Source organism: Dermochelys coriacea, chromosome 1 (genome assembly GCF_009764565.3).
Source record: "Dermochelys coriacea isolate rDerCor1 chromosome 1, rDerCor1.pri.v4, whole genome shotgun sequence".
Lineage (NCBI taxonomy): Eukaryota > Metazoa > Chordata > Testudines > Dermochelyidae > Dermochelys > Dermochelys coriacea.
The window spans coordinates 186,691,545-186,760,928 of NC_050068.2; the positions used below are offsets into that span (position 1 = coordinate 186,691,545).

Here is a 69,384-nt window from a genome sequence, read left to right on the forward strand (position 1 = left end):
TATAACAAAATTCTGAAAGAGCTGTCATCTTTGTGGGAGAGCCCAGAGCCTCATTGTCTGAGTGCTCCCTAGGGTCAATTTGAATTCCACCTAGGGGGCTCACAGGGTCATGTGTCTCACTCCCACCATGACTATTTAATTATACACTGGGTACAGTGCAATCCCTATGTTCTTGCTTGTGTGAGAGAAAGAAAGAGCGTGGGGCAGAGAGAGTCAAACAGAAATTCCATATTTGGCTTTTAATGAGATTCTTTGAATATGCCTATATAAGCAATTAGTGTCCCCTTGCAGCCAACTGCAGGGGCACTGGAACAATTTTTTATAGTGGGGGTGCTGAGAGCCATTGAACCAAATTGTAACCCCCCCCCCGCACCCCTAGTTCCAGCACCTATGGCCAACTATAACTAATACACAGTATTTATATGTAAAAAGAAAAGGAGTACTTGTGGCACCTTAGAGACTAACAAATTTATTTGAGCATAAGCTTTCGTGAGCTACAGCCCCTGCTGCTGGTGATGGCTCATCTTAAGTGATCACTCTCCTTACAGTGTGTATGATAAAACCCATTGTTTCAAGTTCTCTGTGTGTGTATATAAATCTCCCCTCTGTATTTTCCACCAAATGCATCCGATGAAGTGAGCTGTAGCTCACAAAAGCTTATGCTCAAATAAATTTGTTAGTCTCTAAGGTGCCACAAGTCCTCCTGTTCTTTTTGTGGATACAGACTAACACAGCTGCTACCCTGAAACCTGTAGCAGAGCTGTTTCCAGTCCCAGCAGCCTAGAACCTCCTGTGTTCCCACTGATGTCCTGCCTCCTGTCAGTGTCAGTCAAATGAGCAGCGTTTAGTTAAACTAGCAGTAAGCTCAGGAGGCCTGTCAGGTTCTAATGCAGCAAGCAGTTGCCCTCATCCTCATAACTGAACTGAGGTCTCCAGGCCAACTAGGAAAGCGCTTGTGCTGGTACTCGGCCTAATGTCCTGTTGCCCCTTATAGGAGTTAACTCCCCACTGAGCAAATGGAGCTGTTGACTCCTCTCAGAGCTACCGCCTCCGCATCATGGACACCCCGCTCACAGCTGGCTCCCTTTGCAATGACAGGGGGTAAGAGGCGCAGGCTATTCATGGAGGGCAGCTCAAGCTCTAACACAAAAGACACACACACCTGCGTGGGTGTGGGTAGCCCGGTTCCCCTGGGCCAACTAAGCGCCTTATCCCTCCATGCTGCATGTCCCTGCGCGCCCGCCCCATGTTGCCCCCGCTGGGCACCAGCAGCCCCTGCTGGCACGTGCCCCCGCTGAGTGTGGGCGTGCCAACCGGAACTACTGCTCCCAGCATGCCCTGCGCCCATGGTTCAGAACCGCAAATCGAGACTACAAATCCCAGCGTGCCCCAGGGCGAGAAGGCGCGTCCCCTGCTGGTGCCGCACTCGACTCTCTCTTTCTCTCTCGGAAGCCCGCGGGGCGCGCACCCCTGGAGTCCTCTCTCACCGGCCAAGAGGAGAGAGGTGCACGTGCCGCCGCGTGGCTCCGTCGGATCCAGGCGCGCGCGGGCTGCTAAGCGATATGATTGGTTCTTTCTTGGCGGAGCGGGGGGCGGGGCTGAGAGGGAGACGATTCGGAGAGGCCGCCGGCGCGAAGGCTGTAAAGCAGCGGCGTCCGGCCCAGGCTCAGGGGCCTTGTTGGCGGGCTCGCCCCCCCCCCCCTTCTCCCAGCCATGCCGAACCGCAAGGGCGCGCGCAACGCCTATTACTTCTTCGTGCGCGAGAAGCTGCCCGAGCTACAGCGGCGCGGCCTGCCCGTGGCCCGCGTGCCCGACGCCATCCCGCTCTGCTCGCGGGACTGGGCGGTGAGCGGGGCCTGGGCAGAGCCGCGCGTGGGCTGCAACCCGCCTAACCCCGCGGGCCGGAGCGGCGGGGCCCCGCGCGAGGAGCGGCCAGGGCTGGACCCCCCCACATACTCTCATCTCGGGACGTGCCTCTCTTCCCCCACCAACCCCGGGCGTGCATCTCCCCCCATCGCCAACACCCACCGTCCAGCCCCAGGTGTGCACCCCCTCCACTCCCCCCCAACACACACCCTCCAATCCCGGGTGTGCATCTCTCCCCTGCCCTCCCCCCCAACACACACCCTCCAATCCCGGGTGTGCATCTCTCCCCTGCCCTCCCCCCCAACACACACCCTCCAATCCCGGGTGTGCATCTCTGTCCCTCTGCACCCCTCCCAACTCTGGGCGTGCATCCCCCCCAGCACCCTGCCCCAACCCCAAGCGTGCATCTCTTCTCTGCCCTCCAAGCACACACCCTCCAACCTCAGGCATGCAATCCCTATACCCCCCCAGTTCTGGGTATTCATCCCTTCATATGCCCCCCCTCCCCCAACTCTGGGCATACATTCCTCAACTCCAACCCCAGCTGTGCATCACCCCCATACACACACGTACCCTCAATTCTGGGCATACATCCCCTCTGCATGCCCTCCTCCAATCTTGGGCGTGCATCCCACCCATACCCACTCCAACCCTGGGTGTGCATCCTTCCATATACACACATACCCCAAACCATGAATGTGCATCACCCCCATACTCACACTCACAGACACCCAACCCTGGGCGTGCATCACCACCATACATGTGCTCCCCCCAACCCTGGGCATGTATTCCCCCCATACACACTCATCCAACTCTTGGCGTGCATCCCCCCCATACACAGACACCCAACCCTGGGCGTTCATTCTCCCCCAACACACGCATCCTCCAATCCTGGACATGCATCCTCCTCACCAACACACACACCCTGCCCCAGATGTGTATTCCCCCATTACCTTCTCCCAACACCTACCCCTGGGCATGCACCCCATCTCCAAGTCCTTCCTCTCTCCTCCCCCTCCCCACCCTGGGCACACACTCCTCTGTACCTCCACACAAACACTCCATCACTTTTCCATGCTGCACAGAGATTCTCTTTGGGATGAAATGTCTTCCTCTTTAGCTAGAGAAAGGCAGGAGGAAATGCTTTTTCTCTTTTCTATTTATGGTGTGTGTTATGTCTAATCCGAGTTGCATGTGTCCTGACTTAACTCAGTTTTAAAGGGACTCTCTTGCAGGAAGTGGGTAACTGGGTTTGAGCTGCCCAATGTGGATGTGACGCTATTAAGATGTAAATAGTAGACAGTTCTTTTATATGTTAAGTAGAAACATCTTTAACTATTAAAGGGATTTAAAATCCAATTTTCTTCACTATTTATACTGTTTGTTTTAATTTTTTCCATGTTATTGGTGAATCAATGAGGTTTGTCTCACTTCTAGGTTTTCAATATTGAAGTTTCTAAATTATAAATAGTACAGGATAATGAAAAATTATTTCACTTAGAATTTTTTTTAAAAGAATGCTTTAAACAAAAGTTTAAAAATGCTTATTACTAAATCTAAAATTTGGGACAAATATGCCATTCTTTAAAGGGGAACAAAAACAAGTCTGAATATAGAAATGTAATTTTGCATTTTTAAAAATAGATTAAAATCTCGATCCTTAATTTTAAGCATGTATGTCAGTGTTTGCTGGATTTGATCTATGGGAACAAAACATTTTGCCAATACCTAAAAATTAGTAAGTGAAACTGACCAGTCTGGTTTCATAGTCCAAGTGGAAGAAAAGGCAAAATGTTAACAAATGGCATTAGTAAAAGAGTGAATTAGATTGCTAAAATTCTTTTATTTATGCTCGGGCATAAATATTCAAACTTATTTATCGGGCCCCCCTTTTTTGTGTCTGTAGTTGTTTAGGCCTCTATTCCCATCCCACTGGTACATATACTGCTGCCCAGCTCTGAAGTCCGAGTGGATGCCACCCTTATTTCTCTAAAAGAAAAGGAGTACCGGTGGCACCTTAGAGACTAACATATCTCTAAGGTGCCACCGGTACTCCTTTTCTTTTTGCGAATACAGACTAACACGGCTGCTACTGGCAACTGATGGCCTGGTCCTTCCCCCCTGCAAGGTGAGAGCTAAAGGGTTGGAGAAGAAAGGAATCCGGTGACCTCCTGGCCCAGGAAAGGGACAAGGCCCAGAGGAGGGGGAGCTGGAGAGAGTTTCAGTTTGGGGCTGGCTGAGGGCATGGAGTGAAGTGCAGACGGGGTTGTCTGGCTCACTGCCCCCCAAAATGGACCCAGCTGAGGGGTTCTGTTCTCTGCACCAAAAGCTCTGTGTTAGACCATGTTCCTGTCATCTAATATGATGATGACAGAACGAGGAGTAATGGTCTCAAGTTACAATGGGGGAGGTTTAGATTGGATATTAGGAAAAACTTTTTCACTAAGAGGGTGGTGAAACACTGGAATGCGTTACCTAGGGAGGTGGTAGAATCTCCTTCCTTAGAGGTTTTTAAGGTCAGGCTTGACAAAGCCCTGGCTGGGATGATTTAACTGGGACTTGGTCCTGCTTTGAGCAGGGGGTTGGACTAGATGACCTTCTGGGGTCCCTTCCAACCCTGATATTCTATGATTCTATGATTCTCTGCTGCTGCTGGCGATGGTGCTGTCTTCAGAGCTGGGTGCCTGGCCTTTCCAGCTGCCCAATTCTGAAGGCAGAGGGGCTTCTCAACCCCCAACCTCGAATACATTCTGTTCCTCCTGCCCCCCCAGTTTGAGAACCTCTGTGCTAGGGTGTGGCTAGTAGCACAAGATCGGTGTGTTAAAATGTTCATTAACCTGATTTTGGCCCTTAGTCTTGCAGCTTTATTAATAGTGCATAATCTCTCCCCCAGTGCCCACTTTTAATATTAATAAAAACCCCAGCAATCTCTTTCTACTAAGAAATTCACTTGCCATCTGGCCCTAATGGTGTATCAGCCAATACTGGCTCAGTCCAGCTCCATAGCTGCTTTATCTCATCTACTCTAAGCCAAAGACTACTTATTCTCATGAGAACTTTCTGGATTCTGGAGCAAGTTTGTCTTCTTAGAAGGAAATGATCAGAAAATAACTTGTATAACAATTTTATTCCCAGTTGTTGACTCAGGATGAAAAGGAGAAATATGCAGATATGGCTCGTAAATGGAGAGCAGAGAACTCCACCCAGGCATCAGTGAAACAGGTAAATGGGAAGGTAGAAGAAGAAACCTGGAATTTGGAGTGGGCTGAATAAGAGGAGTAACACAGTTGCAGGGGTTGGTCAAAAATTGTGGCACACAGGGCCACCCTAAAAACTTACAAGAAGCCTACCTTCTGCCCCTTTTCCTTTGTTAGTGTAGAAATATGCATGGCTATAATATTAGTTTGTAATTGTATCTTCCTTGGTAGTCCAGAAATGTCTTGAATTTACCAAAAATGTAAACCTATAGTTTACCTTCACCCTACAACTGCTCTTAAATGGAGGAGAGAGCCTGCGGTTCAGTATTTTGCCACACTGTGGACTTTTCCTCCAGAGTCTGCCTTACTCTGGATTTGGGGTTGAAGCATAACTTTCAAAGCTCCGTTTCTGACAGCCGGCTGCTTATCTGTCCTGGGACAAAGCAAACCATTACTGTGGAATGCTGCTGCTGCAGAGTCAGGCATTTGTGAGTGTGTGTGTGAGAGAGAGGGGTGGGGGCTGATGTCGGAGTTTTCCCCTGCCGCTGTCTGAACTTACAAGACAGCACGCTGACGCGCACTCTGCCCCCCAAAACCCACTGTCTCTCCCCCTGCATACACACAACACAGTCCCTGTTACGCTCCACCCCTTTCTCCCCAATTTGAAAAGCACCCTGCAGCCACTTGCACACTGGGATAGCTGCCACAATGCACTGCTCTCTGTGGCATTGCAAGAGCTGCTAATGTGGCCATACCACTGCGCTTGCAGCTGTCGCACGGCAGTGCTTTCCTGCTGTTGTTTCTGAGGGCTGGTTTAACTCCCAGTGCTCTACATCTGCAAGCGTAGCCATAGCCTTACACTAGTGCAACTTCTGTATATAGTTTATTGACTATTGTCCATTTCAGGACATAATGATTTTCTTCTTAGTTCTGCCAAGTAGCATATTTTTATTGTGGTACTTTATATGTATGCAAGAAGACAAGATCCATACCTCAAAGAGCTTATCTGTTTCCAGTTTAAATTGGTAGCACAAAATTTCTCTTAAATGGGTCAGAACAAAACACAATCCAAGCAGAACTCTGTTTTATGTTCCATGCAGTTTCACTTTATGGACAATATCTTATTTACTGGTGTAACTCACAACTGGGTTCCAATTATGAGGTGGACTTGTTACCTGGGGTTCTTTCAACCCAAAGCTCTTGGTAATTTTTATTCTGTGCAAGGTGGTGTCAGGAAATAAATCGGGGAGACACGGCCGTCCAGCCGATAGATGGCTGGCACAAACAGGACAACACGAGAGTGCTTTCACTTAAAGCTAAACTTTACTTGGTCTCAAGCACTTATACACATGTCTGCAACAGGTTAGTAAAACACCCCCAACCCTTGATAATTACCAAAGCTGAGTGTGACTCTCGAGTGGCACAGCAACAGCCCATCTGCTAGTGGGGAACACAAGATGCATCCAGAGGGAGAGTCCAGTTCTGAAGAGTCCCCCTACCTCAAACTTTTCCCCCTTATTTATACATTAGTATTAGAATGACATGTCCCTTAAAGCAAACTTGTTAAGTAAGCAGGTTCAGTGCTCAAGTGAGAGGTTCCTTCTGATTATCGATTAACCAGGTGTGGGTTTTTCCAGCATTTGCAGCCTTGAGGCCCCAATAGACATCCCGGGGCACATCCTGCTCTTCTAAGATGCATGTATCTGCAACTTCAACACAATTCTTATCAGGAAGGATGCAGTGTCAAGCTGTAGCTCACGAAAGCTTATGCTCTAATAAATTTGTTAGTCTCTAAGGTGCCACAAGTACTCCTTTTCTTTTTGCAAATACAGACTAACATGGCTGCTACTCTGAAAAGTGTCAAGCTGCCCTCTCTGTGGCACCCAAAAAGCCCCTTCCCCTCCTGCCTTGGTTAAGCTAAGCCTGCTGACTTGGCTAATTTACAGCCTGCTGACTTGGCTGCTTTTAGCAATAAGCCATAGTGGTTTCAGGCACTTTACTGGTTTGCCAAAGTCTCCCTGTACAGATTGTACCCTTGAATTCTTACTAGGACACTTGTTTTTCCCTGGGAACAGCAGTTATCTAGAACGCTGATATGCGTTAGTGATTCTGAAAACACCAAGTAGTGCAAGATACCTTGCATCTCTAAAGGGTGGTCATGATTTGAAGAAACTCTCATAACGTGTTATTTCAGTAGGTAATGAGACTTGGATCATGCTTCCTGTGTTGGGAGGTCTTGGTAGTGAGGGAATGGGATCTGTCCTCCAAAACATTTCTAGTTGCAGCTTATCTGTCAGGAAAGGGAATGAGGAAGACTGAGTCGGTTCTTCGTAGCTCATCACAATTGGTCTATGGATCATGGTGTAATAGATCAGAACTCTCCCAGTATCATCTTCTAGAGATGAAATGCTCTTTAACTTGAACTACTGCTCTCGAGTCTCCTGGTCACAGTAGAAAAGACAGTTAATGTGGGACACCTTTGTTCTCTGGGAATGGACGTGTCTGTGTCTATATGCTGGCTACTCTTGGGGTCAGAGGTCCTGGCATCATTCAGGAGATGAAAGTTTTTGAAGATCCTGTTTGCTTCTTACCAACTTACATAGGATTGGTTTTCAGCTTTCTTGCAGGTGACCCAAACTGATATCAACAGGCTGAGTCTAGCACACTTGCTCCATCCAGCCATATCTAGGTGCATTCTCTCTGACAACTCAGCTCCTGTCAAGGTGGAAGTCTGTAGGCAAGCAAGTCTCAAAGCAAGTGGCTTGAATCACTTTGTCCTCAGTGGCCTTCTCTTTGCCAATGGATGAGATCTGGTATGTGTTGCGTATGGGCCCATAAACCCCTTTACTTGCTCTGCACAAGAGCTGTCTGAATACTTCCTTAAGTCATCTTTAAACTGCTTTTCACGAACAAGTGACCTTGTCAAAGACACGACAATGTCTCTCCAGCCGTTTTTCATCAGATTCATTTGAGGCTTGACATTTTGAAACCCCTGGGTAACACTGTCTGGAGTGGGTCACACTGTCTGGAGTGGCTCACGACTGAGTGTGCCTACCTCAGGGGAGACGCCCCAAACTGGTGGTGTGTTCTAGAATTAGATGTCACCAAGTCAGTATTAAATGTGAACTCCTGGATCACTATAATAGTCTTACCATGAAGAAAAGGAGTACTTGTGGCACCTTAGAGACTAACAAATTTATTAGAGCATAAGCTTTCGTGAGCTACAGCTCACTTCATCGGAGCTGTAGCTCACGAAAGCTTATGCTCTAATAAATTTGTTAGTCTCTAAGGTGCCACAAGTACTCCTTTTCTTTTTGCGAATACAGACTAACACGGCTGCTACTCTGAAACCTGAGTCTTACCATGGAGTCACAGACAGTCTCCCAGACTCTCAAGCCTGTCTTGCCACTCAGACAAACTGGAATTAGTGATAAATGATCACTTGTACCAAGAATCACTCCAAGTTCAGATTGCTTCCAGTCCCAAGAGACCAGTCATTCACCCTCAGGTCAATTGGTACCCTAGATCTTACACTAGAGACAACCGCTGTAGCCAATCCTGTAATAAATAGTTTAAGGTTATGACTACACTATCACTTGTGGAAAAAAACACCCCTCTGAGTGACATAAGTTACACCAACAGAAGTGCCATGTGGACAGCTCGTTGGAAGTGGTTTAATTATGTCAGTGGGAGAGCTCTCTCCCGTCAGCATAGAGTGGCTACACGAGTGATCTTACAGCAGTGCTGCCGTAAGCTCACTCGTGTAGACATGGTCTATAGATTTGTTAGCTAGGAAAAAGCAATATGAGAGTTATTTGCAGGTTAAAGCAAGCAAACACACACCAGTGAGTTGCCATTTAAATCCTGGTTTCAGAGTAGCAGCCGTGTTAGTCTGTATTCGCAAAAGGAAAAGGAGTACTTGTGGCACCTTAAAGACTAACAAATTTATTTGAGCATAAGTTTTTTTGAGCTATAGCTCACTTCATCGGATGTAGGCAGGATGATACATCGGATGAAGTGAGCTGTAGCTCACGAAAGCTTATACTCAAATAAATTTGTTAGTCTCTAAGGTGCCACAAGTACTCCTTTTCTTTTTTCATTTAAATCCTAAGAGTGACAGAGTTCTAGTGATCTGTCAATTCAAAGGATCTTTCAGTGGAGACTTGGGTAACCAATGGGAATCTCTGCCTCAGTTTAGAGCATCTGGCCCTGTCAGAGTTCAAACGGGGAGGAGAGAGATGGAAAATTTTCCTGTGACTGTTTTATTTCCTTCATTCAGCTTCCAAGCCAACAGGAGGAGCTTCCTTGCAGGTAGCATTTCCCAGATGTAAGAGAGCCATTAACCAGTCCTTTGAATTGTGATGGTCCTTGAAGACCCATTTGATTTTGATAGTCCTTCTGAATGGGTGGAGGGTGATTCCCAGGACTGAGGGCAAAGCTACACTGGAAACTTCAAAGCGCTGTTGTGGGAGCACTTGTGCAGCGCCGCTTTGAAGTGTGAGGTGTGGTCACACACGAGCACTGGGAGAGAGCTCTACCAGCGCTCCTGTAATCCATCTCGACGAGGGGATTAGCTCCGAGCACTGGTAGCGCGGCTCCCAGCACTCGGAGCCTGTTTACACTAGCGCTTTAAAGCGCTCTGACTTGCTGCGCTCTGGGGGGTGATTTTTCACACCCCTGAACCAGCAAGTTAGAGCACTATAAAATGTAAGTGTAGCCAAGCCCCAAGTTTGCAAGTTCAGAGCAAATGTTTTTAAAGTTATACAGACATTACAAATGAGATTAATGCATGCAGCAACTTAAAAGTGTTTCAGAGTCTTAAACGCTAAATACATTCTTATAAGACTAATACCTATTTTGAGCAAAACTTACAGGTGACCTGGTCTGGTCTCCAGCTACAAGGTTGTCAGTCCTTATCTAATGCCTGCAGCCTCGATAAGAGTTGGCATCTGGCCTGCCAGTGTCATACCCTGTTAAAAATCTTTGGTGTCACATAACAAATATGATCCTGAGAAAGCTAAAGAAAAGTTCCTTTTGAGCCTTTCAGTACTCGGAGACAGAAGTTTTGTGATAACCGTCACCAGGAAGTGTACTATCTCTACTCCTAGGATGCTTTCAGGTTTTAATGACTAATCTACCTTTATATTACGTTTTACAAAGTTATAGGGGTGGTACAGAATCTTCTAACAACATTTCTGCCCAAGAAGCCAACTTCCACTTTCATCCTGCCTACATCCTTCGCACACATGCAACCCCATCCCAGCGAGGCCCTTCTCTGCATGCTTGACTTTCAAGATCCTCAGCAACTTTACTTGGGGGAAAATGAAACCCTTAGGTGAACTTTTTTTGTTTTGCTAATCACTTATCTCTGAGGTGTTGGGGGAAAAAAATCTCTCTTCAGTCATACTGAACTCTTTCCTAAAGTAAGGAGAATCCAAACAATTCCATTGCTTATAATTTCTTTTTAGGGATGTCTTTACTGAATTTGACCAATTTTTGGAGTTCTTCACTGGTATACATTCTGGTCATGTTCATGGTTAAACTTAGTATTTCAGGACATCCTTGAACTTACCTCCTCTCCAGTGTTGGGAATGTGCATTAAATAATATCTTTAAGGAACGGAAAATTGCTTAACTTGTAATTCTGCTTCTCCAGCAATGTTGTTGTACACCTCAGAGTTTGAGGGGTTCAGATGATGATGTAATGTGTCCTTTGTTCACACAGTGAGCACTCACTTCTACATTGTTGATTATATGTTCTGAGAAGATTGACTTCCTCTGTACTAAAGAAAAGGAGCACTTGTGGCACAGACTAACACGGCTGCTACTCTGAAACCTGTCATGTTCCTCTGTATTGTTTTCTTTAAAAAAAAAAAAAAAAAAAAGTTTATTGGTGTAAGGGAGAAGTGTGTAGGTCTCTTACATTGGGGGGAGGGATAGCTCAGTGGCTTGAGCATTGGCCTGCTAAACACAGGGTTGTGAGTTGAGGCATCCTTGAGGGTGCCATTTAGGGATCCAGGGCAAAAAAAAATTGGGGATTGGTCCTGCTTTGAGCAGGGGGTTGGACTAGATGACCTCCTGAGGTCCCTTCCAACCCTGATATTCTATGAATAATTGAAGTTTGGGGAGCTCTTCCTTTCACATTTTAAATGGAGCTAGTTTAAATGTTCTGTGGCCTCTGATGTTCCTGAAATTAGAGCATGCTCTGGGGGCCAGAGCTCTGAGGCCAGCCTAGAGGTGCATCAGAAGGTAAAAAACCCTAAGAGTAATGAGAATCTTTTCGTGACTTGTACTGGAGACACAGGACCCGAAATTGCGAATCCTGCATGGTACCTTCAGAGAAGCAATAAATTGACATTACTTCCTTGCTTACCCTGTAATTCTAACTTCTGAAATATTGTGTAATAATGACTAATAAAGATGATGTGAAAGAAATTATGTCTTTAGCCTGCTCTTTACGGGCTTTTCAGTTGGGGGGGGAAATGGAAAACTGTTAGACACATCCTAGGGGAAGGGATGAAAGTCTATAGGCTTGGGAGATGATTGCTTCCTTCTGTGTGACAAATCTAAACGAGGATGAAGTGCCCTTCTGTGGATACTCTTTTTTTTAATTCAGAGGCTTGGCTATAGTTCTTTCCGTGTGTTGGTAAATTGGTGTGGGCACCACTAATATCCTTTGTTTCAGAGGAGAAAACATGCCTGCTCATAATCTGCCTGCATACTGCAAACTGTGGTCAGGTGGGTTTAGAAGGAGCAGTGCTGCCATCCATTTATAGAGGGCAAAGAAGGAGCTATATTATGGTCCGTCTCTGACTTTGGAGCAGACTATATACTTAACTCTATTTTGTCTTTTCCAGGCTCCCCATCAGATTTCTCCAGTTCCTGCACCACTGCCCATGCAGATACAGAGAAGCACTTCTCTTCCAGATGCCACCAGTCTTTCTTGGAAGAATGATCAGGGTAGATAAATCTAAAGAAGCTTAATCCTAAAGATCTCTTAGTGTTGGGTGACTTCCATAAGGAGCAGAAGTGCTACATCTGGCTTATAGGCCTTACCTGGGGAAAGTGGGAAATTCATGTTTAATTTAGATCTGAATATATTTAATATGTCAGACAAAAACTAACTTAGTTAAAATGACTATTCGTAAGTTGTCCTACAATAACAAAGGATTTCATAATAGAAATGTAGTTCATAATGTTCAGAGGGCAGTTTCTGCCCACAGATGTCTGGCTGTACCTCCTTTTAAACTTAATGGGAGTTGCATGTACATGTTTGAAGACAGAATAAGGCTCTTAATGTCTGTAAATGATTGGAGATAAACCAAAGTGAACTGTTGCAGGAAAGCATTTCTGTTGTAACTTCCGTTTCATTAGGGATATACAAGGCCTAATCCAGACTTTGGCTACATGTGTGATTATGTCAAGTATAACAGGGTGGGGAGTTTTTAGATGTCTGAGTGCAAGCTCAGAACAACAGTATAGACATTGGATAACAGGACAGCCTAGCAGGGGAGAAAGCTATTGTGTCAGCCAGTGCTGTACTTGCACATTGGCTGGCTGGTGTCTTATTAAATAGAACCCTGAAAAGCCAATCTGTTCCCATCTGCATTTCTGTATAAAACTGATACTGAGATCAGCATTGACTAGCAGCAAAGTAAACACTCAGAGCACTGCCACAGTGCACTTCACCAGGCCTCTAAGAAGCTCTAGGATAATATACAGTAGCTCTTACAAAATGCTATAAACAGTCAAGCCACCAGCCAAGATACATAAAACTAGTGCAAGCACTAAGTAAAATATTATTGAAGAGAGAATGGGCTAGGCTGGGGGTGAAGGAATACCCTTCGTCTGTGTTTCAGTGACAACTATCTGTATAGTTTTCACTGACTGAAGTCAATGTTTTAGTAGTTTGGATCTGTTGCTATGCTAAGTCTATGAGCATTCGTTCTTGTTTGTATCATACATAACCTGTCACATATTCTTGCTCTGTTATTTTAGAGGTGAGCTTTCTCTAAGGGCTCTTTGATTCTTTTCAGCCCCTCCACAGTGTAAAAGCACTATATCCTTAGTTCAGTCTGCCTCCTGCTGGATTTGGTTGAAGCTTAATGTGCTGTTTAGAGTTCCTGGTTTTGGTGGCATTTCCCATCCCTATTTAAAGAGACAAAATGTTGGAGAACTTTATTGGATGGAGGCATGAGTGGTGGTGTTGATGGATTCCGGGCCCCTGGCATTTTTGTTAACCTGTGCTGTGATATTTACAAAACAATACCGTCTGAATTAACCTGGAGGTGAACTGTGACCGCAGAATCTCCTGATTTATGCAAAAGTTTCCTTTTAACTGTTACCTTGTTCTCCCACATGTTTCGTCCAATTGTTATCCTGTGTCTTTACTCAGTTGTGTGGCCTAACGTAGTGGGACCTTGATCTTCGATTGGGGCAGATAAGTGCTGCTGCAATATAAATAATAATGTTCACTGGATGGAAAAAGACTTGCTTGTTCTCTCCTCTAGTGACCCCTGAAAATTTCTCCTTCCAGCTGTGCTTGGGAACATCTTCTACTTCCTGAACATTTACAGTCATGGAGAGCTGCCCTTTCCCTGTGAGCAGCGCTTCCTCCCTTGTGAGATTGGCTGTGTCAAATACTCACTACAGGATGGCATAACAGCAGACTTCCACCGCTTTGTAGATCCTGGTGAGCCTTAAGAGATGGAGGGGAGGAAATTCATCATTTCAGTTGTGTGGAAGGATGAAGACTCTCTAATCTCACTTCTCCCAGCCGAGTTCAAGTTTCTAGCATAAGACATGGTCCTGTTTCCATATGATGAGCATTTTAGGTAGATAGTAGCAACATAAATGCCTGTGGTTAAAGCTTCCTTCTACTAAAGTCTGCAGAAAGGTGGCCTTGGGCATCCAGACTGAGTGAGAACTTGGAGGGTAAAAGAAATCTTGTGAGAAAGTAGTTGAAATAAAATCCTTTACGGAGCTGTCCGGCCATCAGCTGGAAGAAAAACTACTGTATAGGAGGAAGGCTGCACGCTTGTGTGTGTTGGATTTAATAGTAACATGCATTTGCCTAGATGGGGCCAAAACACAGAGGTATGCCACAGGTTGTAAAATGCAATGTGTATTGTGCAGCATTTGTGCAAATGAGTATAGCTAAGAAAATGTTTTAAGTAAGTGGACATTCATGGCAGGTATGCAAGGACACACAATGATAGATAAAGCTGTTAACTAAGCTGTTAACCTGTTATGGGATAAGAGGGAAGGTCCTCTCATGGATTGGTAACTGGTTAAAAGATAGGAAACAAAGGATAGGAATAAATTGTCAGTTTTCAGAATGGAGAGAGGTAAATAGTGGTGTCCCCCGGGGTCGGTACTGGGACCAGTCCTATTCAACATATCCATAAATGATCTGGAAAAGGGGGTAAACAGTGAGATGGCAAAATTTGCAGATGATACAAAACTACTCAAGATAGGTAAGTCCCAAGCAGACTGCAAAGAGCTACAAAAGGATGTCGCAAAACTGGGTGAGTGGGTAACAAAATGGCAGATGAAATTCGGTGTTGATAAATGCAAAGTAGCCCACATGGGAAAACATAATCCCAACTATACATATAAAATGATGGGGTCAAAAGTAGCTGTTACCACTCAAGAAAGAGATCTTGGAGTCATTGTGGATAGTTCTCTGAAAACATCCACTCAATGTGCAGCGCAGTCAAAAAAGTGAACAGAATGTTGGGAATCATTAAGAGAGGGATAGATACCATAGTAAGGCAGAAAATATCATATTGCCTCTATATAAATCCATGATATGCCCACATCTTGAATACTACATGCGGATGTGGTCGCCCATCTCAAAAAATATATATTGGAATTGGAAAAGGTTCAGAAAAGGGCAACAAAAATGATTAGGGGAATGTCTTCCATATGAGGAGATATTAATAAGACGGGGACTTTTCCGCTTGGAAAAGAGACGACTAAGGGGGGATCTGATAGAGGTCCATAAAATCATGACTGGTGTGGAGAAAGTAAATAAGGAAGTGTTATTTACTCCTCATAACATAAGAACTAGGGGTCACTAAATGAAATTAATAGGCAGCTGGTTTAAAACAAACAAAAGGAAGTACTTTTTTTTTCACACAATGCACAGAGAACCTGTGGAACTCCTTGCCAGAGGATGTTGTGAAGGCCAGGACTATAACAGGATTAAAAAAAGAACTAGATATATTCATGGAGGATAAGTCCATCAGTGGCTATTAGCCAGGATGGGCAGGGATGTGTCCCTAGCCTCTGTTTGCTTGAAGCTGGGAATGGGTGGTAAGGGGTGGATCATTTAATGATTACCTGTTCTGTTCATTCCCTCTGGGGCATCGGTCACTGTCGGAAGACAGGATACTGGGCTAGATGAACCTTTAGTCTGACCCAGTATGGCCGTTCTTCTAGCACAACAAGGTATTGTTCATTATTTAGAGTTTGTGTATCTGTTTCTTGCTTGATAATGTGTATTCTCTCTGCCCTCTTGCAGGAGTGGTGCCACGTGGCTTCCGGTTTCATTGTCAAGCAGCAAGTGAGTATCTGAGGAGGAAAGGGGTGGGATGCAGGGTTTGGCAGTTTCTTTGCTTGTGTATACCAGTCCTTTAAACATTTGCCTTGCTTGTGAGAAGTGATGCTTCTCTAAGAACTGTGCATCTCGCATCCAAGGGAGAGACGGGCACTAGAGCAAACTGCCTGAGGGATTTCATAATGCTGTGTCTTCCATAGACCATAAACTCTTCTTTGTGAATAACTAGTCATTAAAGAACCTCTGACACTTTTAATTAATGATGGTGTCTTGCCCAAACGTCCATTGTGGGTAATCATGTTCTGTTGGGCTATGATCTGCCCTCCCACGTGGAATTCCAGTTAGCTTCAGTACTTCTGTCCTAAACGACTGTGTAACTTCAAAAAGAAAAGGAGTACTTGTGGCACCTTAGAGACTAACAAATTTATTTGAGCATAAACTTTTGTGAGCTACAGCTCACTTCATTGGATGCATTTGGTGGAAAATACAGAGGGGAGATTGATATACACACACAGAGAACATGAAACAATGGGTTTATCATACACACTGTAAGGAGAGTGATCACTTAAGATGAGCCATCACCAGCAGCGGGGGGGAGGGAGGAAAACCTTTCATGGTGACAAGCAAGGCTATTTCCAGCAGTTAACAAGAACATCTGAGGAACAGTGGGGGGGAGAAATAACATGGGGAAATAGTTTTACTTTGTGTAATGACTCATACATTCCCAGTCTCTATTCAAGCCTAAGTTAATTGTATCCAGTTTGCAAATTAATTCCAATTCCGCAGTTTCTCGTTGGAGTCTGTTTTTGAAGTTTTTTTTGTTGAAGAATAGCCACCCTCAGGTCTGTAATCAAGTGACCAGAAAGACTGAAGTGTTCTCCAATTGGTTTTTGAATGTTATAATTCTTGACGTCTGATTTGTTTCCATTTATTCTTTTACGTAGAGACTGTCCAGTTTGACCAATGTACATGGCAGAGGGGCATTGCTGGCACATGATGGCATATATCACATTGGTAGATGCGCAGGTGAACGAGCCTCTGATAGTGTGGCTGATGTGATGAGGCCCTATGATGGTGTCCCCTGAATAGATATGTGGGCAGAGTTGGCAACGGGCTTTGTTGCAAGGATAGGTTCCTGGGTTAGTGGTTCTGTTGTGTGGTGTGTGGTTGCTGGTGAGTATTTGCTTCAGATTGGGGGGCTGTCTTTAAGCAAGGACTGGCCTGTCTCCCAAGATCTGTGAGAGTGATGGGTCGTCCTTCAGGATAGGTTGTAGATCCTTGATGATGCGTTGGAGAGGTTTTAGTTGGGGGCTGAAGATGATGGCTAGTGGCGTTCTGTTGTTTTCTTTGTTGGGCCTGTCCTGTAGTAGGTGACTTCTGGGTACTCTTCTGGCTCTGTCAATCTGTTTCTTCCCTTCAGCAGGTGGGTATTGTAGTTGTAAGAATGCATGATAGAGATCTTGTAGGTGTTTGTCTCTGTCTGAGGGGTTGGAGCAAATGCGGTTATATCGTAGAGCTTGGCTGTAGACAATGGATCGTGTGGTATGATCTGGATGAAAGCTAGAGGCATGTAGGTAGGAATAGCGGTCAGTAGGTTTCCGATATAGGGTGGTGTTTATGTGACCATCGCTTATTAGCATGGTAGTGTCCAGGAAGTGGATCTTTTGTGTGGACTGGTCCAGGCTGAAGTTGATGGTGGGATGGAAATTGTTGAAATCCTGGTGGAATTCCTCAAGGGCTTCTTTTCCATGGGTCCAGATGATGATGATGTCATCAATGTAGCGCAAGTAGAGTAGGGGCATTAGGGGACGAGAGCTGAGGAAGCGTTGTTCTAAGTCAGCCATAAAAATGTTGGCATACTGCCTAGCTTTCATCCAGATCATACCACACGATCCATTGTCTACAGTCAAGCTCTACGATATAACTGCATTTGCTCCAACCCCTCAGACAGAGACAAACACCTACAAGATCTCTATCATGCATTCTTACAACTACAATACCCACCTGCTGAAGGGAAGAAACAGATTGACAGAGCCAGAAGAGTACCCAGAAATCACCTACTACAGGACAGGCCCAACAAAGAAAATAACAGAACGCCACTAGCCATCACCTTCAGCCCCAACTAAAACCTCTCCAACGCATCATCAAGAATCTACAACCTATCCTGAAGGACGACCCATCACTCTCACAGATCTGGGAGACAGGCCAGTCCTTGCTTACAGACAGCCCCCCAATCTGAAGCAAATACTCACCAGCAACCACACACCACACAACAGAACCACTAACCCAGGAACCTATCCTTGCAACAAAGCCCGTTGCCAACTCTGCCCACATATCTATTCAGGGGACACCATCATAGGGCCTAATCACATCAGCCACACTATCAGAGGCTCGTTCACCTGCACATCTACCAATGTGATATATGCCATCATGTGCCAGCAATGCCCCTCTGCCATGTACATTGGTCAAACTGGACAGTCTCTATGTAAAAGAATAAATGGACACAAATCAGACGTCAAGAATTATAACATTCAAAAACCAATTGGAGAACACTTCAATCTTTCTGGTCACTCGATTACAGACCTGAGGGTGGCTATTCTTCAACAAAAAAACTTCAAAAACAGACTCCAACGAGAGACTGCGGAATTGGAATTAATTTGCAAATTGGATACAATTAACTTAGGCTTGAATAGAGACTGGGAGTGGATGAGTCATTACATAAAGTAAAACTATTTCCCCATGTTATTTCTCCTCCCCACCCCACCCCCCACTGTGACTCAGGTGTTCTTGTTAACTGCTGGAAATAGCCTACCTTGCTTGTCACCATGAAAGGTTTTCCTCCTTTCCCCCCCCGCTGCTGGTGATGGCTCATCTTAAGTGATCACTCTCCTTACAGTGTGTATGATAAACCCATTGTTTCATGTTCTCTGTGAGTGTATATCAATCTCCCCTCTGTATTTTCCACCAAATGCATCCGATGAAGTGAGCTGTAGCTCACAAAAGCTTATGCTCAAATAAATTTGTTAGTCTCTAAGGTGCCACAAGTACTCCTTTTCTTTTTGTGAATACAGACTAACACGGCTGCTACTCTGAAACCTGTGTAACTTCAGTTCATGATGTTTCGTATCTGTTGTTTCCATCTCTGAGGTGGCTGTCTTTCAGTGGTGGGTAAAGCATCTCCCCCATGTGTGTGTGCATAGCTTGTAAAAAATAAATAAATGGATAAAAAAAATACACTGGAACCTGGTTTTTTCCCCAAACTGGAAGATGTTAATATAAAGTATCATTATTATTAAAGAGGAACCTCTTGAAATACAAATCTAATACTTCTCCATGCGGCATTGACATTCAACAAGTTAAAGTATTCTTACAACCCTGTCAGTTGGCTCTCTGTACTATTTTGACTTCCACTGCTTTGTTTTTACCTTTCCCTTATATCACCATTTGAGCAGTGTTTATAGATTCCAGTTAGTGGACTTCCTGTCCCTACACACACTGCTAACTGACAGAGTTCCTGCTTCCCTTTGTCAAAATACTTGGGTAACTCTCTCTTTAAGGCAGTGTAGGGCTCTCACCTCAGATCATCCCAGATCTTTGGGGAAAATAAGTAGGTGCATGTTAAAGGTGAGGTTCTAATAGGTGCATGAATCCTGCAGATTTTACCTGTGGATGGTAGGTGGGACTGGGAATAGAGAAAGCAGTGCGTGTTTCTTTAAAAAAAATTAAAAAAATGGACTGCTTATATCCCATTTTTCTCTCTCCTCATTAACTCCATTAGGTGATGCCACTCACAAGATCCCCATCTCTGGTTTTGAGCTCTCGAATGCTGGTCACCCTGTTGTGTTACGTGAACTTTACATGTTTGTTCGGCCAAACTGTGGCAGATGGCCACCTGTGTACTGCAAGGTACAATCCAGCCCTGTCCAAGTTAGAGCAGCCCTTCAAAACACACAGTCCTATTGTAGTTACCCAAAGAAGCCTTTATAGCCTGGATAGGCAAGCTTTTTGGCCCGAGGCCCACCTCTGGGTGGGGAAATTGCATGCAGGGCCATGAATGTAGGGCTGGTGCAGGAGGGAGTGTGGGAGGGGGTGCGGTGTGCAGGAAGGGGCTCAGGGAAAGGGGTTGGAGTGCAGGAGGGGTGCAGAGTGCGGGAGGGGGCTCAAGGCAGGGGTGCAGGAAGGGGTGCGGAGTGTGGGAGAGGGCTCAGGGCAGGGGGTTGGGATGCGGGGAGTGGTGGGAGCTCAGGGCAGGGGATTGGGAGCTCAGGGCAGGGGATTGAGGTACAGGAGGGGTGTGGGGTGCAGGAGGAGGGTTGGGGGTGCAGGAAGGATGTGGTGTGTGTGGCAGGGGGTTCAGGGCAGGAGGTTGGGTTGCAGGCTCCCTGCCGGCCCTAGCCCTGTGCCACTCCTGGAAGCGGCTGGCACCATGTCCCTGTGGAGCCGTGGGGGGCCGAGGGCTGTGCATGCTGCCTTTGCCTGCGGGTACCTCCCCCGAAGCTCCCATTGGCCATGGTTCCCTGTTCCTGGCCAATGGAAGCTGTGAGGGGCGGTGCCTGCAGGTGAGGGGCCGCAGGGATCTGGTGCCGGCCGCTTCTGGGAGTGGTTCAGGGTCCACGGCGCCACAGGGGTGGCAATCCTGCGGGCCAGATCCAAAGCCCTGATGGGCCGGATCCGGCCTATGGGCCGTAGTTTGCCTACCCCTGCTTTATAGTATGGGTGGGGAATCTTTGGCTCGCTGCTTAATTTAATCCGGCCTGCAGCAAGTCTCCGTGCCTCGGGCCGGAAGCCCCAAGCCTCGACACCCCCCGTGGGGGTGGAACCGCAAGCACCAGCTCACCCTGCTGCGGGGGGAAGCTAGGGTTGCTAGGCCATTAAAAGTCCGGTCAGCTCCATGCAGCTCCGGGAAGTGGCTGGCATGTCCCTGCAGCCCCTAGACGCAGGGGCAATCAGGGAAGCTCTGCATGCTGCCCCCCAAGCACTGATTCCACAGCTCCCATTGTCTGGGAACTGCAGCCAATGGGAGCTGCGGGGGTGGGCTGCATTCACAGCGCAAAGCCTCCTGGCCACACCTCCACCTAGGGGCTGGACATGCCGGCCACTTCCGGGAGCAGCGTGAAGCCAGGGCAGGCAGGGAGTCTGCCTTAGACCCACTGCACCATCGACCAGGAGCCACCTGAGGTAAGCGCTGCCCAGTCAGAGCCCACACCCTGAACCCCTAGCCCCAGATCAGAACCCCCTCCCGCACCCTAATTCCCTCCCGCACCCTAATTCCCTCCCATACCCTAATTCCCTCAAAGAGCTCGCATCCCCTCCCGTACCCCAATCCTCAGCCCGGAACCCCCTCCTCCATCCCAAACCTCTGATCCTGAGCCCCACCCCAGAGCCTGCACCCCCAGCCAGAGCCCTCTTTAAGACTCAGGGAGAACTTTCAGGAAAAGTGACAGTGGCTTTGTGCAAGAATTAAAGTAGCTGGAGAAGATGGTTTAGGAATGGCGGAGGGAGGGGGAGCAATAACTAAACTCCACTCCATAGCTGTAGTTGTGTTCTGGAGCATGTGACAGTGAAACATTTTTCTCTCTAGTCTGATGATTGGTACAGAGTCAACTGGTGTCTGAAATGGATGGCTAAGGAAGCAGGTGAGAAGTTAATTTTTTAAGACTGCAAGGAGTCTTAGTATCTCGGCAGTGTCTCCTCTGTCCCACCTATATTTGTCAAAATTTCTGCCATTCCTTCTCCTCTTCTTGACTCGGCCTTCTCTGACTAACAGGCACTGAGAACCATCTGGAGCTTCTCAGTGTGGAAAACCTGGTGGTGGAACTGTACCAGCGGAAACTTGGAAAGGAGCCTTCCAAGACCTGGGTGCGCAACCTGCTAGATGTCTTCATGTGGGATTACTCCAGTAACACTAGGTATGATAGCATTGGCTTGTTTCCTTATTTCCTGAACAGGAAGATGTTATAGTGGTAACTATATGTTAGCCAGGTGCTTTAAACTGTCCCTCAGTGCCCTGCACATATACACCTTTCTTACTTCAGTGTTAGGTTAGCTGAAAACTCTAGTCTCATCATTAGGCTGGTCCTCCTTGGATCATAGCTCAGATGTGGCTGAAGGAAATGCGCTCTTGGACAGTATTTCTCTGATTTTTCAAGTGTAAGCATAGGTTTGAAGGCTGTGAAGCAGAGGCTTGTGGGTTTGACTTGAGAGTGGAAAGGGATCAGGTGAGATGAGAATACTTCCATGTGCTTGTGTTTGAGAGAGAGAATCTCAAAATATTAATATCTTTTTGCTTCTTTGAATTTCACAAACCCATTAAAATTGCATTAAGAAACGGTTTGGAAGAATGTTTGCTTCATTAATAATCCATTGAATTATAGTAGTCAGATGTTCTTATTTGTACCCCATAAATTAAAATACAGGAAAACTGTCGGAATTATACTGCTGGACTGTACATTCATTTCTGTCTGTCAAAATAGTTTTTGTTTATTTTAATAGAGGTGGTTAGATTAGAAATCAGAGCCAGGTTCTTTTGTTTCATCCATGAAAATCCATTGACTTCACTGGGTTTTCATGGATACATCTGAGTGAAACACCTTATGTTTGAATAAGATTCAGTTGTAGTATATTTCTCGCCTTGCATTCATTTTTTGAATGTGTATCATGGACAGCAAAGATAGACTCCTTAGTTTCACTTTCAGGTTCTCATGCATTAGCACAGTGCTGCAACATCTGGGCTGCAAATGCTGCGGGGGAAGTTTAAAGTGACACAGTCAATTTACTTCTGACATTTTACGTGCTATTGTTTATAGATTCATAGATACTAAGGTCAGAAGGGACCATTCTGATCATCTAGTCCGACCTCCTGCACAGCGCAGGCCACAGAATCTCACCCACCCACTCCTATGAAAAACCTCACCCATGTCTGAGCTATTGAAGTCCTTAAATCATGGTTTAAAGACTTCAAGGAGCAGAGAAGCCTCCCTCAAGTCAACCATGCCCCATGTTACAGAGGAAGGCGAAAAACCTCCAGGGCCTCTCCAATCTGCCCTGGAGGAAAATTCCTTCCCAACCCCAAATATGGCGATCAGCTAAACCCTGAGCATATGGGCAAGATTCACCAGCCAGATACTACAGAAAATTCTTTCCTGGGAAACTCAGATCCCATCCATCTAATATCCCATCTCAGGGGATTTGGCCTATTTACCCTGAATATTTAAAGATCAATTACTTACCAAAATCCCATTATCCCATCATACCATCTCCTCCATAAACTTATCAAGTAGAATCTTAAAACCAGATAGATCTTTTGCCCCCACTGCTTCCCTTGGAAGGCTATTCCAAAACTTCACTCCTCTGATGGTTAAAAACCTTTGTCTGATTTCAAGTCTAAACTTCCTGGTGGCCAGTTTATACCCATTATTTTTTTATCCATTACGTGCTATTGTTATAGGTAACAACTAAGACTGTAAACTTTATAACCCTAAGATTATAGGAGAAAAATATCTGTCTGGTTTTGAGAGTTTTTGACAGCACTCTGTATAGTCAGTGTCACTGTTTCCTTTGTAAAGTCATTTCCCCCTGTTTGTGTGGGTCATTCACACACCAACAGGAAAAAGAAATTGTCCTAAAAAAAATGGGGGGGGGGGAAAACAGGTATAGTACCAAAAAATTACTTTTAAGTCTTTGAAATTAAAAAGTCTTCAAGGGGATGGTTTTCCTTAAATTCCACTCTTCTTTTCTCTTTTAAGAAGAAAAAAGAGAATTTCTATGAGGTTTTATAAAACTACAACCTCTTAACTAAATGTAAACTTAGGAGCCCAAACTATGTGACGTGGTCCCTTTTTAAAATTTAACCTATGTTACTTTTGGGTACCAAGACTGTGCCTGGAGTTTTCTAGGTCTGGTTTTAATTACACTGACTAGGAGAAAGGGAGGTTAGCATCAGCCAACAGGTTTCTAATCCAACTAGATGAATTATATCCATCTCAATTAAGGGTGTAGTTTTGTTTCTATTATGAACTCCAGAAGAATTTCAATCTGTACTTAGGTGCAAGTGGCATGAAGAGAATGATATCCTGTTCTGCGCTTTAGCATCCTGCAAGAAAACTGCGTGAGTACTGTGAAGGGGATATGTCTGATATGTTGCAGACAATTCTTAGCTTCTGGACTCTCTAGCCCTGTGCATCTGGCTTCTCTACTCCTCTGAGGAAAGGTGTTCCCAAGTCGTCTTTTTCTAATGGCTTCCTTATCTCTGTAGGTATTTCTTCATTAGTGTCTCTTATTCTTTTCTGTAGTCTGAATATTAGCAACATGATCATAATATAATGTTACCCCCTGGTATCAGTGCCTGCATAGACGGAGTTAGACTTCTATATTTGTGGGGGGCAAGGGGATTAATACTATTAATAGGTATAGGTCTAACTTCTGGATTTATCAATTGTTAGTGGTACTTAAATTAGTGTATTTGAAATCACAAATACAGTTTACATTCAGTATTTAATCACCCTTAATGTTTTGTTTTGACTTCATTATTTGCCAAATTTACAAGCTGCCACTTTAAAAATTAACATTTGCATATAAGCAATTTCTTGACTAAACAGAAACAAGTACTTTCATGTAACTATGAATTATGTCTCCCTGGTTTTAGAGATACGTAAATGTGCAATGCACACTTCAAACAAATCCATTGCTAAAGCCTGTCCCCTTTGCCCATCTGCCTAAGCACATGCCACTCACATTTAACTTTCCCTGTTCACTCTATCACTCACCTGGGCTTGACACAATTAATGCAGTAACTGCACAGACCCCTGGGAAGCAGCTCAGATCTTGTGTTCACTTGCTACAATGTTAGTGACGTTGATTAGAACGTTGCCCCGATGTCTAGATGCCTGTGTTTCTGGTTCAAGTCTCTTATTGTATGGGCTAGTAAAATTGAAAAGGCCCCAAGCTCAAGCTATGCTGTGAGGCATCAGGAACTGCTCTCCTGCCTTCCCCTTGCGCAGCCCAGGGGGAATACCTACCGGGAAGCACCGAGGCCCTCGCGTCACCATTCGCCATCCCAAATGTTCCTCCGTGCTCCCTAGGAGGCTGGGGGGTGGGAGCAAGTAGCAACACCAGGCGCCCTTTGTGTCCAGCTCAGTTTCCCCACCTGGGCTGTGCTTAGAGGCATCAGGAGCTGCTCTCCTGCCCTCCCCTTACACAGCTCACATGGGGAAACTGACCTGGATGCACAGAGCGCCTGGTGTCACCACTTGCGCCCTCTTCCTCTCCCTCCCCGCCCGAACATTTCTCCGCAGGGAAGAAGCAGGGCCAAATAGAAGGGAGAAATTTGGGCCCCTCCCCCCGCATTCTCTGCAGTATATCCAGTTGTGAGCAGTGCTTATCTCCACCCATGAATACCTGTGCTTGGGTGGGTGTCTGGTGACTCTGATTGCTCTAATAATAATTAGCATCATATTGAGGATCATGCCTTCTGCATTAGAATTCACTGTGCTTTCTTAATAGCAGCTTAGCGTTCCTGTGTTGAGATGGAATATAGTGAAGACTTTCTACCAATTTCTATTCGAGAAATTCACGTATGGCTCTGTGCGCTGTGCTTTTTGGAAGCAAAAGTAGGGGTAATTTAGGCAAATATCCATTTAAATAATTGCATTATCTCCCCAACAATTGGATATAGTAGCAGTCTTCATGTTCAAACTGATTTAATAATGCAGTGCACCAATAAACAATAGTCATGTTTCATCCTGGGTGATGGGGGCAGTGATTCTTGTAGCTTCATGTATAATTTTTAAAGAAGATTGGCCTTTTTCTGGATGAAAGGATGATGATAGGATGTAGTCCTCATATTTCACCTCCCCCCCTCAAAGTATTGGTGATAGCAGCTATTCCTTCTGTATGTCTTTCACGGTAAAGAGGGGTGGGGCTATGCTGCCTTTGTATATAAGAAATACAGTACAGAATTCTTATCAGAACTTTTTTTTTTCCTTTGCTCAATGTAGTTATTGCATCAGTAACACTCTTGCAGGCGTCTATGGAGTCTCGCTCACAACAGCTCACCTACCTCTGCAAGACTATGAGTCCAGCAACAACATAAATCCCAAGATGGTGGTACTGGATGCTGGACGTTTCCAGGTCATCTTCTTTGAATTTGTGCTGAATTATTTAGGCTGCTCTGATACTCTTTTCCTGAAGGGGCCTGGTTTCTTCCTGGGGCAGTGGAGTTGGCCTCCCAGTGTCAGATTGGCTATATTCACTTTTACAGCAGGTGACATCCTTGTTCATAATGCACAACGGGTATTTGGAAAGCCAACCAGGAAAGTTCTCCACTAGCTGACTAGACATCTTTCTGAAGTTTGTCCCAACCCTTTGCTACAAAAGCTCTGATCTGACTATGAGGTCCTCCAAAATATGCCAGCACAAATGCTTCTTCTAGAATAAGAGGCAGGGAGAATTAACCTGTTTAAATCCTATGCAAATAGGCAGCCAGATATTCTGTCTTGCCTAAATCTTTACCCAGCCCCCGGGGTATCGTGAGTAGGTGGATGCTATGTGAAAGAGAACACTTGTCTGTTCTGAAAAGGGGGTTTGAATTTTTTCTGCTACAGAAGCTGAGGGCTCAGAATCCTGGTTGTAATCAATACTTCAGTTCTCCAGTTCAGAAACAAGGTGCTGCCTCTTCTGCTGGTGAGTTTGAGACTTTCAGATTTGGGAAAAGAAAGAATGAGAATTAAGTCTTTATCAGATGACTGTGGCACTGTCCTTCTTTGCCCGCCTCATCTCTGGATACAGTAAATGGCCAGATCGTCACAAACCTCCCTTGGGTAGTACAGCTTCAGCTCATTCATGTATACAGTTGTAGATTTGATTGAACTCCTAATGTCTGACCTTCACCAGATGAGCCAGTGCCAGTTTTACTGGAAAGACTCCCCAGAGCCAAAAAGGACTCCTCCAATTCATTGTGTTCAGCACTCCTCATGTGCTGTTACCTCCAGCTTCCTGCAGCTCTTCTTTCTCTCAGCATACACCAGGGTTGAGAGAGGACTTCCTGGTGGGTATTTGGGGTAGGGTTGTCTTCCCAATACGTCCTGTTGTATAAAAAGTACAGTACATACAAACTCAATGAATACTTGTTGCAATGTGACTTCCATTATAAACTTGACTCCTTGAAAATCTGCCTTTTGGGGGCTAAAACATTGTTCAGTTGGTCAGAGCCCAAAGATAACATTTATTTTATGGAAAATGCATCTGTTCAGGTACTTCTGATTTAAGTGAGCAAGGGAAACAGATCTTTTTCCTAAGCCACAAAGTATGATATTTGCACAAGGGTATCTGAAATGTCAGATCATGGCTAGTCTTCAGTGAGGGCTAGTAGCTGTGAGTTTGCAAGAAAAACAATTTAAATAGTCTTTGTTTAAAATTTTTTTTACTTCATATACAATCTTGCTACATTTCAAGTTGCAGTATTGTGGAGTTGGAGCAAACACTCTTTACTTAGCTCACAAAGAAAGGATTTCTTTAAACTTTTTTGGTTGTTTTTATTAAATCAGTAAAAGAAAAGCAAAACAAAAGCAACTGAGAACTTTTCCTTTGTATAAATACTCTTGGCAGTATTAACCCACATGTACAGCATGTACTATGCCAAATTCTGCTCTAGCTCTTTATAACCCCACTAAAGGCAGTGATTTGCTTGGAGCAACAGACAGTGGACCAGTTGCTGCTTTTCAGGTTCAATAGCTGTGTGCAATGTGGGTGGACTGACATTGCTAGGAGAATCTAACTCTTGCCTTTCCAGGCTCTTTGTCCTTAAATGCTCAATTTTAACATTACTCTGATGAAGATTTCCATTTAACTTGTAACTTTACACAAACGCTCAGACATCTGAATACCTCATAGAAGATGTGAAAGGGCAAAAAGGTTCCATCAAACTAAGTTTCCATACCAACCTAAAGAATCCTATTAGCAGCAAAATAATTGTCAATAGCATGTTGCAGCTTGGGTCTGCACCCAGGATGAAAGCTGCCATTCACTTCTCCCTCAGATCTGGTCTGTCTGCTATCTGCAAACTCTAGCAGACATCACTGTCTCAGCACTCTGTTCACACTTTTAAGACTGGTTTCCTTTACATCCATAAGGGCTAGAGAATTAGGCTTTGTGTACCTCATTTGCCCTGTTTCCAGCCAGTGATGTGGCTGAATTGATGCAACCCCTATTGTAGATGGGGTAAACTAGGACTTGCTGTGTTGCAATTTACCACTGATTGAAACTAGAGTAGACCAGAACCCATTAGGGATTTGAGTAAGGGCAGTCAAAACAGTGACTAGAATTGATCCAATCCTTTGTGTAGACCAGGCTGGAGTGGGGAGGGATTTTAAATGAAAATTTAGATTCTGGAGCACAAGATGGCAAACAGGGAGAAATACCAGTTCTCTGACCTGCCTAATCCAACCCCTGCACTAAAACCATAAACTAAAAGTCCTGAGCTTTTTCCAGAGGGACGTCACTGGTGAACTTGGTGTAGATTGAGGACAGCATTTCAAAGTCCAAGACTCTGCCTCTTGGTTAGGTCAATCAAATGGTGCAGCCCCACTAGTTTGCAGCTGAAGCCAGGGGAGATAGGACAACAGATCTCTTGAGTTATTAATGTTTTAAATGCTGATTGACTTGCAAAATGTACTGGTTAATTTCATAGGTGAACATCCCTCTGGAGTGACGTCGCCATATAGAACAAGCACCATGCGAGGAAGAGGAATCACTCGCTTGTTGGAGAGTGTCTCCAGACTTTCCAAGTCCTCCAGCAACTGAAAGCCCAGCCAGCCTCCTAACCTTACCAGGAGAACTGCACATCCTGCTCTTCCCTATTCCCATGGTAGTCTGGGACTTCACCAGATTGCCATTGCTTTGTCTGACCCTGTATGCAAAACCCTAAAATACATTCCCCTTCCCTTGACCCAGTGTAACTGTTCCCCTAGAATGATGACAGACCCATTGCCTGGAGGGAATTTTTCTTTCAATTAGAAGAAAATCCTGATTTTATCTATAGAACTACTTATTTTGAAGGGAACTGGCAACTTCTTGCTATCTTGACTAAATGCAGTCTTTCGGCTTTTCTTTTGTTAGGTAATGGGAGGAGAAGTGCAAGAAAGAGGGTGATGGTCAGTAATGGCATGTTAAACATTCTTCTGGTGGTTAATGTAGCATTAAACATGTTGTTTGAATGGTTTAGTTCTTTAATCTCCCTATCTCCGTGATTTCTTCCCCACCTCCATCCCTCTGTTAGATGTTGGCAGACAGTCATCTTCACATATAGCCATATAACAGGGATCAGCAACCTTTGGCCTGCGGCCCACCAGGGTAAGCCCCATGGCAGGCTGAGTCAGTTTACCTGCCATGTTCGTAGGTTTGGCCGTTCATTGCTCCAGGCCAATGGGGGCTGCGGGAAGCAGCACGGGCCGAGGGACATGCTTTCCTCCGCTTCCCGCACCCCCCATTGGCCTGGGACGGCGAACCGCAGCCAGTGGGAGCTGCGATTGGCCGAACCTGCGACGCGGAGGTAAACCAGCCCACCGGGGTTAGCCCTGGCAGGCCGCATGCCAAAGGTTGCTGATCCCTGCCATATAAAATAACATGAGGCTGGGAGGCATTCTAGTGCTGAAAGACTGGGTGGGAGTGTCTCAAAGGGGTACTGCCTTAAATTCTTCATGAGTGGAGGGATGGATTGAATTGTTGAGTTGGGGAAGTAAATAGACTAAAATACTTGTTGGTAGAAAATCTTCCTTTTGTCTTATATTTACTGTGAAAATATGGTAGGAGTCCTCTTCATGGTCTGTTGGGCATTGACAATATGCCCGGGCGACAGGGGTCTTGGCTTTTCTGTGTTGCTGTGCTGGCGAATACTGGTGTTACAAACTGTATCATCAGCTCCTCAAATCTTGAGGTTCATAACAATGTAGTATAACGCCTCTTTTTCAAAGGAATCTCAAACCCATTTGTCTGTTATATATGTCTGCAGGCACAATTTCAGACACCTAGCAGGGCTGGAGTGACTGCCGACTATTAGTATTTTGGAGTACCTGTAAGAATGAGAGTAAATGTGGAAACTGGGACACTTTATCACATTGTGTTTGAGAATTGGATGCCAAACCTCTGGGGGGGAAGGTGTCTTAGCAGTTTCCTGAAAAGTTGTCTGTCTTCTGTAAATTATTTTTTTTAATCTTGCGTTTTGAGGCAGTTGCCTGTGGAAATAAACAAGTTCTTTTTTTTCTTTAAGTTCATCTGAGCTGCTCCACAGTTTACTCCAAGTGAAGTTGCCGTTATGGGCTAATTCCATAACAATTAATGGTGATGTTACAAAATGGATTGTGTCCCTAGTAGAAAGCAAAATGCAGACAAGTTAGCTCATTCCATCAGGCACTTAAGAAATCTTTAATGTGCTTACCCTTATAATTATAAGGAGCTTAAATACTTCAGTGATAAATGTGGGATGAGTGCCTGGATAGATATTTTTTCATCTGGAAATTAGCTTCAGTTGTATGGAGGCTATCCCTCCAATACACAAAATCACTGAACTGCCTTGATACCACCTACCTGGCAGACCAGCCTGTTTGCCCGTGAAGCTTCCTTGGATGATTCCAAAGTCCATGACTCCTTCCATAGAGGCCTCCCTTCCATTTGACTAGTCTCCTAGTTTCCAGTATTAATGGTGAACTTTCACCAGGCAGGAGACCAGAAAGCCTTTGAAACTGAGTTTTTGGCAGTGAAATATCTGGAAATATTTGATGTGATCATTGTGAAGAAGAAACAAGACACAGTCATCTGTAGATGACACTAAAGGTTTGTGTCTCTTCAGAAAACTTGAAGTGGTGATTACATTGTAGTTACGCTGGTCCAGTTGTTTTTTAATGAAGACAAGCCTTTAGGCTAAGATCATACTTATGAACACCACCATGATCCTCCCCTTCTCCCTCAATTCACGCAAAAATTTTGATAATCATTTGGCTGTTTTGAGAATTGAAAGTTGCAATAAAAATGTGTTTTGGTTTTGATTGTTGCTCATGCAGAAGACAGTGTATTTCTCTTTATTTTAAAAAAAAAAACCTTCTTGGTTCATAGCATCTGTTATAGTAAGCCCACAAATTAAAGCAATGAGTAACACTAATGTGCTTATTGGCATGACATCTAGATGCTGTGACAGCTGAGATGTGGCTGCACAAAAAACCCAAAAATTCAGAGTTAAGATTCTCACAAGTCTGCTTCTCTGCATCTTTGTGTTACAGTAGTATACAAATTATACAATATACATTTATAAACCATAAGTAGTGGACTGTAAACTCAAGACAGTGACTGTTTTACTGTAGTGTAGTGTAAATGAGCTGCTACTGTAATACAAATATTAAAATGCATGTCTTTAACAGTGTTGTACACTTAAGATGGATATAGTACACTTTGCCTTACTACTGTACATGTGTTGTGTAAAGGAGGATCCTGTTAACAGATGTGAGAGGATGTAGTGAATGGTCCCATTGCAGCTGGAGCTCTGATTTCCTTGCTTCCCTCTAGCTTGAAATTTCAGCTTTTCAAATTTGACTCTTGCATTTATGTGATGGGGGGAAGGTAGTTCTGTCAACTAAACCACAATCAGTATGCTTTTTATTTAAAAAAACTATGCTGAAGGTCACCATTATATATAGTCTGCTAATGCAAGACTATTGTAATTGTAAGAAGCAGCAGGTCTTTATGAACTTTCAGTCATCTTGTCATGAAAATATATTGGGGAAATAAAGAACAAGGCAAAGAGAATATAACATCTGGGAAAAGTTTGAGTGATAAAACCTGACTGCTTTAAACGTTGTTCTTCACCATGTGTAAAGTACATGCTTAATATTGTGTGGGCGTGTGGATGTCAGCCTCTATACAAATTAAACTGTCTAAGTGTCTCCCCTCCAAAAACCACCTTTAATTAACTTCTTTAGTCAGACCTGATTCATTGCCCTCCTGCTAATATGGGTTGTCTCTTGGCTCAGTCCAGTGACACTGATGGGTAAAAATCACCCTCATTTAAGCTAAGACTGTATCAAAGAATTTACTCTACCAGAATAAGTTGCTTAGTCAAGTGTCAGAGTAGCAGCCGTATTAGTCTGTATCTGCAAAAAGAACAGGAGGACTTGTGGCACCTTAGAGACTAACAAATTTATTAGAGCATAAGCTTTCGTGGGCTACAGCCCACTTCATCGGATGCATGCAGTGGAAAATACAGTAGGAAGATTTTATATACACAGAGAACATGAAACAATGGGTGTTACCATACAGACTGTAACCAGAGTGATCACTTAAGGTGAGCTATTACCAGCAGGGTGGCGGGGGGGGGAACCTTTTGTAGTGATAATCAAGATGGGCTATTTCCAGCAGTTGACAAGAACATGTGAGGAACAGTGCGGGGGGAATAAACATGGGGAAATAGTTTTATTTTGTGTAATGACACATCCACTCCCAGTCTTTATTCAAGCCTAATGTAATGGTGTCCAGTTTGCAAATTAATTCCAATTCAGCAGTCTCTTGTTGGAGTCTGTTTTTGAAGTTTTTTTTGTTGTAATATTGCGACTTTTAGGTCTGTAATCAAGTGACCAGAGAGATTGAAGTGTTCTCCAACTGGTCCTCAGCCTGAACCAGTCCACACAAGAGATCCACTTCCTGGACACTACAGTGCTAATAAGTGATGGTCACATAAACACCACCCTGTACCGGAAACCTACTGCCCGCTATACTTACCTACATGCCTCCAGCTTTCATCCAGACCACATCACGTGATCCATCGTCTACAGCCAAGCTCTACGATACAATTGCATTTGCTCCAACTCCTCAGACAGAGACAAATACCTACACAATCTCTGTCAAGTGTTCTTACAACTACAATACCCACCTGCTGAAGTGAAGAAACAGATTGACAGAGCCAGAAGTCACCTACTACAGGACAGGCCAACAAAGAAGGTAACAGAACGCCACTAGCCATCACCTTCAGCCCCCAACAAAAACCTCTCCAGCGCATCATCAAGGATCTACAATCTATCCTGAAGGACGACTCATCACTCTCACAGATCTTGGGAGACAGGCCAGTCCTTGCTTACAGACAGCCCCCCAATCTGAAGCAAATACTCACCAGCAACCACACACCACACAACAGAACCACTAACCCAGGAACCTATCCTTGCAACAAAGCCCGTTGCCAACTCTGCCCACATATCTATTCAGGGGACACCATCATAGGGCCTAATCACATTAGCCACACTATCAGAGGCTCGTTCACCTACACATCTACCAATGTGATATATGCCATCATGTGCCAGCAATGCCCCTCTGCCATGTACATTGGCCAAACCAGACAGTCTCTACGTAAAAGAATAAATGGACACAAATCAGACGTCAAGAATTATAACATTCAAAAACCAATTGGAGAACACTTCAGTCTCTCTGGTCACTCGATTACAGACCTAAAAGTCGCAATATTACAACAAAAAAACAAAGTAAAACTATTTCCCCATGTTTATTCCCCCCCCCACACACTGTTCCTTACTTGTTCTTGTCAACTGCTGGAAATGGCCCATCTTGATTATCACTACAAAAGGTTTTTTTTCTCTTCTGCTGGTAATAGCTCACCTTAAGTGATCACTCTGGTTACAGTCTGTATGGTAACACCCATTGTTTCATGTTCTCTGTGTATATAAAATCTTCCTACTGTATTTTCCACTGCATGCATCCGATGAAGTGGGCTGTAGCCCACGAAAGCTTATGCTCTAATAAATTTGTTAGTCTTTAAGGTGCCACAAGTCCTCCTGTTCTTTTAGTCAAGTATGACATTGCCCTCTGCTTGCCCATACAGGGGTATTGGCCGGAGAAACTACTATTATCTGAGAGTTATGAAAATGGAGTGGATGGTGCCTAGTTAAAGAGTAATTACAGTGGTTGATATGATGGGCACTTATATTAGCAATCAAGGCATCTTCGAAATAATTTGAAAGGAAAAATAAAAGTGGCTGCTGTTTTAAAAGAGAGCATGTCTTGTGGTAAATGGGAGAAATTGCCCTTATACAGGGGAAGTTAATGTTCTATTCTGGTAACGTCTGAATGTTGCTCAGAAACATTTTTGACTTGTCCACCCACTCTTACCAATAAGCTTTGAAAGAGAAATCACAGTAGAAGTTCCCCTTGGTCACTTCCCTCAGCTTCAGGCCAGGAGGTCTTTGTACTATGCAATAACATGACGGGTGTCTCACATACTCTTGGTGTGGACGTAGCAGGTTTTGATTAGTTGAGTTTGTTGAAATGTTACTTCGTAACACTTTATTAACAGGTAATGGGTCACATCATAGAACCACAGCGAAACAACTGGCAAAACTTTTCCAAAACAGATGCGACAAACTAGTTTTGCAAAATTTGTAAAGATGATAGTTTCTATACACGTCCATCCACTTGTAGGCCACTGGACTTTATGTAGGATATTTTGTATTCAGTCTGTAGGGTGCAGCCATACTACTGCTACAGTTCTGATCTGATGTGCATAAGTGTGCAGGAGGCAGTGGTAGTGCAAACTTTACTTACACAGCCCTTCTAGTATATCTTGATCTATCCTAAATGAATTACCTTTTAGAATGAAAGGAATTTGTCTCCATAGTTTGTCCACTCTCTGGCTTTTTCGAGGAGACTGCTAATAGTGGTGGCAGTTGTGATGTGAACACATGTTCGCTAGTAACTGGACTGAGACCAACAACTTGTACATACAGTAAATGCGTGAACATCCATCAACTAGTAACACGATTCTTTTTCCTGTATGTCAGTGTAGATCCCACTATAGGTGCACATGGGCCTCATGTATGTGATTATGAGAATTTTTTGAACAGCAGGGTCACTGGAGCTGCATAAGCACCCTATGCCGCCTCATGCTCCCATGCCAGTGCATGAAGGATGGAACAGCTGCGACCCTCACTCAGTTCCCTCTTACCACCCACAGCAGCAACGTAGAATGTAACAAGTGCCCTCTATTCTCAGCCACTACTCTCCTGAGGCTTCAAAACCTGTCTCAAAAAATTGTGAAGAACTTTATCTTTTCCACTCCTTTAAATTGGATGTTTCTGAAAAAAAGCACTACTACCCTTCCCCACCCCCCGCCCATACACTCCTCCACACAGTGGGGTAAGGAACTTTGTGCCAGCCACCAGACCTCATGGTGGACTCTAAGCTGTCAGGGTTCAAACTCTGCCCATCCTGTGATGTACTCATCTCCCTTATGGACAAGAATAGTTGATGCCTGTTTTGCTTGGGGGAGAGGGACATCCCAAACAAGTGCTCTGTGTGCCAGACTTTCTCCTCGAGGACTTGCAAGTCTGGGGATGATCAGGTTACATCTGGTAGAAACATGAGACTTCTCATAAACATCCTGGACCTCAGAGATATCAGGTCAGCCAGTATGGTGTTCCTACTGTCCTCCAAAATTCCACAGTGCAGATGATGATAGACAGCATAAACAGATTAACACGATAGACAGATGATTGATAGATAAACAACGAATCATCAGCTCAGCACTCCTGTCTTTGGAAGCCATCAAGCTCTGGACATGGGGCTGCCAACATGGAGTAACCCCAATGGCTCTTCACCTCCTGGGAGTCAGCAGTGACCTGGCAGACTTCCTGAACAATCAATGACCAAGCATGAGTGCTCCCTGCTGAGATCTATTATAGACCCAGTGCTCCTTCTGTGGAGGATTGCTGTGACAGACCTGTTTGCCACCAAAGACAAGTCCAAATGTTGTTTAGTTTTGAGCCCAAGATCATTACTAGATGCCTTTCTTCTGCAGTAGAACAGAAGTCTCCTCTGATCTGATCCCTAGGGCGATATCCAAAGTCAAACAAGACCAAGCCATCCATGATCATTGTCATAGCTTCCTCCTGGCCAAGGCAGTTTTAGACTTGTTATTGAAGTCCATTCACCTGTTCAGGTCCCACCCTGCTGAGACCTGATTTCAGCACACCGTGAACAGATACTTCATCCAAACTCACAGTCACTACATCCGACAGCCTGTATGTTGGCTAGTTGAATACCTCAGGCAGGAACTGTTCTTGACAAGTCCAGGAAGACTTTGCCCAAAAAGATTTACTTGACAAAATGGAGGAGGTTCTCAATATTGATGACCCCAAAATAGCTTGGATCCTTGGCAGGCTGTGATGCTGAAGATCCTCAATTATTTGCTGTACCCTGGCTTTTCATTCAGCTCCGTTAAGGTCCCCCTTGCGTGATCTCAGCTTGCTATCTGCTTGTGCTGTCGTGCTTGGTCTCTCACCCAACAATATTGAAGTTCCTTAAGGATCTTGATATACTTATCCATTAGTCAGAGAACCTACTCTCGCATGGGACCTCAACATTGTCCTCTTGACACTCACCTTTCCAGTCTCTGTCAGAATGGTCCTTATTTCATTTTACTCTGAAGATGAAGATGGTCTTCCTAGTTACTGTTGCTTCAGCTAGGACAGTGGATTATCTCCAAGCATTTATGGCTGACCTCCTCTACACCATATTTTCACAGGGACAAAGTGTTACTGAAATCTCTCCCTAAGTTCATCCCCAACGTGATCTCAGAGTTTTTTCTGAATCAGTCAGTTTACCTGCTTGTTTTCTTCTCAGAATCCCACTCAACACCAGGAGAGAAGTTATACAAGCTGGATGTTCCCAGAGTCTTACTGTACTATATTGACAGAACCAAACTGTTCAGGCTGTCTCCCCATTTGTTTCTCCCTCATTCCGAAGGCCAAGCCCTCTTATCACAAAGGACATGGAAGTGGATAATGCAGTGTAGCTCGGAGTGTTACCACTTGGTGTACTCCTTTTACGTTAAGGCTTAAGTAACATCCTCCCCCTGCTTCAGAAATGTGCCAGTTTTTGAAATCTGCCAAGTGGCAACACAGAATAGTAACGCATTGAATTTTGTCAAACATTATGCAATGGACTTAAATACCAGGGTAGGTGACAAGTTTAGAAGAGCAGTACTACAGTCAAATTATTGCACAACGGATAAAGCTGAAACACTTCATTTTCCCTATCCAGAGGGGATACAGCTGCTGGTTGTATTTGGTGGGATCCAGACTGGCATATACTTGAAGAAAAAAGAACTGTTACTTTCCCTATAGTAACTATGAGGCATCCAGGTGTTTGTAGTCAGTGTGGATCCCACAACCTGTACTCCAGCACTGCTTCTCATAGTTAGCTGTCATGGGCTTCTGTGAGGGAACTGAGGGAGGGTTGTGGCCACTTTACCCTTTATGTCCTCACACAGGAGCACAAGGAAGCAGAGGTGTGTGTGTAGCATGGATGATAGAATCATAGAATATCAGGGTTGGAAGGGACCTCAGGAGGTCATCTAGTCAAACCCCCTGCTCAAAGCAGGAACAATCCCTAACTAAATCATCCCCACTAGGGCTTTGTCAAGCCTGACCTTAAAAACTTCTAAGGAAGGAGATTCCTCCACCTCCCTAGGTAACGCATTCCAGTGTTTCACCACCCTCCTAGTGAAAAAGTTGTTCCTAATATCCAACCTAAACCTCCCCCCACTGCAACTTGAGACCATTACTCCTTGTTCTGTCATCTGCTACCACTGAGAACAGTCTAGATCCATCCTCTTTGGAACCCCCTTTTAGGTAGTTGAAAGCAGCTATCAAATTCCCCCTCATTCTTCTCTTCCGCAGACTAAACAATCCCAGTTCCCTCAGCCTCTCCTCATAAGTCATGTGTTCCAGTCCCCTAAGCATTTTTGTTGCCCTCCACTGGATGTTTTCCAATTTTTCCACATCCTTCTTGTAGTGTGGGGCCCAAAACTGGAAACAGTACTCCGGATGAGGCCTCACCAATGTCAAATAGAGGGGAACGATCACGTCCCTTGATCTGCTGGCAAGGCCCCTTCTTATACATCCCAAAATGCCATTAGCCTTCTTGGCAACAACGGCACACTGTTGACTCATATCCAACTTCTCGTCCATTGTAACCCCTAAGTTCTTTTCTGCAGAACTGCTGCCTAGCCATTTGGTCCCTAGTCTTAGCGGTGCATGGGATTCTTCCGTCCTAAGTGCAGGACTCTGAACTTGTCCTTGTTGAACCTCATCAGATTTCTTTTGGCCCAATCCTCTAATTCATGTATGACCCTCTGTATCCTGTTCCTACCCTCCAGCGTATCTACCTCTCCTCCCAGTTTAGTGTCATTTGCCAACTTGCTGAGGGTGCAATCCACACCATCCTCCAGATCATTAATAAAGATAGTGAAGAAAACCAGCCCGAAGACCGACCCTTGGGGCACTCCACTTGATACCGGCTGCCAACTAGACATGGAGCCATTGATCACTACCCATTGAACCTGACAATCTAGCCAGCTTTCTATCCACCTTATCGTCCATTCAGCCAGCCCATACTGCTTTAACTTACTGGCAAGAATACTGAGGGAGACCATATCAAAAGCTTTGCTAAAGTCAAGGAACAACACATCCACTGCTTTCCCCTCATCCACAGAGCCAGTTATCTCGTCATAGAAGGCAATTAGATTAGTCAGGCATGCCTTTCCCGTGGTGAATCCATGCTGACTGTTCCTCATCACTTTCCTCTCTCTAAGTGCCTCAGAATTGATTCCTTGAGGACCTGCTCCATGATTTTTCCAGGGACTGAGGTGAGGCTGACTGGCCTGTAGTTCCCAGGATCCTCCTCCTTCCCTTTTTTAAAGATGGGCACTACATGAGCCTTTTTCCAGTTGTGTGGGACCTCCCCCGATCACCATGAGTTTTCAAAGATAATGGCCAATGGCTCTGCAATCACACCCGCCAACTCCTTTAGCACTCTCGGATGCAGCACATTTGGCCCCATGGACTTGTGCTCGTCCAGCTTTTCTAAATAGTCCCGAACCACTTCTTTCTTCTCAGAAGGCTGGTCACCTCCTCCCCATGCTGTGCTGCCCAGTGCAGCAGTCTGGGAGCTGACCTTGTTTGTGAAGACAGAGGCAAAAAAAGCATTGAGTGCATTAGCTTTTTCCACATCCTCTGCACTAGGTTGCCTCCCTCATTCAGTAAGGGGCCCACACTTTCCTTGACTTTCTTCGTGTTGCTAACATACCTGAAGAAACCCTTCTTGTTACTCTTAACATCTCTTGCTAGCTGCACCTTCAGGTGTGATTTGGCCTTCCTGATTTCACTCCTGCATGTCCGAGCAATATTTTTATACTCTTCCCTGGTCATTTGTCCAATCTTCCACTTCTTGTAAGCTGCTTTTTTGTGTTTTAAGATCAGCAAGGATTTCACTGTTAAGTCAAGCTGGTCGCCTGCCATATTTACTAGTCTTTCAACACATCAGGATGGTTTGTCCCTGTAATCTCAATAAGGATTCTTTAAAATACAGCCAGCTCTCCTGGACTCCTTTCCCCCTCATGTTATTCTCCCAGGGGATCCTGCCCATCGGATCCCTGAGGTTGTCAAAGACTGCTTTTCTGAAGTCCAGGGTCTGTATTCTGCTGCTCTCCTTTCTTCCCTCTGTCAGGATCCTGAACTCTACCATCTCATGGTCACTGCCTCCCAGGTTCCCATCCGCTTTTGCTTCCCCTACTAATTCTTCCCGGTTTGTGAGCAGCAGGTCAAAAAGAGCTCTGCCTCTAGTTGGTTCCTCCAGCACTTGCACCAGGAAATTGTCCCCTATGCTTTCCAAAAACTTCCTGGATTGTCTGTGCACCGCTGTATTGCTCTCCCAGCAGATATCAGGGTGATTGAAGTCTCCCATGAGAACCATGGCCTGCGATCCAGTAACTTCCATTAGTTGCCGGAAGAAAGCCTTGTCTACCTCATCCCCCTGATCCGGTGGTCTATAGCAGACTCCCACCATGACATCACTCTTGTTGCTCACGCTTCTAAACTTAATCCAGAGACACTCAGGTTTTTCTGCAGTTTCATACCGGAGCTCTGAGCAGTCATACTGCTCTCTTACATACAATGCAACTCCCCCACCTTTTCTGCCTTGCCTGTCCTTCCTGAACGGTTTATATCCATCCATGACAATACTCCAGTCATGTGAGTTATCCCATCAAGTCTGTTATTCCAATCACATCATAATTCCTGGATTGTGCCAGGACTTCAGTTCTCCTTGCTTGTTTCCCAGGCTTCTTGCATTTGTGTACAGGCACTTGAGATAACTTGCTGTTTGTCCTGCTTTCTTAGTATGAGGCAGGAGCCCTCCCCTTTCATGTTCTCCTGCTCGTGCTTCCTCCCAGTATCCCATGTCCCCACTTCCTCAAGGCTTTGGTCTCTCTCCCCCGGTGAACCTAGTTTAAAGCCCTTCTCACTAGGTTAGCCAGCCTGCTTCCGAAAATGCTCTTCCCTCTCTTCTCTCTGTCTCTGCCTAGTACTCCTCCTTCTTGGAACACCATCCCATAGTCAAAGAATCTGAAGCCTTCTCTCCGACACCACCTACGTAGCCATTCGTTAACTTCCATGATTCGACGGTCTCTACCCAGGCCTTTTCCTTCTACGGGATGGACATGGCTATTCAAAAGATTCCAGGCTTGTGCACATGAAAACCCTGTGCTCCTAGAGCAGAGGATACACACTCACAGCAACCTCTCAAAAAAACAGTTACTGGAGGGCGACATCTTTACTGCCCCCATTTCCAGAATCAAACCAAAAGTGAAATGCTTCGTCTCCCAGGGTGGCTAATCCCCTGCCCTATCCCTAAGTGTGACCTTTCCACAAAAATAAGGAGTTTGGAGGAGTTGGATTACAGTATGTGCATGAAATTGAGCTTTTTAAATTTTTAGTCAAGGTACATAACTGACAGGCATAGAAATGGTTTTGTCAGCTGAATAAAAGTTTTCCATCCTGTATGTGCTAGCTGAAGGTGCAGTGTAGTGGGGCTGAGAGGATGAAAAAGAAATGAAGATATTATCTAGACTTGGATCCCTGCATAGTCTCCCCTCCCTCTGCCCAAACCCATCCTGAAGTAGGCTGCTAATTTTTAATAAAAGTAGCTTAATATAACTAAAAAAGCAGTGAATGCTATTATTAGTCTAACCTCATATGATCTCTGTTCCCTCACTTTTCCTTAGTTCTATCTTTGAAACTCTGGCAAGCTGCTGTAATTACCGCTTTCAAATGATTCTCCAGCCCCCCATAGAACAGGTGAAAAGTAGGCAGGGAGATTACTTCCTAATTCCCTTATGTAGGGACATGCACATGTGGTGTTAGTCCTAATGCACCCTGAATTAGCTTTGGTGGTTTATCACCATACTGTGAGCTTCCTCAGAAGATAGTATAGCAATGTCTCTTTCCTAGAACAGATGTATCAGTAAATAGAAAAGTAGTGCTGTTACTATAGCAACCAGCATTGTGAAATAATAATGCTAACCCTTCTGTAGCTGGCCAGTTCTGAAGAGAACACCACTCACCCTGGACTTGGTCATTCAGGACTCCCTCCATTCCACCCCCCCCTCCGAAACAGATCTGCGGTGTTGTGCTGGATTTCAGAGAGGGTCTCCAGCAGCAGGACAGGACTTCTGCCAGGAACAGGTCCTGTTCCTACCACTGGAAAGCTCTTTTTGATTCCTGGCATGTACTCCTAATATGACTCAACTTCCTGTTGATGATCTTCAATCTGAGTCTTGGGCCCAAGTGGGGAGAGCACATCTGGGGAGAAAAATACAGCACTGAGTAGAGGAAAGGAGAGGCTGGACAGGAGAGAGAGGAGGGTTAATATGCCAAAGGAGGCTACAGTAAGACCTGCAGTAGTTTGTGGGAGATGGTGATTTTTCCAGTGGGTTCAGCACAGGATGAAGAGTCAGGACTCCTGCCTCTTAAAGGTATGTCTACACTGCAATTAGACACCAGTGGCTGGCCCATGCTAGCTGGCTTGCAGGGCTCGGGCTGCGGAGTGGTTTCATTGCAGTGTAGGCTTCTGTGCTCGGGCTGGGTGAGGTGGGAGGTCCCAGAGCTCAGGCTCGAGCCTGAGCCAAAATGTCTACACTGCAATAAAACCACCCCGCAGCCCAAGCCCTGGGAGCCTAAGTCAGCTGCAGGGCCAGCTGCAGGTTTTTAATTACAGTGTAGACGTACTCTAAGGGAGCTATCCAAAACTTAAACACTGTAGCACTTAATTTTACTTGTTTGCCCAGGTCTGATTGCTAATGTGTGTTTAGCAGCTAGCCGTGCGGTGTGCAGCCTGTGCTCCCTTCACAGGCTAATAAAGAAGTAAGGATTCTCATGTATTTGCATGAAGCAACAGGGATGGGAAGGGAGAGAGCAGATCTGTCAAGGTGCACCAGCTTGAATGAGGGACACTTTTTTTCATTTTAAATGTCACAGGGAAACATGCAGTAAAATCCCTGTCATGTCTAAGTCCTTTTTAAAACTGCCTTACTTTTAAGTCCCCATGAGAGTTTCTCTGCCCACCACATCATTGCCCCCAAACAAGTGAGACTGGTGCGCAGGACTGTAGGAGGGAGATCCAAACTCCTCTAACCATGGATATAATTTACTCGGGTGACACAAGAAATGGCTTTGCAGCTGAAAGTTGGGGTACTGTTAGGAGAAGGTTGTTAACGTTACGTTATTTTTAGTGTGCTTGCTGAAGGAATGTGCACATAGTAATGAAGCATTGCTGTCTCTGTTCCACTTCTTCCCATTTGAGCAGCAGATTGTAGCAATGCTGCAGATGGGAAAACAGTTTGGCGGGGGCTTGAGTATTTGTAATCTGACTCTTCCTATACCTTGCACAGAAAAATCGTGAGTGTATCTTCCGGTGTGTGTGTCAGGCATAGGAGAGGGTCCTGAACATGATGTACCATATACCCTTTGGGGGTTAAAGAGGAGTCTAGATTCTGGCCCATTCATTCATTACCTACCTCATTGAGAGGCTCACCAAGGGAGACAATGGCTATGTCTATGCATGGAGCTAGGGGTGTGATTCCTAGCGCGTATAAACATACTCTGCCAACTCTCATTGAGGTAGCCCGCTAAAATGAGTAGTGTAGCCCCAGTAGCACTGGCAGGGGCAGCAATGGCACTGGCTAGCCGTCCTGGACCCTGTGGGTATGTACGTGGGGCGGCTAACCCATGCTGCCACTCGCGGTTGCTCGTGCTACTGCAGATACACTACTACTTTTAGCACTAGTTTGAGAGCTAGTGAAAGTATGTCTGGGCAAACTTGGAATAACATTTCTAGCTCCAAGCGTAGGTGTAGCCAATGAGTACTAAGTAAGATAGTGAGTTTACAGATGTGGATATACCACCATTAAGAAGTGAATGGTGTCTTTTTCTTCCCCCCCCCCCCCCAAAATACTATTACTTTTATAAAAAGTGCTGTATATTGGGGGCATAATGCAGTTCCCAGGGTTCTGTGTTTCATAGCCAAAAAGCCACCGAGAGTATGAGTAGTTAGGAGCTTAACTTGTGTCACGAGCAGGATGTTTAGTCACAGAACAGCTGGGGAGGAAGCTACGGATTTGAATTGAAGGTATTTCTGGCTGGTTGAGCTTTCGCTTGCTTGAAACAAATCAGTTGAGAAAATATATACTGCCTCTATCTAAAAACAAGTAATTCCACAATCTTAGTTCTATAAATAAACTTGTTGTGAGGAATAATAACCCTAGATTATCTGAGCCTGCAGTGTGCTATCATTTGGTTTATTTCTTGGTGTAAAACTGAGATTACAGTATCACTGAATGTAAACAGACACGTCCTAGATTTAGTCCTGTTACAGTTGCTCATGATTCAGGCTATGATTTTGGCAAAAGTATTGTATTTTTATTAAAAGTCCTGGAGAGGACGTGGACAATAAATCATGGAAGCCCGAAGCCCTGCTGCCCAGGGCTAGAGCTGAAGCGCTGCACAGTCCCTGACCGAGATCAAGTTGCGGAGGTCTCATAAAATCATGGAATCCATGACCTCCATGACTGACTCGTAGCCTTACTCGTGATTCATTTTTTGCTTAAGCATAAGCTTTCGTGAGCTACAGCTCACTTCATCGGATGCATTCCATAAATTTGTTAGTCTCTAAGGTGCCACAAGTACTCCTTTTCTTTTTGTGAATACAGACTAACATGGCTGCTACTCTGAAACCTGTCACTTTTTGCTTAGTCATCTAGCAACTAATATGGAATTTATTTTCAGCATCTTGAACAAGAATTGCTGCTTCTGTGAAATCTTACTTAAAAATATGATCTCAGAACTGTGACCTTAGTTTCTTGTGTGGCTGGTTTCTGCTCACTTCAGGCAAAACATTGTTAGTGAGGAGCAGAAGCTAAGAGCAAGAACATGGGAGAAGAAATATAGTAAAGTTAAACTATTTTAAAGGCTAAAACTACATCGTGTCCAAGCAGCCACAAATATACTGCTGGCAATTGTCTTGCTCTTCCATTGAGTTCTCCAGTTCAGAACCTGCATGAGTGAGTCCACACTAGAGCCGAAGGGCCCTCTTCAGCACAGGGAGAGCAATGGACCTATGTGATAGGTTGGCTGGCCTTTAAGGGGAGTCAGGCTCAGCCTTGCTTGTGATAATCAGCTACTGTACCAGCTGATCCTCCTCAGCTGGGGATCAGATGGACTTTCATAATCATTGGACCCAACCGAGAGAGCGAGGGGTTTGCACAAACAGCTGAGAGAGCACACAGTTGGTGAAAAAAGTTTTGGAAGGGAGTTTACATCCTGGGATGGTCCCTGATGGTAGAGGACAGCAGGACTGAAGGAGACTCCTAAAAATAGGGCCAACCCCCAGGCAGATTGCCTTGGAGTTGAGGATCCAGACTCGGGGTAAGACTCCAGGGAGACACCCTCTGAGTCAGTGTTCTGCAAAAGAACAGAGAAGTGGGGAGGACCCAGGATGGATTAAAAGTTCAAGCTTGGGGGTAGAGGGGAGAAGTTGTTTTTGTTGTGTTGTGATTTGTTTCACGTTTGAGTTGGTTAATATGTCTACACAGCAACTAGATGTCCGCAGCTGGCCCGTGCTGGTTGACTCGGTTCGTGAGGCTCCGGCTGTGGGGCCGTTTCATTGCTGTGTAGACTTCTGGGCTTGGGCTGGCACTTGCGCTCCAGGAGCCTGTGGGGTGGGAGAGTCCCAGAACTTGGGCTCCAACCTGAGCCTGGAACTCTACTCAGCAATGAAACAGCCCCACAGCCTGAGCCCAAGTTGGCTGGCAGTTTTGCTTTGCTGTGTAGACATACCCTAAGAGACTCCAGGGAGAAGCTGTAGGGCCAGTGCTCTGACAAGAGAGTGGAGTGGAAGAGGATCCCAGAAGGGGCAGAAGACATCATATGGCTGTCTAGTGTCACCTGAGACACTGTCCATTTGGGACATTGATACCCCAGAAGGTGGGGGAAATGTAAGCGACTTTGGTAGAGGGACAAGTTACAAGAAGAAGCGGACCATCAATAGGCATGAACGGCTGTTGGCAGGGGGCACTAGACATGGAGAGTCTGTGATGCCAGGCCCAGCCAGGAAGGGGTACACCAACGGTAAGTGCACTTTTCTACAATCTGTCTGAGGGAAACGGAGTGGTGATGAGGTCTGTAGCAGCAATGGGATAGATAGCTTTTCTTCCTCAGGAGGCAATGCCAAAGTACACAGGTAGCTTGTTATATAATTTGCAGCATTCTTTACTGTTGAAAAGACAGTTGTAAACAGTTATTGCCCATGAACAGAAACATTACAATGGCAAATTCACTTAAAGGAAAACTGCAGTTTAATATAACAGTTCAAACCATTACAGCCAGTCCGTCAGCCTCACAGCTTTGCCTTCAACTCCCCTTTTTCTCCCCTTGCTTGTGCCTTGCTCCATCCAGACTCACTAGATCATGTTGCTACTCCCCTCCTCCCAATATCACTAAAATCTGACCTTCACATTCTGCCCTCTACTGCTAAATCATTGCTGAGAGCTTTGGTCATTGTTTGACTACTGTAACTGTATTCAAAATGCTACTGCAGTAGTTTTCCTTCTTTAGTTCCTTCATTAGCTTCCTGTCTCACTGCATCAAATTCAGATACTTCCTCTTGACCTTGTAGGTTCTTTGTAACTCTACCTCACCTACAGTTCTGCTCCTCTTTCTTCTTAAGCCCCCTCTTCTTTCTACATGCCTCTGTATCCTAAAAAACTTTTGGCATCTCTTCTCAGCTTCATGCCTTTTTATGCACCTTCTGCTTGGAATGGTTTCCCAGTTCCTGTGTGCAACACCCTCTCTGCAATTCTCTCCTTTAAAACCCACTTTTAAATGAAGCCTTCCTACATTATGCCCATGTCTGATGTCTCTGGCTATCATGCATCTGAACTGTACATTTCTGAGTTAGACTTTTACTTCTTCAGTGCAAGGAGATGGTTTTGTACATATTTTGAAAACAGTTGTAGTAGGTACATTTATGATCTAATAATTGCAAAGAGTAAATTGTAAATTTCTGCTGATTATCAGATATAAAATAAATGCCAAAAGAAAGGTCCTATTCTGATAGTTTGATTACAAATGCTGTACAATATTGAAATGTTAGAAAAAATTGGGAGACTTTCAGTGTTGTTCTGATGTACCTTCTTTTATTTTTTAGATTGTTGTTGTTTTAACAGTGGCTACGTTTCCCTGAGCAGCTGTTGTGAGTTCTGCAAAGTCATTGAAGGCAGAGGAACAATACAATATTAAAGGGATAACAATGTATCAATAAAAAAACATTTTTATCAGATTTTTTTAAAAACAGAATTTAACTAGCCCAATAAAAAAATAAGATTGTAAAAGCCTTTTGGAAAATATGAGACTGTCCTTTGTGTCATAAGCAGGAGATAGGAGAATAGTGATGGGGAAATGAAGAGCTATCTTTTTGGGACTTGCAAATGCCAGTTTGAGGGTAGTCCCTAAACTGCTGGTGGGAGAGGGAATGTGTGACAGTTTTGAATATAGTGTGGGACACTGATACTCTACGCTGAGTGCATTGATCTGTACTTTACTTCCTTCATGCAGCACTCAAAGAAAAATTAGAATATTTTTCTTCTAGCCTTCTCTTTGAAAAGATCCAACTGCCATGTTAACAACAAGGAGTCTGGAGGCACCTTAAAGACTAACAGATTTATTTGGGCATAAGCTTTCATGGATAAAAAACCCATATGCATCTGAAGAAGTAGGTTTTTTACCCACGAAAGCTTATGCCCAAATAAATCTGTTAGTCTTTAAGGTGCCACCGGACTTCTCGTTGGTTTTGTGGATACAGACTAACATGGCTACCCCTCTGATACTAACTTCCATGATTTCTCCCTTCCCCTGACAACTACATGTGTGAAGGGAAGATAGTCCACTGTCTGCCCCTTCTGTTGCTGGGGTGGGAGAGTAAGTAGAGGATAGAGGACTCTGGGATGGGACATGAAAATGCACATTTAGAATCCCTTTGGGAGGGAACAGGTCTGTTCTGTGCAGAGGCAAATGGAGTGAGGTGGTGAAGGATTGGTTGTTAGATCTCCCAGCTGCCAATTATGGATTAGAGTCCAGCTGCTGCAGACAATGCCTATACAGTACAAAAAAGCTTTGCAAGTACAAAAAGTAAGATCAAATGGTCAGTTCTGCTGTTTTTAGACATCCCATTAGTACCAATGCAATAGCTGTTCCCAGCGGAGGCTCCTGGCAACCTTAAAAAATGTTCTATATTTTTGTTACATATTTTTGATTATATACAAAAGCCCTGTTTAGTGAAAGCTTAAGAAGAAACCTGACATTTTCTAAACTAGCCTGCTTCTCAAAATCAAATTAAAGTTAAAACAATCCGATACTGGGTAATGCCACTGTGCTTGTGCCCAGTGGCCAAATACAGTGCATGCTATTGGCTGAAACCTGTGGCATTTACCAAAGTACCCAAATTAACCAGTCTGCCCTTTCCCAGTGAGCCCCAATTAATGAATCTGAAATCTTCTGTGGATCTAATGATACAGAGTAATTTGCATTGTGGGGATTTACCCCTTGCTCCCCAAATAAACCTGACATGGTCTCTTCTGAAAAAAGGTGGGTTACGGTGGGTGAAGCAGGGGTTCTAGTGCTGGGAAATAAGTTTTGATTCCACATAGTGTCTTATTTACTTATTTATTTAGAGTGGTGCCTAATGCACTTCCCATTTAAAGAAACGGACTCCAGACCCTGGAAGCTCACAATTTACGCCACACCAGAGATCAGAGCAGTCGGGAGTAAACAGTGTTTCTTAAATCAGTCCCCTCTTCCTTGCCTTTCCTATTCTGGGAGTGACTATGCCTCAGCATGTGAAATATCTAGCCGGGGTGTGTTGGTGGGTGGCATCTGTGGCCTGTCTCTTGTCCGATGTTCCTCCTCCTCCACCTCTTCTTCAGCTGGTCCCCGAATCCTGACGAGCTCCTTCTCATGCTCTTCTGGCTCACTAAAACATTATCCAGAGATAGATAGAGATGTTAGCTCATTTTAATTAACTTACATTTTGAATATTTTTCACCGCTGGGACAGAGGTGGCTTTGCAGGCCACCTGGGAATGTTCTCTGGACTTCAGTTTGAGAACTGCTGACCCACACTGCTTCTTGCTGGGGCTGGAGCAGCTGTGAACGGCCTTCTCCCATTTCCTACAGCACTTGTTTAGAGAGGCAAAGACTGGAATATCTGTGAGCTCTCCACAGCATTCCCTACAGGAGCAGTGACCCTTTCCTCATTTTTGGATTGAAGAGTATGAGCAGCTAGGGTGACTCAGACCCCCAAGAACACAAATTGCAGAGGCTGGGGAGAAATGAGGTAACGGATCTGAATTTCAGATACCTACAGGTGGTTCCTTATTGGTTCCTTAGGCTTGTTAGCTCAGTCCTGCACCCTGTATGGTGCTTAGGGGACATCGTGCACCAACGATCACAAAGGAGCCCCTAAGAGCAGAACCAGTATGGTAAAGGAGAACTAAGAGCCAAACTGCAGTGGCAAAGATGGGAGTGCACAATGCCTTCTCCTCTCCTGGGTTATGTTGTTCACCTTTGCAATCGATAAAACCTATGCATCATCAGCTAATTTTCCACCTCATTGTCCCTCTCCACCAGCCGTCGTGCATCGATGCTGCAGAGAGAAGATGAGAGCGCATTCTACCTCTCACAAAGTCCCTCACATAGTCCACCTACTCTTCTGGGGAAAGGCACTCACGTCATCTCATAGTCCTTGTCATTGCTGCCCCGGCAGCAGCAGCAGTAGGCCAAAATCCCAATGACAATGATTGCAGCAACTATACCACCAATGACTCCAGCATAGAGGGCAATGTTCATGGATGCTATGGAGGAAAAGACCAAACACAGTCACAGCAGGGTTGACAAAACAAACCTGCATGCATTGAAATGACTTCAAATCAGGTCAGATTCACACCCATCAGAGACCAAACCCCACCACTCTTCTGGGAGTCCCAGACACTTACTGATGGATCTGGACATCCTTTTAGTTGTAGCAACTGTTCTTAACTCTGCACTGAACCAACGGGTAGCAGGGATAGGTCCATGGGAGTGATTGATTCGACAGAGATGGAGACAGACCTGGGGGATCTGAACACCTCCATACTCTGATCAAGTTCAGATCTTAACTTTGTGTCTCAGGCCCATATCTAATTAGATACAGCCTTAGTATTATTCCCTATTACAGACTGGTCTAAATATGAGCACTTCAAGCAGGACAGTGGAATTCATTTTGGAGATCTGAAACAGGGCTGTTCTTGGAGGGGTAGGGGTACACTCATCTTCAGTCCCTTGCCTACATTTAGTCTGTGAATACATTTCCCTCCCCTCCCCCATTGCCCCACCCATCCAAGCAGCCAGTAGCATCTTACGAGGTACAATGGAGACTGTCATGTTGCAGAACTCTTGTCCAACGCTGTTTGTGACAGTGCAAATGTAAAAGCCGGAGGTGTCTGCAGAGATGTTCTTCAGAGTTACCTGTTGTCCTGGTGCAAAATACAAACCCAAAATATAAAAGAATTTGTAGAGGATTAGGTAAAGGAAGGGACTGGGGAAAGGAGCCCTTCACATCTAAATTGCCCCTTCAAATCCAGCCCAAGTTGGAATGACCAAAAGTTGTTACAGTTTTTGACTGGTTTTGTGACTTGTGTGAAATTAGTTTGGCCTCCACATGGTTCTTGGTGGGAGACATAAGGAAGGCTAAATAGAAACGTGCCTTTGGCTACTGGCAATACATTTGTTCAGCTGTTTTCAGCACTGCAATTATGGGTGGGGCTGTGGGCGAGTGAATGTTCAGCAAAGGTTTGTCTTGCTCTTTTATACATGGCCAGCAGCCTTGTATGCTTTGTCACAAAAGTTATCACTGTCAGGAGGAGTATGGCAGCTGAGAGCAGCTGGCTCAGAGAAATGGCCGTTTGAAGAGCTAACACACTAGTCTTATAACAGTTTTTCAACCCAGCAGCTTTCAGGATGTCACAATGCCATAATTATTTGCCAGTAAAGGGAACTAGTGGGGAACGATGGTCTGGTAGTAATGCAAAGGTAGATCAGGCTGTATAAACAATCCATGGGGAGAAATCATGTATTTGGCAGGGTGTGCTATGAGGCTGCACGTCCCCTCCCCTGAGCTAGTGGAGCTCAGTACTATGAATTAGAGCTTATCATTTCCTCTATATAAACTTAGTTGTACTCAGGTTGTTTCCCTTTTTACACCTAAATGGCAACTCAGTTTTTTTCTCTGATGGCCCCTGTCAACCATCTGTTTTTAAAATGGGCTTGGTAACTATATTTAAGCACATCATCTGGCACCACAGCTCTCACATACATGTTCTTTTCACAGAGCCATAGATTCCAGGGCCAGAAGGGACCATTTACTCTGACCTCCTGCATAACACAGGCCAGAGAATTTCCCCAACATAATTTCTAGAGCAGATCTTACAGAAAAACATCCAGTCTTAATTTAAAAATTGTCAGTGATGAAGAATCCACCATGACCCTTGGTAAATTATTCCAATGGTTAATTATTCTAAGTGTTACATTCAGACTGAAAATAAGATGTATTTTTGTCTAGCTTCAACTTCCAGCTATTGGATCATGTTATATCTTTCTTTGCAAGACTGAAGAGCTCATTATTAAATATTTTTTCCCCATGTAGGTTTACAGACTGTAATCAAGTCACCCCTTAACCTTCTCTTTGTTAAGCTAAATAGACTCAAAGAGCTCAGGTTTCAGAGTAGCAGCCGTGTTAATCTGTATTCACAAAAAGAAAAGGAGTACTTGTGGCACCTTAGAGACTAACAAATTTATTTGAGCTACAGCTCACTTCATCGGATGCATTCAGTGGAATTCAAAGAGCTCAATCACTATAAGGCATGTTTTCTAATCCTTTAATCATTCTCATGACTTGTCTCTGAACCCTTTCCAGTTTATCAACATCCTTCTTGAATTGAGGGCACCAGAACTGGACACAGTATTCCAGAAGCAGTCGCACCAGTGGGAAACAGAGCAAAATAACCTCTCCACTCCTACTTGAGATTTGCTGTTTATGCATTTAAGGATCGTATTAGCCTTTTTGGCCCTAGCAGCATACTGAGAGCTCATGTTTAGCTGATTATCCACCACAAACCCCAAAGTTTTTTGAGTCCTGCTTCCCAGGATAGAATCCCTCATCCTGCAAGTATGACTTACGTTCTTTGTTCCTAAATGTATCTGTTTATAGTTAGCCATATTAAAATTCATATTGTTTGCTTGCACCCAGTTTACCAAATGATCCAGATCACTCTGAATTAGTGACCTGTCTTCTTCATTATTTACCTCTCCTGTCCAACTTTTGTGTCATCTCCAAACTTTATCAGTGATGACTTAGTTTTCTCCCGGGCCCTTTTCTCAGTGTCCCTGCCTAGGCTGTCATTTTTTTGGCATCACAATGTTTACAGCTTTCAACGCTATAGTGCAGTGCTGCGTTGTAACCCCCAAAATGAATAGAGTAGAGAATAAATGTCCTATGAGTCAGGCCCTTCATTTCCAGCTTTTACCAATTTTTTTTTAACCTAAACATTTGTGGGTTTTACAAAATCCATTATTTGTTTTTTACCAAAAAAAATTTCACCCAATTTTAAAAGTGCCAGAACTCCCTGGACTCAGCTTTCTGCTCTAAAAGGAGAGATCACGGCTTGATTACCTGCCATTTCTCCTTCCAGAGAAGAGCCATGACCCAAGCGCTGGTGTCAGAGCAGATAAAAATCTATTTTTTTTAACTTTTTAAAAAATGTATTTTTTTAATTTGGATTTTGTTTTTGTTTAAAAGTTTTTTTTTAAAGGCTACTTTTCTATTTAAAGAAAGAATTGTAGGAAAACATCTTAGCTTTTGAGCTTATCTTAGCTTTTATAAATGTGGCACAGTAGATCATGCGCTTTATTAAGAGCTTGTTTTGTTTAATAAAAATACATTTTATATGCAGTTGTGCATTTAAATAAATTCCAGTTACTATCCTAATGCAACTTGACACAGATCATGAACAAAAAGTTAATTATCTAATAAATTACAGTGGAATATATCATTCACCATTTTCTAACATACTAAAATGTACAATTAATAAGAATTAATCTGAGTTTTAGAACATAATGGTTTCTTGAAAGGTTCAGACAAACAAACCAGGAACAGACAGTCAGGTTTACCCCAATATTTACCCAGAAAACTGAACTTAATTTTACTGCACTGTTTTTAATTTTTTGTAATAAACACTGATAAATCCCTGGGAAAATTTAAACATCTGTAAATAAATAGCCTGCCCTATGAGCCAAGTTGGAAAGATGTAGGGCAGATAAGAAAAACAGGAATTGTCCCACCATTGTGAGAATGGATAGATTCCAAGGAAATTCCACATACCCTGCAGCATTACCCCAACACCCACATTCCAGCAGCTCCTGGCTACGGCTACCCTGACAGCCCTACTCCTTTTGTAGCCTCCCAGCATCAGCCCTAAATCCCAGAGGGAGAAATTCCATCTGCACCCTTAATGGACAGCATTTCCCTGAAAATCAGTACCAAATGCAAGGAGACTAGAACAAACTCCTGCCCCTGGGGAGGAGAATAATGCAGGCAGAAAAGTTCAGAGAGGTCTGATCTCTTTAGGAAAATACATTGTGGTAGCGAAGACAAAAGCGGCCGTGTCTGAGGCAGGGGCACCACCCAGTGGCCAGTCAAGTGAACAAGAGATTCCATGTGGATTTTCTCCTTGGTATTAGCTCAAGCAATTTTCAGAGAGTAAAATGTGAGTGCCCTACCTAGCTAGGATCATATTCAGCTCCCCCACCACAGCACTGGATCTGAAACCACGACTGGCAGGTTGAAACACAGAACCACTCTCCATTGTGGAGCTGGTCAAGAAATACACGGCAGCTTCTGGCAATAACACCTAAGGGTCTGTTATACACTGCTATCTCTTGCTGACTGACTGCATGTGAGAGACTACTGCACCCCCATCTCCTTTAGAGACATCCCTCCCTGCTCCCACTTCTCAGGAGCTTAACCACTCGCTTAACCACTCCTTTTGTTCTGACCCTATTTTAAAATAAAGTGACTATCGTGCTAGAGACAGTTACTGTCCTGACAGCCTCCATCCCACCCGCTCTCAGCCCTGAGCTGGTGGTTACCTCTCGGAGTGGAAAAGTTTGGCCTCCATGGCCAGTTTTTCCATAGCCTCACTCCTGTAAGCATCAATAAGGGGGCCAATTAGTGTCAATTGTGGCAGGGTATAGACGGGTTCACTAAGAGAAATTGCCATGGGCAGGGGGGACTGTGTGAAATACTTTGCTGGTTACAAATGGTCATTAGGAAATAATTACTTTGGTTGGCTCTCGACTGGGCTTGAATCGGTGACCTAGAGGTGAAAGTATCACTGCCCGTCGCTGCTCCAGACAGCCACCCAGATACTCACAGGTGGGTCTCACCCTAGGAGGATAACCTTTTAAAGTCCTGTTTTGTTAAAGGACATTCTCAGAAGGCCTAAATGCACTGTGAATCCTCAATCCAAAATGTTTCAACTCCCAAACTGCAGGAAGTACCATGGCCTGGCCTCCTTGCATCTCACGTACCTGATGCTGACACCAGTGGTCGGGGCTGGTTCAGTATGCTGAAGCTTTGCCAGGTATACTCAGGTTTTGGAGACCCCTGTTGAGAGTTGCAGGTCAGGTTGATGGTCTGTCCGTATTCTGATGTCCCTATGACTTTACACTCCGGCTTGGATGGAGCCACTAGAGGCAAAGAAGGGAGAATGGCCTAAGCAGATGCAGTGTGGCACAGTTATACAGAGAGGTCTGCTGAGATTTCTTTCTATACATCTCTGCAATCCATCTTCTGCAGCTGTGTTTTTTCCTCCCAGGCCGGAACTGGTCTCTCTCATACCATTTTCTTACAAAAATTAGAACAAATTCTGGCCTCTCCCACTGCTTTGTTACCCTTTGTCCTTCCCTCCCACATCCACCCAAGTTCAGGAGTTAATCATAAGATGTTTGGACATATACGTTACTTCCCCTCCACCATCATCAAAGGATAACCTACCCTTGGTGTACAGCATAGTATAGTGATGTGCATGATGCGGATGGCGTATGCTTTCTTCTGAAATATCTGGCATTGGCTCTCTCTTATTGCTGTGGAGCATTGGATCAGTGCTAACTGAGGGGGTAGAGTACTCCCACCAACATCACTTCCTGCTTGTTGCATAGTGCTGTCTGTCACTGAGGTGCAGCACTAACTCAGGGGGTAGAAAAGAAAAGGAGTACTTGTGGCACCTTAGAGACTAACAAATTTATTTGAGCATAAGCTTTCGTGAGTTACAGCTCACTTCATCGGATGCATTCCGATGGGGGTAGAGTGGCTTACCAAGGACCAAAAGATCTATCTCTGCAGAGGCCCTGGGGAGATCTGTGCGCACTTGGACGGTGCATCTGTAAGTTCCATTGTCTGCCATGGTCACCCCCCGGAGGGTGATGCTGACATCTGTGACTGTACTGCCAGGGAATTGCAGACGGCCTTCGTAACCCTGGCCATAGTGCTCATAGCCATCAAAATACCTTGTGACAGCATCTTTCTGTAATAGAGAAAGGGACACCAAACAGCAAACTTATTTTCTGCTATGTGTGTCCTCAAGCTAACACTACAGACTGGCACATTCTAAGAGGAGTAGGAACTGGAAAAAAGCAGATGGCCTACCCTTCCCTAGTGTCTTAAAGATACCCTCATATCCTGTGCCCCAGAGGCCAAGGAGAATTCCTGGAGACTTTCATCCCCATATCCTGCAGGGCCCTCTTCACCCCTCCCCCCCAACATACTGGGGCAAAGAAGAGTCCCATAGTTCCCTGAAGGCCACTTAAATCCATCCCTCCCCTCCACCCCGAGGCTACAAAGATCCCTTCCTGCTCCTTTCCCACAATCCTCCAGTAGTCTGGGAGAACCATGGAGGCCCATTTGCTTGCCTGTGGTCACACAATGAGTGTCTGTGGCAGAGTCAGGATGACAACCAAGACCTCAACCCCGGTCTCTTGACAAAAAGAGCCCAGAAGGCCCCCTCCATCACAGATCAAAAAGAGACCTGAGACCCTTTGATATCCGCATTTACGTCATCCCCAATACGCTCTCATGCAACTCATGATTTACCTCCTGAGATATTTTTCTCCAGGCAATGAAGTCTGCGCTGCTGGTGGCAGCAGAGGTCTGGAATTCACATGGGAGGGTGGTGTTAGTTCCTTGTGCTACCTTTACTTCCTTGACACGTGTGTTCACAGTGAGTGCCTGGGCAGTCACCAGAACTAAAGAGAGACACACAAAAAACAAACAAATACGGTCAATCTCCCCCATCAGAGAAATGCTTCTCTTGGTACTAAGGAGGGACCTGCACTCAACCAGGGTAGATTGGGCCCTACCATGACTGGGTATCATATGAGTCTGCACTGTACCATCTCTGGCTGCCTGAGAATGGGTAGAGTGTGTGTCTTCCTCTCTGTCCGCACAGCACAGAGCACACAGGCAACTGTCAATCAATCTAATGAATCGTGCTCCAGAGGCTGGGTCTTATTTCTACACCTTCTCTTCTGAAGAGTCCTTCTGTGGAGTAGGTCTTCCTCCAAGCAGCAGTCCTCAATGACCTGACCCAAGTCTCCAAAGCTAGTACTACTGCAAAAACAAATCCCAGACCCACAAGTGGCTGTGCCATGGGGAAACTATCAGACAAGGGGAAAGTGGCTGGCAGGTATTCTGGAGGGGCTGGTCCAGAGTTGCTGTTGTTTGGCTGCCTTACTTTGCATTTCCGGACCTTGTCGTGTTTGCATTCCTTGTAAACTGAACCTTAGCAGTGAATTTCAGGGGTCTGTATGTTAGTTTTGGGGACAAAGACCATGTTCTTGGGATATTTCCCCCTCTGAAGTTACTGAGAGCAACCTTAACTCCCCTTAAACCCAGCTTTGTGTCTGGATTAATTCCCAGAGTGGGTTCCCCATCATCAGTTTATCACACCTCAGGCTCTCATTCCCCAGTGGTTGGTTTAGATAATCCCACAGGATTTCCTTGGAAATCCCAGGGGGTGGATCCCTAGGTGTACTGTTTCCCCAGGGGTTAGTTAAATTAGCTGAAGTATGGATGTCCCATGGTATAAGCAACTGGTTGTGCATTCCTGGGAGTTATCCAGTATGGAGAATCTGTGATAGGTAAGGTGAGCAGTTTGAGGCTAGAGAATCTGCTCCAGGATATCAGAGCAGGAGCTTGATTTGCAGTCAGAGCTGTTTCCCCATGTCCTCCCTTCCCCTCAGTCCCCCACCAGACTCGACTTTCCCTGTTAGTGCAGTGCTTAAACAAGCAGCAGTAATGTTCAGTTGTGCTTATTGTAGGGAGGGGAGAGCAGGTTTGGGTAAATGAGAACTAATCCAAGCCCTGACATGGAAATCCCTTTTCCAGGTGCAAAAAAAAAAGTCCTTATCCACATCCACCCACCACCACCTCCCCAGTCACTACAATCATGAACCTTAGCTCCCTTCCTGAAGCACCAGCGGATCCTACATGGGATGTGGTGGTGGGGCTCAGCATCATCTTGGCTGGGTCACACAGCTACTCCCTTTTACCCAGGGGCTGCTCTGCAGTGACTTCATGCTATGCTTACAGGGGAAGCCTCAATGCATATCAGATCATTCCTTCTCCTGCAAAAACCACAGGGAAAGATCTCATGTCCCCTGGGGTTCCCAGACTCATAACATGCACTATGATGCCCCATACAGGGGAAACCCTTGAATAATAGTGGGGCTCAGACACGAGAGAGGGAGTGCAGACCCAACAGCAGGCCAGTTGCCTGAGGAGATGGGTGGGGGAACACTGGCCATCTTCCTGTACTGAAGTACTTACTTCAGACTTTAATGGGGGCGGGGCGGGAGGGTAGCTGAAGGTTGCAGAAGGGAGGGGCCTTTCCTGTGGTTTGGTGAAGCAGCCACATGATGGGTTTTTTGTAATGCTGTGTCTCCTGAGCACAAAATCATGCCACTCTGGTCAAAACTGAGCTCTCTCCAGAGCACAATGTAGGGGTCTTGGATATGGAGGCCTCGTTCTGTTTTACACTCAGTTCTCCATGACCTTTGTGTTCCCAGGAAGCTGTGTATTTTAAAACACCTGCTTTGTTCTGCATAGTTCTGTGTTGTTGTTTTTTTTATGGCATCGCTGAGTAATTAGAGGAGAGAAGGAATGAGATCGAAACCAGACTACCTCACCTAAGCGTGCAGGAGGGGCAGAGGCACTCCCAGTGTAGAGGCAGGCTCCCTTCAGGAACAGGATGAAAAGGGACAGTGCCAAGGCTAGTGAACGGCTGTGCTGTCGCAGAGCATATGGGGAGGGGCGGGGGGGAAGAGGATAGTGAAGAGCTGTGCCATCCCAGAGTGCCAGGGTGGTCACGTGGTGGGGAGGAGGGGAGTTGGTGGTTGAGATGCAGTGCAGGAGAGCCAGCTCTGGGACCTGTCTCAGACCATGACTACACTATGGGCTCGGCAACGGCACAGCTGCAATGCTACAGCTGTGCCACTGTAGCACCATAGTGTAGATGCTTCCTACAGTGACAGAAGGGGTTTTTATATCAATGTAGGTAATCCACATCGCTGAGTGGTCTTCCATCAATTTAGCTCCATCCTCACTGGGGATTAGGTCAAATTAACTACAGCACTCGGGTATGAATTTTTCACACTCCTCAGCGACATAGATAGGTTGATCTGTATTTTAAGTGCAGATTAGGGCTGAGTTACATCCCTGCTACTTATGTCAGACCTTCAGATTAGTCGCATGAGTGAATTTAATGCATGGGATAGAGAGACGGCAAGGCAAATTTCTCCTTGTGATGAGCTGTATAGACTCCATCCAGGGGTTGGTGAGGAGAGGGTTAGCACGTGCTCCCAAAGGTGAAGAAAGGCCACACCTGCCTGCCCTAAGTGCAGGGACGTCATGAGGAAAGTAAGGCCGGGACCTGTTATGATGAGTTAGGTAAAGGCCTGCAGGATACATGCACATGCTGTGGATAGACAGGAATAGCTAGTTTTGGGAGACATTTCCTCTCTGAGAGGCAGCAGCAATGGCAAAGTCTGGGAAATCCCTGTCCAATGGACTCTGCCTTTGACTGTACATAGCTCTCTTCTTTGGTTCAGCTCACACCCTTCTCTCTGTCACTCACTCCTGATAGACCTTCTTCTGAAGAAAGCATCCCTCTAGACTCGGACCTTCCCAATGAAATGGCCTGTGTGACTGGAGTCCCAGTGTGTCCTCTCTCCCTTAGGGTCACTGCAATGGAGAGTTTGACACTGGGTCACCCCTGCTTTGCTTCTCCTGCTGCCTGGCAGGCACCCCCCTACCCAGCACCTTCCGAACCAGTAATCCAATAATAATAATGATTGCCTAGGAAGTTGCCGGTTACTTGGCTTTTCCCTCCTCTCTCCTACTGCTGCTCCTGCTCTTCTCACCCCTTCCATCACCTCCCTAATAAAAGCAGAATAAATAGTGAGGAAAGGAGGGCTGATGGCTAGAGTAGAGAACAATCAGGACTCCTGGGCTCTGTCACTGACTTCTTGTGCGAATTTGGGTAAATCACTGAGCATTTCTATGCCTGTGTCGCCATCTGTAAAATGGGGGTGATGCTCCCTTCCCACACAGGGGGATTCATTCGTTCATAGCTTTGAAGTGCTCTGAGAGCCTCAGAAGGAAGGTGATCTAGTAGGGCAAAGTATTTTTGTTATTACTTTATTGCAGCTGCCACCCGCACGTTAGCTGCTATGGGTCACCTAGGATAACAGCACTGTGTACATGAGGCCAGAGCTGGCTCTGCCCATCCTTTCTACCTTTCACCCCTCACACATACACACACAGAAAGCCATTGGCTTGCTTTGTGTGGGTAGGCAGAGTCCCTCCCTCCTCTCCAGAAGCATGAGCAGTATCTTGACTCTCCCAGGAAGCACCTGCAGTGCCCCCAATGGTTTCTGGTAGAACAGGTTATTCTTACTCCTTTGTCACTCCTCAGAAACTGGTTCTACCGGGCTAGGGTTCACCAACAGATCATTCACCCAACCCCCAGAGAGAGAGAGAGAGAGAGTGCCCAACCCCAGGCACTCACAGCTATTCCTCAGAGTCCAGCCAATGCCAAACCTCTACTGCAGGTTTTTATTCTTTTCAAAAACATTATCAGTTCAGAGTTGCAAAGGTGCCAAACCAAACCCCACACGTAGCAGAAGCAGCCAGTAATAGGAGAGCTGCATGTCACTGTGAAGAATTGCTCTAATATGCCTGGCACTGCCATGCAAAGGGCTGGTCTCTTTGGTGCCCTCTCGCTTATTTCCTACATCTTTAGTCTGATTGTTTGACTGGCTCATAATCCAGTTTTTCACTGGAGAATAATGACTCCCCACTACATATCCTTCTGGTTCTTTGAATCTCTGTTTAGTTATATCTGGTGATACCACTAATGGTGTTTCCTTCCCCCTCGAGTCACCAGCGCTTTCAATGGGGTCGTCTATTCAGCAGTGGTGCAGGGCTGGGAGATGCTTTTTGTCACCAAACAGCTTAGCTAGTTAAAAACAGGTGGCGTGTCCAAAATCAATTTTTTTGGAGGGGGAACTGAACCCTTTTAAATCCAACTGAAGGGAGAAGGGCCTTAAAATCCAATTAAACTCAGGGGGGAAATAGCATATAATATTGATAAAGAGACATTGTCAATAGGCTTTAAACCCTAGATTTAGATTTTGTTCTGACATAGAAATGCTGTTTATCAATTTTTTAAAAGAAATTATTGAAAAGACCTCTCCTCACCTCCCCCCCTGCACCCCCTTCAATATACCCCCTTTTTCCCCCCCCGCCTTGCAGTACTGGGAATGCAGCAAAAAAAACGGAAAATAAAAGTGACTTTTTTACTTCTACTGACAACGCTGAATTAATGGTAAATGGCATAGAAACAGAACAAAGGGTGAAAAGCTAATTAGATTATAAAAGTTCTTTCTGTTTTAATCACCTCAGGTGTCATTAGTGACAGGTTTAAGAACATTTTTGCAAAGAAAATCTGAGTAGAAGGGTGACAATGTTCCTTTGTTTCCTTACTGAGCACTTGTCTAGCACTCCAGCCACTGTACATTTTTTTTTTTTACTAACAACCCTTGGAAACATTCATGTAGACCCATCTACAAAAGTAACTCCCAGCCCAGCAGAAACAAAATTTCCTCCCTCCCTCTCCCCAACCATCCATACCCTGTGTGATAATCTCTTTCAAACATCTCACATCAAATGGAACTAACAAATAGGACAAAATGTGAAGCTACTCTAGCTGCATAAATCCAACCAAAGTTTACATAATTGCAAAGAAAACACTGCTCATATCACCTTGAAATAGAATGAGCTGACAGACTCTTCTAAGAAATACACCTGTACCTCAGAACTCAATGCAGTGTAAATACACTGTTTTCATACATGACAATTTCCTTGGGCTACCCCTCACCCCTGTCTGTCTGCAGTATCCACCCATTATCTTTACTTAGATTGCCTATTATCTTTATTCAGATTGCAAACTCCCTGGGGCAGGAATTGTCTCTTTGTTATTTGTTTGTATAGTGGAGAGAGATGGAGGCACAGTGGAGCCTTGGCCTCTAAGTGCTACTGCAGTACAAATAAATAATAATAATAAATAAAGTGCCAGAGATGAGCCCATCTTGCAAAATTTGAATCTGAACGCTCCCAAAGTTTGGACCTAGCATTTTCTTTAGAGACTGTCTATACTACTGTGCAGGGGCCTGAATCCTCTCTTGGTTATGCTGCACCATTCTTGGCTTCAACAATCTCTTCCAAAATCTCTCCCATTCCACTGTTTTAATAATTGTGTTAAAAGGCATGGCCTATACTCAGCCCAAATGGCCCTGTCTATTATTAGAGAGGCAGGTGGGTGAAGCAATATCTTTATTGGACCAAAAAAGAAAAGGAGTACTTGTGGCACCTTAGAGACTAACAAATCTCTAAGGTGCCACAAGTACTCCTTTTCTTTTTTGCGAATACAGACTAACACGACTGCTACTCTGAAACCGTTTATTGGACCAACTTCTCTTGGTGAATGAGACTGCTTACACAGAGCTTTTCTTCAGGTCTGGCCTGAAGAAGACCCGAAGAAGAGTTCTGTGTAAGTTCAAAAATCTGTCTCTTTCAGCAGCAGAAGTTGGCCCGGTAAAAGATATTCCTCATCCCCATTGTCTCTCTAATTTCCCGGGACCAACTGGTCTACAACTACACTGCGAACAACCTGTTTATCATTTCAGCCCCTGGCAAAGGGTGCAAGGTATGTCACTAAAGAGAGAGACAAAGTTCCTGCTCCAAACAGCTTTAGGTCTCTAGAATCACCCATGACATAAGAGGTGGGGGGGAGAACAAATAGAAGGGGAATAGTCTGGGATGGGGTAAAACAGGTTATATCAATAAGATCAGCCAGTGATTCAGTCTGTGCCCACTTCTTGAGGAATACAGTTTTTGTAATTCCACTGTACAGTATTAAATACAAATTCCCATCTCTCAGACTTCACGGAAGAAGTGAGATTTTTCAGAGGGGTTTAAGTAAGGCAGGGGTGGCATCTAGGTGAGTGGTAGAGAGTGTTCTATGCCTAGGCTGGCATGGAAAAAAGGCACAGAGATATTTGTGTGAGGAAACAAAGGCAGGTCAAGTCTGGTGTCATTGGCAGAGTGGGCTATACAGGGGGAAATGAGAAGGCAGAGGATCAGAGAGGTGGGCCAAGGCTCTTGGAGTTAAAAGCAAGGACAAGCAGTTTGATTTATAGATGTTGGCAGATCTGTATCTTGGGTTCGAAACATACAGTGTAGAGAGTAGAAGCTAAGGACTTTCCCCCTTTGAATTCTAGGGACAAAGGATATACAATATCTATGGAAACCATTTTAAATTGGTTTTAAAAATTTTTGCCATCATGATACAAAACTCCATTCCTTTTCTGTCCCTGAAATTGCAGAGAGACTTCTGGAGTTGCCTGTGAGTCTCAACACTGTAGTATGGAGGCATTATCACTGTACCTGCCAGGCTAAGATTTGTTCTAAACAAAGGACACTGACATAGAAATGGCTGCAATATTTACCTGTGTAACATTCACCTCTCTCCAGTCTCCACCCATCCCCTGTAGAACACAACCAAAACAGCACTCACCCACACTCAAAATGAACAGCTGAGATCCCTTTGTAGGTCTCATGGTCTCTCCTTATCCTCCGTACAGAGTATTTCCCGGTAGGATTGCTCGGTAGCTGAATTATTTTAATTAATGGAGTAAGGCAAACAGGGCAGCCTCACAGTTGTAGTTTGGACTCACTTCCCCAATCCTTTTTCACTTCCTCTTTCTCACTCTGCCCATCTTCCCCACTCCCTTCAGCTAGATTGACAAACTAATTCACTACTAGAGATAGAAATCTCTTGCCTGAGGGAAGCTGCTGTATGTTATGAACTTGTCCTACCCTCTCAGATAAATAAACCATCTTTCCTGGTCTCTGCTGATTGATAGGTATACAAAGGAAATGACAAGTTAATCCAAAGGGCTGGGTAAAAGTGCACACAAGAGAGCAGTTAGAGCTATATGTACATTGACAAATAACCATGGCAGATAAAAATGGATTAATTTTTAAAAAACCCTTTTTATTGTATTAATTTTTAATTTACATTAGACTTTTATTTAAATCAAATACTTTTCATTTAAATTAAATATATATTTATTTTCAAAAATAAATTATTTAAATTTAAAATTATGGCAGATATGTTCAGACCTAAATTTACTGTAATCTGTTAATTTCAATTATGTAAAAATAATATTCAAGTAGTACATACTTGCTGCTGAAATTTTAAAGAAAGTCAAACCATTGAACTGGTGGAAATCACTGACTAAGCACCTGGAAGTAGACTTTGTTGAAGTGCTAAGCCAGCTTTTGACAGCAGTAGCCTTTTCTGCAGTTGCAGAGAGAATGTTTTTTTTCTTCATTTCAGTTTATTCAGTTAGTTCAGTTCACTTCAGTTCAGTTATTAGTCTATTCAAAGTTAAGCTACCAGTTGGAAGCTGAACAAGCTGGGAAGTTTTTTTACTCTTCTAATTGATTCATAAAATTAAGGTATGAGAGGATGAGGTCTACTGCCTCCAAAATCTGGAAGGACATCATGACCAGAAACAATCAGTTCAATTTACTAACTACAAATAATACTTCCCTTGTTTAATAAATCAGTTAGTTTTAAATGCAAAACTGGTTTTGATTAACTGACTTTTTTCTTATATATCCTAGTTTTATTTAACTAATAAAAAGTTTAAAATGCTGTTTCTGTGCATTTTTAATTGAATTCCAATTTCCAGCCAAATGCAGCTTGACACAAAGCACAAGCAAAAAATGAATCATCATTCAGTAAATAAGAAACATATTCATCATTTTCTAACATCATAAAAAGGTAAAAATTAAGAATCTGAATAAACATATGTTGAGCTTTATAATTGCTTAAATACATGTGTATAAATAGAGTGTCATCCTGGTTAGCCAGAAAAAAGTACCAAATTTAGTGTAAAGGCTGTATTTAGTTGCAAATCAACCTATTACCTGGGAATGTAGAGGTTCCATTGGGGCCAGAGCTGGTTTATGTGCTTCTCGGCAGTGTTTCTCAAATGAGGCCACCATGGCCACATGCGGCCACCAGAGGCTTTTCTTGCGGCCACTGCCTCCTCAGCTGTGATTGACGGGGGATGGGGGCAGCAAAGCAGCAGCTCGTCCCCCAGGGCTGCCTGCCGGGATTGGTCCCTCCATTCTGGAGCGAACACTGTAGGATCAGGCAACCAGTGTGAGTTCCCCACCTTCACAGGTGCGGTGGGGCTCAGGCTTCAGGCTTCTGCCCTGGGGTGATGGGCGGCAGGCTCTGGCCAAGTGGCAGTGGGCTCTGTCCTCCAGCTGCAGGGTTTTGGGCTCCATCCCTGGACTCATCCCGCACCATCACTTGAACCCCAACTGCCTGCTCCAGCCCCCCATTACTCCTGGCCCCCCTGCCTCCTTACCCACCTCCTCATCCACGGCTTAATTTGTCCCCCAGCATGCTAGGGCTGAGTACGTTTGCTGTGAAAAGTGATATTAAGAAATATACAAATAACACTTTTCACAGGAGCAGACCTAATAACTAACAATCTAAAAAAAAAAATCAAAACATGCAAAGCACCTTATTTTTGTTTCTATTCTGCTTAGGTCCAGTAAAGAATAGAGACAACTATACATTATTTTTATTACTGAGTCTGCAAAAAAACCCTACATACATAAATTACAATGATCTGGACTTATATATGTGGATATTTATTTGTTTTTCCTAAAGTTAATTAAGTATTTTAGGAAAAATTCTCAGAGCAGCCACCAGCAAGCCACCGCACTCTGAGGCCACCAAAAATATGTTGTGAGAACTCATGAAGGGATTGGATATGGAGGTTTTCTTGTTAAGCATAAGGAGAAGGGAAACTGCCATTCACCCCCCTCTGAGCCCTAATGGAGAGGAGGCCATTCTGTTACCACAGAGTTCCCAGTCAGCATGAACAGCTGATCATACACTGCACTGCAGCAAGGCACTAGGGAGTGCACCAGCATTTCAGACTGCCCTGGGTGGAGCCCCCAGTTGCCAGGGGGCTCCCCGCTGGTGGAATTTTGGCTGTTCTCTGGGCTTCTTCTGTGAGAGGAAAATCCAAGCAAGAAAATATCAGGAGTTTCAGGCCCCAGCATGGGAAGAGTTAAAAGTTTGACGAACTGCTGTCTATGAGGCACTGAATTCCTTTCCCATGCGACCCAGCAGCCAGTGTGGGGCAGACCCTATATTTAGAAAGCTGCTAAAGGTTTGGTGCTGACAGTTGTCCTGCCCCTTAGAGAAGAAGTCGCAGAGAGAGAGGAAGGGTGGCTGATCTCTTGCTCTAGCTGTGTCCCCTGCCAACTTTCCTGCCCCATCCACTGGGCTCCCTTGCTAAGCCTAAGACGGGGAGTGACCATTCTGCTGTCAGGAGAGCTCCGGACACAGACGGTAAGTGCCATTTCCTCACGTCTTTGCTTCTCATCTCACCGACTCCATGAGCAGCAGCAATGTCAGCCCGTGTTTATGGGACATGGCTGCGCTGATATCTGAGACCAGCTGCCAAGGGATATCTGAGCCCTTGGGGCTGGAATGGGACAGACACTCCCTGAGCGAGAGCCAGAAGTCACTCTGTGAAGCTTGAGGAACTGGCTGCTGCTTCTCCAGGTTCCCAACCAAATAATATCACCCCCCCCCCCCCCGACACACACACTCCACTGCACACTGGCAGAGGTTGGTATCGTGGGTTCATGGCAAAGGCCTCCTGAGGATGAGTCCTGGGTTTTAAAGTTGGTCAGAATCAAGGGTTTGGCCTTGATCCTTTGCAGTGTTTGGTTATGAGGAGGGTAGGCCTCATAGTCCCCACCCTCATTTTCTTCAGTCTCCATATCCAGCCCCCCATAGTTAGCTGGATGAGGCTCCTTCTAGTGCAGTGGCCTTCAAACTTTTTACCTCCCCTCCTCCCTCCCGCCCCCCAGAGCCAGGGCCATGCCTCAGGGGGTGGAGGGGGGAGAGAAGACGTGGTGAGGGATAAGGAGGCTGAGCCTGGGGCCACAGCTGGGGGCGGGAGCAGAGCCTCAGCAGGGGGCCAAGGCCAGCAGCCAGGGCACTGGGCATGGGGCCGGCAGCCAGGGCCGGGGCCAGGAGAAGAGCTGGATTGTGCTCCCTCCTTGCCCCTCTGTGGGGCATGGACCAGGCCCCAGCCATGCCCCACCCCCGAACATTCTTCCACACCCCCTGAGGGGGCACGCCCCACAGTTCAGGTACCTCTGTTCTAGTGTCTATTAACAGGGCTGAGCTGTGTGGAAGGAGATAGAGTTTCTGCACAACCACCAAGGCCCTTCCTCCTTCCTGGCTCCCATACCTCTTTGCTCTTTGCACAGTTCCCAGCCCCTGCCGCCAGGAAGGTGTTCATGCCACTTCTGTAATAATGGTCTGCAATACAAAATCATTCTGTTACCACCACTGTGCAGGGCACGGGGAATGTCCTGCCTCCAGCCTGCCCAGCCTAGGGGTTGCCACCTCTGAGGTACAAAAAAGCAGGACATCCAGGATGATCCTGAGCCCAAAAAAATGCATAGCTGGAAGTGTGTGCAGAGCACTCTTACAGATTTCCTGGGACAGCTACCTCACAAAAGGATGATCCTGGGAAAATTTGGACAGGTAGGAGCCAACGCCTCGCCTAAAGGGGTTTTCCCAAATGCAGCACTTATGCTTGTTGTATTCTTATTTCCCTCTCCCTGCCATCTCCCCACCTCCAGCAGATCCTCAGAGCTGGCCATGGCAAGCGGCAAGGACTCAGACAGCGAGCAGGTGGTACCAGACGAAGAGGATAGGCCAGACGTGAAGGCAGTGCAGGCCCGCTACCTCTGCAGCCCCTCCCCCAGCCAGTGAGTGTATTTGCCACAGGGGCTGCCACGGCTTCCTGACTGCATGTAACAAATTGCTTCTTCTTCTTCCCCTACCCCACACATACCCATCCTACTCAGATCAAGAACATAGCCTCAGGCTTCCCTCTCCTCTAAGAGGCAGGGATTTAGAATAGCAGCATAGCCCATACCGGGTGGCAGGGGGAGACGCTGTGGGGATGGAGCTCATGAGTTATTTATCCCATTCATTCATCTTAGATCACACACACACACACGCACACATGCACACACACAAAAAAGCATTAGGAGGAAGCATTATTGCTTTCCCACTCCTTATACTCTCTCTCCTCCTGTTAATTTGCAAAATTCAGATTGGCTTTCAAAATCCAGGTATATTGGGACCCAGGATTTTGATTCATCCCATTTTTTGGATTGGCAAACCCCATGTGTGGATTTTAACCCCTCAGAGATTGAGGCTTTTTGAATTTTGGGTTTTGGTTCAGGCCTATCTCTCACAGGAGGGCTGGGAACCAGGCAGGAGGATGCCACTTACAGGGCAGCAAAAGTTGGGCTTCTGCCAGTTTTGAGGTGTCTTTTAGTCAAAATAAGTGTGATGATATTTTTTTTTTTTTTTTTTTTTTTTTTAGTGCCTGCTTCCTAATGCAAAATGCCTGACAGGATTTCCCAGAAACTTTCAAATTGCACTTGGGGCAGGAAATTGGGAGCAATAGAAAGATTCTGTCAAAAAGGAGATATTTTGGGGATTGTGGTTGTATGCAAATGGGGAATACGCAGTTTCCATTAACAGCCTTAACCATGAGGTATGCTACCAGCAACAGCTAGAATGTTTGCTTCATTTTATTGTATTCATTAAAAAAAATGGCCCATGCAATTTTCTGGGCTCATGTGCAATATAATCATGTAGGAATATCGCCTAATCACCACGTCTTTCTACTCACCTGATCAGACATTCAGACTGAACAGAATCACCTCCCTCACCTATTATCTTTTCTGCCACCAGTACCAAATACCACAGTTAAAGTTGCAGAGACACTTCCATTCAAACGGCTACAAGCTGCCCTCCCAGGATCAGGGCTTGTAAACCGCTGGTGCACCTGTAACCCACACACCTCCTGGTTGTGGTGTTCTGTCCCATCTAATGGCACCGAGACCACATGGGGAAAGGGCAGTAGTTGGAGGAACTGGATGGGGGTTTTCAGGAGGAGGATGTCCAAGGAGCTGTTCAAGTGGTGGCAGCAGCACAGAAACTCCTGCGGCCTACTGGCAGTAGCTCAGGACCATCACAACTCCCCCTTGAAGCCAGCACTAGGAGCAGTACTCACACAAAAAGTGTGCTCATCTCAGCACTTGAGGTACCTGCACACCCCTGTGAGGGACTCCAGTGCAGTCACTTTATGGTTTGGTTTTGTTGAGATATGTGACGGGGTGGACTAGGCCCAGCAGCTCCCTGTTGGAGGCCTCAGGGCCCTGCCATACCCCATCCCAGAGAAGAGAAGTGGCCTAGAGTTGGCTGTAGGGAAAGAAGACAATCAAAGGGGCTGCAGGAGTGGCCAATCAGGCACCAGGAGGGCTACATAAAAAGGAGCTGCAGAGATAGAGTTTGTCAGTCAGTTGCTGCCTGGAGCTGGCAGAGAGAGAACAGAGTTCATGGCTGGATGAAAGAGCAGCAGGACCACAGACAACTCAGTGCAGGCAGGGACTAGCAGAGCTAAGAAGGAGTTCCTGGCTGGCTGCTGGGACTGAGAAAGGTCTGAGGCCAGGGAGGGCTGCAAGAAGACAGTGTCTCCAGGGAGGAAGCCCTGAGGGTTTGTCCCCATACCAGGGCTGGGAGAAGGTAAAGACTGTATACCCCAGAAGGGGTTTGTTCTCTTCCACCTACAGACAGCGTGTGTAACTTGTCCAGAGGGCTGAGTCACTGAAGATCTGCCTGAGAAACCATTATCCAAGGAGAGGGTGCTTGTTTTACCCTGTTCCACAAACTGAGTGACTGCAGGCATGCACTTGATCAAGGGGGCCACTCGCGTGAGGCAGCTAACACTCTGTTACAGCACCACAAACTGAGAGACTGCAAGCACATGCACCCTACCAGGGGAGGCGCTCGCAAGAGGCGGGTGCCAGCCCCATTACAAGATGTTTCAGCAGTGGGTGGTGTTTTGGCAGTGAGTGGAGCTTCACAGTACCACCACTTTTTTTTGTCCAGGCTAACCCCAGCCCAGGCCAAACCAGGGGATTCAACTTGTGCCCCGGGCACCATGCAGGTTAACTTGGAACATTAAAGACTCAACTTATCCAGCAGCAGCAGGAGGAGTTTGGGTCAGCACAGAGGGAGAAGGGGATGTGGTTAGTAATACCAAATGATCCCTCCCCCTACAAACTCCCCAGCCCTAATTGTAAGGAACCATTCCAAGAGGTGACGGGAATTTAATTTTCTTGCCTATCCACTGGGAAATCTGTTCAGAGCCTGGTCTATAATGCAGAGCCATCCCTTCAGCATGGGTCTCTGAGTGCCCCTCTCCCTAGCAGCACAGCTCCCTTTGGAGATGATACTGTTGTCTGTGGCTCCAACAGCCATGCCCCATTCCTCCCTTTCAAACAGACTGCAGGCCTGGACATTCCACCACGCACATGGATTTATTTCCTCAGCAAAAGCTGAGGAAAGCAGTGGGGAGCATGCTTCATGCAGTGGCTACTACCCTGCTCTTCTCCCTCCCTACACCCAGAATCACACTTAGATTTGTGGAGCCTCCTGCAAATCCCTCTTCTGCAGATGTTGTGGGGTTTCCCACCCACTTTTGTTT

The 69,384-nt window shown here is 45.2% G+C and overlaps 3 protein-coding genes across 4 annotated transcripts in view; 2 read left to right on the forward strand and 1 right to left on the reverse strand.

Moving 5' to 3' along the window:
- The first annotated feature begins 1,480 nt into the window (after positions 1-1,480).
- MAEL (maelstrom spermatogenic transposon silencer) lies at positions 1,481-30,770 on the forward strand. The gene is made up of 12 exons (XM_038386751.2): positions 1,481-1,845; positions 5,002-5,088; positions 11,920-12,022; positions 13,599-13,754; positions 15,588-15,629; positions 19,402-19,529; positions 21,205-21,259; positions 21,391-21,532; positions 23,668-23,730; positions 25,619-25,751; positions 26,225-26,303; positions 28,309-30,770. The coding sequence occupies exons 1-12, from the start codon at positions 1,714-1,716 to the stop codon at positions 28,419-28,421; spliced, it is 1,233 nt and encodes a 410-aa protein (XP_038242679.1). The 5' UTR covers positions 1,481-1,713; the 3' UTR covers positions 28,422-30,770.
- A 14,497-nt stretch (positions 30,771-45,267) lies between these two features.
- GPA33 (glycoprotein A33) lies at positions 45,268-62,592 on the reverse strand. Its single transcript, XM_038421620.2, has 7 exons — positions 62,280-62,592; positions 55,238-55,389; positions 54,464-54,671; positions 53,677-53,835; positions 49,452-49,565; positions 48,782-48,905; positions 45,268-48,026 (listed from the first exon to the last, which is right to left on the reverse strand). The coding sequence occupies exons 1-7, from the start codon at positions 62,320-62,322 to the stop codon at positions 47,879-47,881; spliced, it is 948 nt and encodes a 315-aa protein (XP_038277548.1). The 5' UTR covers positions 62,323-62,592; the 3' UTR covers positions 45,268-47,878.
- Positions 62,593-64,574: 1,982 nt separating this feature from the next.
- The window catches only part of STYXL2 (serine/threonine/tyrosine interacting like 2), a 17,743-nt gene continuing 12,933 nt past the window's right edge, over positions 64,575-69,384 (forward strand). Inside the window, exons 1-2 of one of the 2 annotated variants that reach the window (XM_038419168.2) lie at positions 64,575-65,147; positions 66,458-66,586. In XM_038419168.2, the coding sequence (XP_038275096.1) occupies positions 66,477-66,586 (110 nt within the window). In that variant the 5' untranslated portion in view covers positions 64,575-65,147; positions 66,458-66,476. The remainder of the gene's footprint in view (positions 65,148-66,457; positions 66,587-69,384) is intronic. The other variant, XM_043509993.1, reaches the window with a different exon arrangement.

What these genes read in the sequence shown, in the direction of transcription:
- MAEL (XM_038386751.2), top strand. Translation starts at nt 1,714, where the DNA reads ATGCCGAACCGCAAGGGCGCGCGCAACGCCTATTACTTCTTCGTGCGC. An exon ending in TCTGCTCGCGGGACTGGGCG is followed by an intron (nt 1,846 to 5,001) that starts GTGAGCGGGGCC and finishes TTTTATTCCCAG; the next exon opens with TTGTTGACTCAGGATGAAAA. An exon ending in GGCCACCTGTGTACTGCAAG is followed by an intron (nt 19,530 to 21,204) that starts GTACAATCCAGC and finishes TTTTCTCTCTAG; the next exon opens with TCTGATGATTGGTACAGAGT.
- GPA33 (XM_038421620.2), bottom strand. Translation starts at nt 62,322, where the DNA reads ATGAGACCTACAAAGGGATCTCAGCTGTTCATTTTGAGTGTGG. An exon ending in GCTGTTCATTTTGAGTGTGG is followed by an intron (nt 55,390 to 62,279) that starts GTGAGTGCTGTT and finishes GTCTCTCTTTAG; the next exon opens with TTCTGGTGACTGCCCAGGCA. An exon ending in ACCACTGGTGTCAGCATCAG is followed by an intron (nt 49,566 to 53,676) that starts GTACGTGAGATG and finishes ATTTTGCACCAG; the next exon opens with GACAACAGGTAACTCTGAAG.